The 72,089-nt window shown below is 39.7% G+C and overlaps 4 protein-coding genes across 7 annotated transcripts in view; 2 read left to right on the forward strand and 2 right to left on the reverse strand.

Annotated features, from left to right (window-relative positions):
• The first annotated feature begins 41,442 nt into the window (after positions 1-41,442).
• On the forward strand, positions 41,443-48,053 carry LOC131668315 (ecto-NOX disulfide-thiol exchanger 2). The gene is made up of 11 exons (XM_058942383.1): positions 41,443-42,111; positions 42,590-42,839; positions 42,995-43,224; positions 43,302-43,643; positions 43,706-43,923; positions 43,991-44,185; positions 44,263-44,446; positions 45,504-45,610; positions 46,592-46,786; positions 46,898-47,204; positions 47,702-48,053. The coding sequence occupies exons 1-11, from the start codon at positions 42,063-42,065 to the stop codon at positions 47,917-47,919; spliced, it is 2,295 nt and encodes a 764-aa protein (XP_058798366.1). The 5' UTR covers positions 41,443-42,062; the 3' UTR covers positions 47,920-48,053.
• A 9-nt stretch (positions 48,054-48,062) lies between these two features.
• On the reverse strand, positions 48,063-49,193 carry LOC131668318 (N-acetyltransferase 9-like protein). 2 transcript variants are annotated; one of them, XM_058942386.1, is made up of 7 exons: positions 49,063-49,193; positions 48,874-48,983; positions 48,728-48,784; positions 48,637-48,648; positions 48,508-48,567; positions 48,326-48,420; positions 48,063-48,246 (listed from the first exon to the last, which is right to left on the reverse strand). In XM_058942386.1, exons 1-7 carry the CDS (start codon positions 49,137-49,139, stop codon positions 48,130-48,132), a joined length of 528 nt encoding a protein of 175 aa, XP_058798369.1. In that variant the 5' UTR covers positions 49,140-49,193; the 3' UTR covers positions 48,063-48,129. The 2 variants fall into 2 exon arrangements, with proteins under 2 accessions (XP_058798369.1, XP_058798368.1); XM_058942385.1 differs by having other exon boundaries at positions 48,508-48,648.
• On the reverse strand, positions 49,164-50,514 carry LOC131668317 (uncharacterized). The gene is made up of 2 exons (XM_058942384.1): positions 50,018-50,514; positions 49,164-49,879 (listed from the first exon to the last, which is right to left on the reverse strand). Exons 1-2 carry the CDS (start codon positions 50,195-50,197, stop codon positions 49,457-49,459), a joined length of 603 nt encoding a protein of 200 aa, XP_058798367.1. The 5' UTR covers positions 50,198-50,514; the 3' UTR covers positions 49,164-49,456.
• Positions 50,515-69,480: 18,966 nt separating this feature from the next.
• Positions 69,481-72,089, forward strand: part of LOC131668312 (mucolipin-3-like) — a 5,501-nt gene continuing 2,892 nt past the window's right edge. Inside the window, exons 1-6 of one of the 3 annotated variants that reach the window (XM_058942379.1) lie at positions 69,481-69,689; positions 69,785-69,849; positions 69,911-69,979; positions 70,047-70,181; positions 70,251-70,536; positions 70,663-72,089. The exon at positions 70,663-72,089 is cut by the window's right edge and continues 28 nt beyond it. In XM_058942379.1, the coding sequence (XP_058798362.1) occupies positions 70,081-70,181; positions 70,251-70,536; positions 70,663-72,089 (1,814 nt within the window). In that variant the 5' untranslated portion in view covers positions 69,481-69,689; positions 69,785-69,849; positions 69,911-69,979; positions 70,047-70,080. Of the gene's footprint in view, positions 69,690-69,784; positions 69,850-69,910; positions 70,182-70,250; positions 70,537-70,662 lie in introns of all 3 variants that reach the window. The other 2 variants (XM_058942380.1, XM_058942378.1) reach the window with 2 other exon arrangements.

The raw sequence follows: 72,089 nt of genomic DNA on the forward strand, positions 1-72,089 counted from the left end.
ACATAGTGGAGCTGATTTAACAAAAAATGAATATTTTTTTGTTTGGTTTTCAATTAATATCTTTTCCAAAAGATCGATAAGGTGATAATATTTAAACACAGATCGATAGTTAAATATCTAAGCTTCATCCTGCCTGAAGCTCATGGCTATGGTAGTTCTATCAATGATGTTAATATGCCATTGTTTAGGAATGATGACTGATAAAATGAGTGGATAGGTAATAAAAAATGGTATTTTCTCTTAAAATACTTGATAAACAAAGCTGATTTTTTTTTCTAATATACTCTAAACTTTTGTAATCCAGCGTTGATCAATTTTATTCCGAAAATCTACGTCAAATTGAAGTTAAAAATATTTTCATGAGCTTGGTCTACCCATGATCTTGAAAATTTTTAAATTGGTATAACTTTAAAAAATGACCGATAACAAGACCAAATGTTTTTTTCTACACTCTTATAATCATGTCAGCTACCATATTATTTCAAATTCATTGATGTGTTAGGACTTTCGAGTTTGCTGGAGAACCTCCTTAAGTTGGTTAGAAATAGAGTATTTATTAGATAGTGTGACGTCCGGGTCACTATCTCAGGTACGTCTGAGGCGGACGTTATCTCAGGTGCTCTATTTGGTTTGCGTGCGTACGCCTAAACCGGGACGAGCAATTGGAAAACTAGAGCTTTTCTATTTCGCGTTTCGCGTTAAAAGAGAGAAAAATAAAATTGGACTGCAAGTCTTCCATCAAACACCAGGATCCAATGGAATCGGGACTTGCATGTGAATATCCCAGACCTTGCTGGAATTGTCACATAAAAAGAATTTAATTTTTCTTTAACGGCGCGACTGTCTTATAGAAAAGTATCCCAATCCTTGCTGAAATACTTTTCGAAGACTTGTTTTTTGGGGTTCCGGTCTAGCTATTCTAATAGAAAGGAAGAGGAGAGATAGCAGTAAAAAAAAATTCGTTTAGACTTACTTTTCATTAATTTAATGTAGTTGACTGGTACTTGGAGAGTCTGGACCTGGCACTTGGTCGAACTTCGTAAAATGAGGTAAAACTAATGAGCCTTGCGAGGAGCAAGAGAGTGGACGATTTTCGCTTGCGCACGCCCTTTTAAAGCCTGGGGGTGGTTGAGAGAAAAATCCCTCTTTCAGTCCCTCAAAATTTGGGAAGAGTGGAAATGCCAGTAAATTTTAATTGGCTGACTGAGATTTTCCCTACTTTTCTCTTTCGGTTTTCGGGCCCTAATTGGTTCAGGGGCGTGGTGAGAATTGGGGGCGCGCGTTCAAGAGTATGGGCCCTATCTCGTTAGATGGCTCTCCAAGTACCATTTTCATTACAGATTTTCTTATAATTATTAATTTATTTGTTATGTAAATTGTTACAATTAATTCTTAATAATAACGCAAGTTTCTTAATATCTAACATATTTTACGCGAAAATCTCTAATCCTACATGTTTACAATTAGTAACTTAAATAATTAACTAAATTCGTTGTTTAAATAATATGGAATGAAAAGGGGCATTATTTAATTGTGGACTATATAATTGATTTACTAAAGTTCATTCAGGTAACTGTTTTTCGACTATTTATCTAATTTCCTATCTTATAATTTCAAGACTTTGGGATATTTTCGATGATTGTGCGGTAACTACGTTTCTAATCAAAAAGTGTGCGGGAGGTTTCAAGAAGCTGCGAAATTTTCCTATCATGCTGTTATTTTCTCAATCCATTTGTACAAAAATAATTATTAAATTTTTTCTATATAGCAAAAGTTTTAGCTTCTATAAGTGGAAAACTTTTGGGTGAAATCGTGTAACAGGATCTAGGCAGAATTCCGCGGCTCCTTTACTCTATATCTAAACCTACTCAAAAAAAACTTTACGATCTTTCGGAGTAAAATTCGGAAAGCGCGCGACAAAGGGATGGGTATTTTCACGTGTCCTCCAGCCGCTTCAGCTGAATGCACTCCCTTTGCTCATTCACGGAGTTAAAATTTAAGTTACGTATTGAACACGCAAAAGCAAACGAGAAAAAAAATTAATTTTATTAATAGTAAACGGCCCGACGTTACAATAGTGTCTTTAGAAATAGTGGAATAAAAATAATAATTTGTACGGATAAGTTAGAGTATGTACCCTTAGAACAACGCGACGGAATCTTTTATGAATTCCATAAATTCCCAATTGGAGGACATCGTGGCGTTTCAAAAACCTTTCACCGGATCAAACAAGAATATTATTAGGAAAATCTAAAAGACGATATACAAAGACGAATTCAACAGTATCTAGAATGTCAATTAAAGAAATTAACTCGTTTACAGACCAGACAACCCATGATAATAACTAATACATGTGCTACAGTGTTTGATAAAATTGCTATGGATATTGTAGGCCCTCTAAAAAGAACAATAAAAGAAAATGAATACATTTTAACCTTACAGGATCAATTTAGTAAATTTTGTCTAGCTGTCCCATTACCAGACACCTTATCATCAACAATAGCGGACACATTTGTTAAGAAATTCATTTGTGTTTTTGGATGTCCGAAAGCTGTGATCAAGGCAGAAATTTGTTGAGTTCACTAATGACGCGTATTTCAAAGCGATTCAAAATAAAGAAATTAAAAACCACAGCATTCATGCCTCAGTCCAACGGTTCCCTTGAGAGATCTCATCACGTACTAATTAGGGACTTCAAGCAATACACCGATATTGACAACGATTGGGATGATTGGCTCGACCTAGCTATCCTAAACTACAATACCTGTGTACAAGAAAGTACCAAACATACGCCGTATGAAGTTGAATTTGGCCGCTTAGCTCGAATGCCCTCAATAATCCCCTTTGTGAAAGCGATATGTTACCTACATATAAAGGATATATAATAGATTTAGTTGCGCGTTTATGTAGTATAGTATACGAAAATTAGCTTACGAAAATTTAGTTAGCTTTAAAGAAAAATCAAAAAAAATATTATGATAGACATATAAATCTAAAAGACTTCAGTTTAGGTGATTACGTTTTCTTAAAATCAGGGGAAATCAGGGGACCTAAACCAGGGGAATTCGGGGATCATTACTTAGGATCTTATAAAATAGTTGGAATTCTTCCAAAACATAATATTAAAATAGAAACTAATAAGGGCTGTAACGAGCGGGCTCGTTAAGAAGTAGATGAGTGATTTCAAAATAGCGCGCCATGCGCAAAAGACCCGCGCAGCGAGAGAGATAGAGATATATAGCGAGAACACGCGGGCAATGGGAGTACACGTGAGACCGGCAAGGAGAACGTACGCGAAAAAGAGCATTTGTTTTGATTTTGTGATATCCGAGCATGGAATCGATCCCGGACAGGAAAAATCGAGCAACCGTGAGGAGCGAGTGCTATGGGTGTGAAAAAGATACAACAACGACCAGGAAGTAAGGGCGGCCGATTGAAAGCTGTCGCACGAACCGAGGGGCCCGACACGTCGCCCATCACCCATAAAAACCGGCCGGCAGGGCACCCATCCTCGACGACTCTGGGCGACGACAGTCGAATAACCGGGCTCGAGAACCAAGGCGAAGCTATCTGCAGCAGTGTTCGCCCGCGTAAGTCTCCTCTTGTATTTTCGAGATTGCGAGCGAGAATTCCGGAAAGCGAGCACATGTGAACAACGCCGGCTGCGTGTCGTTTAAAATTGTATTTTCCGTCTCTCTCTCACGTGTACGTACGATTAGGTTGCGTGTCGTGAATCTCTCGGCCAACGTGAATAGTCGCGCCTATGTAGTTATAAGGAGTGAATAAACCTGGCAGGAATATATTAATAACCCGACGTATTTATTCGATAATCCTGAACATTCTCTACGTTCCCTTTTCCTTCGCATCGTGTGATGATGCGTCATCACACAAAAATATATATATATTACCGGCACTTGCGGCAGAACAGCCACGACTGCATACACCCGTCCACGCACCTCCGAATCTCGCGAACTATGGCCCCTAGAAGTTTCCCTGACCGATTCGCGCGACCCTTACGCTCGCGCACAACCCCTCGCGCACTCACGATCCGATCCGACACTCTCCCGGGGAGCTAGAAGCCCTTAAAGTTTCCAGCCGCGATCAGCTGATCGCAAGCCCCCGTTAACTAAGGCAGACCTAGTTAGACTAGAAGTAGGAGCGACCGAGCGCGTGAGAGCGAGCGAGACCGCCGATGCTAGACCGATCAGACGCGAGTGAGGGGAATCGGTAAGACCAGCGAACAGTGGATAGAAGAGGATAGACAAGCGACGCTATTTGACCGGCCAATCGTTATCGGCTTAGGGGTGGTCGGACTAATGAGTGAAAACCGACGCTATCTTCGCGACCAGTAGGCAAATTAGGCGCGAAGGACCGACCAATAAACAAATTGCGCGGGCAAAAAGTATTAATATAGACGGCGCTGAGACCCGGCTTAGCAACAAGCCGGCCAATCAACACTAATTAAGGGGAAGTAAATCAGGAGAAGCGGCGCGTCGCCGAAAAACGGCGCGCCAGTAACCGTTAAGCCTCGACGGTGAGTAGTCCCGCCGAGCCTCGCTGACGCGCGGTACCCGAGAAGTGAAAACAGATAGAAGCAGAAAAGCAGAGGAAATAGATAAACAGAGGAAATAGGGAAAGCAGATAGAAGCAGAGGAAATAGATAAAGCAGAGGAAATAGAGAAAGCAGACAGAAGCAGAGAAGTGAGAATTAGAAGCGAAAATCGGAAGCGAAAATAGAGGCGAGACTAGAAGCGAAAATAGTGAGAAAAGTGAGAGTAGTAGAGGAAGTAGTGAAAGTAGTGAATATAGAGCAGGAAGTAGTGAGAAAAGTGAGTACAGAAAAAGAAGTAGTGAGAGCAGTGAGTACAGAGAAAAGCAGTGAGAGTAGTGAGAAAAACAGCGATAGAAAAATTGATTAGTGAAGCAACGACAGTACCAATAACGGAGACGCATACGACAATAGTAGCGGCTGCTACAGCGGCCTTGGCGGCAGTAGCCGCGATAGTAATTGCCCGAAAATTTGACAGGAGTAAGTACCTTTTCTTTACTACTGATTTTCTTTGCATGACCGATGATCGTGAGATTGCCGCGCATCGCCGACCGCCGCGTTTCGGGAGTGCCGTACGACCTTCGCGCGCTCGATGACATGACATTCGCGCCTACTCGTTGCTAACCTCCGAAAATCTCTTTATCGAGCCGTTGTATTCCCTAAACAACTAGTCCGTCAGTCGGGGCGCCCCTGTGACGCCCCTCTCGATGTACCCGCTTCTGGATTGAGTGCCGCCATGCCCCGAACTTCTTCTAGCTAGCCGAACGAGCCGCAGCCGTGGGTGGCCTTGGAAACCACCCGTTGTCCCCCTTCCCCTCTCGCTCGACGTGTCTCTTCGTTTCAGACTCGAACGAATTCGTAGCCTAGGATTTCGCGCTCCCACTTCATCCTTCACAGGTGATAGCCGGCCACGCGCGCAAAGAACACCAACGGCGACGAGGAGGGAGGCAGCGGGGAAACTACCCGACCCTCACAGCGTCCAGCAGGACCTTGCCGAGAACCAGCCAACGTTGCAGCGCTACCTGCTCTCCTAACGCGAGAGCACGGTAGCTGGCGCCCAACGGAAATTAAATAAAGCTGCATACGTTGTCTCGGCTGACTGCGCGCCGCTGGCGACAGTGCGAGACCGGAGAAATACCCGTCTATTATTTTTCCCCTCCCTCTCCCCCGTCGCAAATGGCGCCCAACGTGGGGCCCACGCCATCGAGTCGATCACCGGCTAGTTGCTAGGATAGCACCCCCCCGCCCCCGATCCGACCAAGTGGCGTACCGCGATTGTGAATACGGCGATAATCAGAAGCGAATAATCTGATGAATTTGGCGATTATACATGATTATATGCGATGTATATGTGATTATATATGTTTATATGTATAAATTTATGCTGCTAATTATAACTTACTAATCTATGTGTGGGCTGACCGAGAATAATAGTTATAAGTTGTCCGGGTAAATTTTAAGGAGATCGCGATTGTTGGGCCTGACCTGGGACCTTTATATCCCCTCTGTTTGCGTTGGGAATATTTTCTGTGGTAGACCTGCGAGAGTATCCGGCTAGACCTTTTGTTTAGCTAAGGGCTCGAAACCAGTTATTGACCGACCTTGGATAGGTCGTTGATTAGGGGTTTGACCGCTGCGTCCGTACGACCTCGCGACTTTCTGTCCCGGGTAGCAAATCCCGATTGGACTTAACTCCGAACGTGGAGTGAGACCAAGCTTGACCAGTCGAACTGGCCAGTAAGGATAAGCCTGACCTTCGGGAACCGAATGACCTCGCGACCGTAGAACTCAGTAATAGACCTCAACTGGACTTAACCCCTTCAGTGATAACTAGGTTAGATCGAGTATTAAGCCAGGAAACCACAGTGCTTAACGCACTAGCTGTTTGGCGTAGAATGGCATCCAACGCAAGTACAGGAGTACCGACTTCCAGGACCGAGGATGTGGACACCCTTGAAGGATCCGAGGACCAGCCATGGGATAACATGAGGATGTGGGACACCCTTAAGAAATCACATGCCGGACGAGAAATAGCCGTGACGATTAAGGAGATGACGCTTGATGAAGTACATGGGGAGATGGAGCGACTTGGACTCCCTACCACTGGGCTACCTGACGTTGACCGCCTGGAGTACCTGCGGTACCGTCTGCGGGAGGAGCGAGTAAAACCGGATCAACGAATCAAAGGATCCCTACACCTTAGCACCTTTCCAGCGTATTGCACCGTATTATGGCGCCCTGTGGAGACCAGTAGTGATGCCCAAACGCACCAATCAGAATCCACAGCAGCGGAAGGACGAAGCCGCCCAAAATCCAAAGTTGCTAAGGCTATCGAAGAAAGCGATCACGACCAGAACGCCAGATCAGGAACGAAGGCGCTTAAAGTCCGCCCGCTTTCTAAAGTACCAAGTCAAGTTGGCCCGCCCGACCTAGTTGATCCAAGCACCTCAGAGGACGACACAGCCGATCCGACAGGAAGATTACGGCGGTCTAAACGGACCCAACAAGCCTCAGCGATCAGTGGAGCGCGCAATCACAAGAAAGCCGACGCTGTCATAGAACAGCCGGCCAAGAAGGGCAGAAATATTAGAAGGATACCGCCGCATGGGGCAGCCGACCAACCCGAGATACATCTGGAGCTTTCGGAACGCACCGGAACCATTCGCCGAGTTACAAGAACGAAGAGAGGTGTTGCTGAACCAAGTGGGGTAGACCGAGGGACCGATACCGACGAGCCAGCCATCAGGGAGAGCCGAAGGACCGGCCGAGGCGAAGAGTCTCTTAGGAGGGCGGACCTGAACCGATCTTTGCTTCAGTTGGCAGAAGAGGACCGAATGGACCTGTCAGCTGAACCAGAAACCTGCCGGAAGGGTAACCTGACCGGATATGGGCAAGAGAAATCCAGGACATCATGCAGTAGACAGCTGCGTCCTAGTGAAGATCGGCTCACCAGTTCGCACCGCCAGACCAGGACTTCTACTTGTATGGCTGCCTTATCATCAGATGATACGGCCAGTGAGAGCGATAGGAGGACGTCCCCGCGTAGACCCTCTTCGAAACAGTATAAGCAGAGACACACTAAACATTCGAGTCCGGACCGACGTAGCGACAAACGCGGTACTCGATCACATACGACTGACTGCAGATCCCCTGATCGGACTAACAGACGGCCAACAAAATCGACCCGCTCTGGCAAGTCTAGGTCAAAGCGAGTGAGCTCGAGCCCTGTGCGATCACATGGAAAGGCCCACTGCTGCGACCACGATTCACCGAAGCCACGAGTACGCCAAAGGCACGAGAGCTGCGGTCGAAGACGTAGGCCTGAGAGAGCCGACCGACACTCGAGACACTCCCATCGAGATAGGGATTCATCTTCGGAATCAGACAGCAGTAGTGAACGAGACAGTCCAGCCCGCCGCCACAGACCCGCCAAGGTCCAGTCACACCATCGTCATAGGGGTGACCACGACCGTTGGCGTGAACCTGAACGTTACGCATCCGAGACCAGCGAATCAGAATACTCGAGCGACCTCCAGAGTAGTCCGGATCGACGGCATCCACATCGAGACAGGCATTACGAGGAGTATGATGTAGCTAAACGAGATTTGAGGAATATTCGAATACTGGAAAGCAGGAAGATAAAGTATAACGGATCAGACGGCCCGGAAGAGTTTATCGGACAGATTGAGGAAGTTAAGGCCCGGACCGGAATGACCAGCAGCGACCTACTGCATGTGATATCGTCCACGTTCACCAAAGAAGTCGCATCCTGGTACCGTAGCCTGGCCAGAGAGATCTACTGCTGGAAAGATCTGAAACGAGCCCTGCGAGACCACTACGGACGCAGGTTGACCGATGACGACATTGAAAAGGAGCTGCGACGTCGATCACAAGCCCCGGGGGAGACCATCATCGACTACCTCGATGCTTTTCAAAACATCGCGAGCTTCTTTAAACATCCACTCTTCGACCCAGATCAAGATAGCCCAGCGCAACTTGCTACCGGCTTATAGGAGGTATATGGCTGATAAGTCCATACGACATTTCAGCGACCTAACCTACTATGGGCGAAAATGGGAGAACCTAGAGGAGATGGATGAGCAGTATCACCCTCCGTCGAATAAAACTCGCTTCCCAGCAGCGGCTCCGAAGACCAGTAAACGAATGGCCAAGATTTCTTCGATAAGTTCGGATAAGGTAGAACCGAACCGGAGCCAGGAGACTTTACCGGACCTGACACCGAAGCCAGACAGGAAGCCAAAGACCAAGGAACCCGTGAAGGTCAACACGACCACGGTACCTAAGGAACCTCCTGATGCACCGATGTTAGCCCAGGTGATGTCGTCAATGAACCCGCACCAGTATTTGGGGCTACCACCGACACCCCCGACCGTCACCGTTCCACCTTCGAACGGCACGATGAACTCGAATCCCCCGCAGCTAGATCAATGCTACTTTTGCTACGAGCCTGGACATATGGCAGGGCAATGTCCGAAAAGAGCTGCACTATTTCCAAGAGAAAGACCGCGAGAAGCACGAGGAATGTTCTGCCAAGTATGCAAGTTACCAGGAGCCCCCTTTGACTTCTGCAAAAACTGCAGTAATCGTCGTACAGGGCTTCTGGGAAACGAGGCTTCGGGGGAGCAGGCGAGCCCGCTACTTCCCCGAACCATCGACAATCTGCGATAAAGGGCTTCGAGACGGACGCACAATGGAGAGAAGAGGATGAGAAAATAGAGAGCTGGCGCACTGGACGAGGAAAAGCGACTACGGAGCTGGGGCCTATGGACCAGGACGTAGTCGAAACGCCTTACTTGACCCTGCAGACGAGCTCTGAGGAGTCAGACATGCCCATCGACCGACCTCTCTGGACGGACGACGAGCCTCTAAGCAAGCTATTGCGGACGCTCGAGACACCGGACACCCTCATCCTGCAACTTCCGACCAAGTGCATCCCGACCGACTCAAGGGTGGAGAACGCAACGTACCCACCCTTGAGTAAAAGGAAACTGGAAAACCTGGACTCTGCTGACCGGGCCGTGGAAAGATCGGACCCTAAGCCCAGCAACGACCAGAATTCCGGCGACCGACCCGTAAGAGAGCAAGCAAGCAATGCGAATGAGTACCCCTGGGAGTCAGGCCAGATGGATGCAGGCCCCAGGGGGAAGTGCGATGAAGAAAACTCCTATGGGTCAGGCCAGACTAGTGTAGGCCCCAGGAGAGCGATGCAGAAGCGAAAAGATTCACCCGACTCTGAGGACAGCACAAATAACTCAGAGCCGGGGACGATGAGCAACGTAGGCAAGTACCCCTGGGCGTCAGACCAGATGGATGCAGGCCCCAGGAATATGAAGCAGCAGGAAGCAATGACCGTTGGCCCTGAGGAGAGCTATGATAACCCAGGGAGACGGACGTCGAAAGGACCGATAGGACCCTGGGAGCCAGGTGGGATAGACACTGGCACCAAGGTAAAGACAGTGACCTTCGCTGACCCCGAGGACAGCAAAAATAACTCGGAGTCAAATGCGAACCCATAAAGGGAGGAGGACACCCAGCTATGCGGGCCGGCCGACTGCTCAGGAACGACTACGTCATTCGACGCCGGATTAACCGATCGACCAGACGAGTCCGAAACTGACCAGTATAGGGCTACAAATATGCCAGGGACCCTCTCGGTTAAGAGCGCACACTGCGACAACCGTCTGTTTATTCCTATCGCTATCGGCAAGATAGTATACGACGTCCTGATAGACTCAGGCGCGTCAGTATCTATCATCGGACCCTCGATCACAGCCCAGTACCGAGACCGACTTATACCGCGTTTCAGTGAGGTACAGGGAGTAACCGGGGTAATTGAGCGAACTGAAGGAGAATTGCCACTCCAAGTGAGCTGCGATGGGCATACGGCCAGGTTCAACTTCAAAGCTATGACTAACCTGACCGGACCACCCATCATCCTTGGACTAGATTTCTTGACCGAATGAGACATGGTGTTGCTATTCAAGGACAAGAAATGGAGAGTACGTGGGGGGCGATAGCACCACTTGAGGCCTCGCAAACCCCACGATATTATAACCTTCTCTGCGGAATGTACGGGGTTGATTGAAATGACGACCGCCCAGACCGCAAAGCTGAACGAAGTGATAGAAAGACTGCTATCGCCTGAGACAGACGAGCTAGGACGCACACCTGTAGTAAAACATCTGATTGACATAGGAGATTCTAAACCGGTAAGGCAAGGGCTGCGTAGGATGTCACCAGCAGTGCAGAAGATTGTCCGAGAAGAGATTAAAAGAATGTATGATCTAGGGATTATAAGGCCGTCCAAGAGTGCCTGGAAAAGCGCACCTGTAATGATCCGGAAGCCTGACGGGACCTGGAGGTTCTGTATTGACTACAGAGACCTGAATAAGGTGACTCGCAAGGACGCATACCTGCTGCCAAACATGGACTCGATATTAGACCGACTTAGGCACGCCAGATACATCAGCAAGATAGACCTACGACAAGCATATTTCCAGATTGCACTAGAGGAAGATAGTTGCCAGTACACAGCTTTCGCGAGCCCTGGTGAAGGGTTGTGGGAGTTTGTTGTAATGCCTTTCGGACTAGTAAACGCACCAGCCACGTTCCAACGACTGGCTGATGCCCTGTTCGGACCAGACTGGGAACCATATGTTTTCCCGTACCTGGATGATATCATAATAGCAATAGAGAGCTTTGATGACCATCTACATTTCTTAGAACTAGTCCTCAGACGACTCAATGATGCTGGCCTACAGATCAACGCTAAGAAATGCGAATTTGGATGCTCTCGCCTCAATTACCTGGGATTCTTACTGGACCACGACGGCCTCCGACCAGATCCAGACCGTACTAGACCAGTACTGGAATTCCCAGTACCTCGCACCATCACGCAGTTGAAGAGCTTCTTAGGGATGGTGGAATGGTACTCCCGATTTATCAAGAATTGTTCCGAAATTAAAGTCCCGCTACAGAAGTTAACGAAGAAGAACCAAGTGTATACCTGGGGACCGGAACAGCAACTGGCCTTTGAATCACTAAAACAAGCCTTAACGCAAGCTCCGGTATTAGCCCGTCCCAACTTCAGTCGACCTTTCACCGTACAGACCGACGCGAGTGATTTCGCCATCGGAGGTGTACTGAGTCAAGAATTCGACGACGGCGAACATCCCATAGTATACATCAGCAGATCCTTGACAGGACCGGAGCGTAACTATTCAGTAACAGAAAAGGAGTGCTTAGCAGTGATATACGCGATAAATAAGCTGAGGCCATATTTAGAAGGCTACGAATTCACCGTCGTGATCGACCACAGTGCCTTGACCTGGCTCTTTAACAACAAAGAACCAAAAGGTCGCCTAGGCCGTTGGATCCTGGAACTACAACAATGGCCAATCACTGTGAAACACCAGAAGGGGAACCTACATAATCTGCCCGATGCCTTATCAAGAATGTCGCCAGGACCAGATGCCGTATCAGCCTTCAAACTGATCAAAGACACCTGGTACCTGCGACGACGATGGGATGTTAATCAGAACCCAGCAAAATTCCCGGACTGGAAGGTCGAAGACAATATGCTATACTATCACCGACTGGATGAGTCGACCGACCCGGTCACTGACGGAGAAACCAACTGGAAGCTTGTGGTACCGGACGAATATAGACAGCAAATAATGTATGACGCCCACTGCTTGACTACGACCGGCCACCTAGGGGTTGAAAAGACCTATCTAAGGATTGCTCACGACTACTACTGGAGGGGGATGTATTCAAGCGTATACAACTACGTGACCCGTTGCGAAAAGTGTCAAAAGTATAAAGCCAGCCAACTAGGACCCCAAGGCCTAATGGGCCGGCGGAATATCGACCGACTATGGACCGTAGTTGCAGTTGACACCATGGAATTCCCCAGGAGCAAAACTCAGAATAAATACCTACTAGTGTTCCAAGACCTGTTCACTCGTTGGATAGAGCTGAAGCCGGTACGAGCAGCTAACGGCAAGAGCGTGGCCCGAGCCTTCGAGGAGTTGATTTTATTTCGGTGGGAGACTCCGGATTTCCTGTTAACTGATAACGGCAAGGAATATGCCAACAAATGCGTAGATACCATGCTACAACAGTATGGTATCAAGCATGTTACCACCGTGCCATACCATCCGCAGGCTAACCCAGTCGAACGCACGAACCGTACACTAAAGACCATGATAGCGACCTTTGTCGACAACAACCATAAGGATTGGGACCAACATCTAAACGAGCTCCGCTATGCGATAAACACGGCAGTACAGTCGACCACGCGGACGTCACCAGCCTTTCTAAACTTCGGACGGCAACCGAAGCCTCCCAAGAGCTTACGACGGAAGGTGGAATCCACCGAAGTTAAAGTGGTGTCAGACCCAAACGAATGGGTGAACCGACTGAAGAGACTGAACGACCTTCGCGAAACGATCCAAGATCGAATGGACCAAGCCCATAGCCAGATGGCCGACCGTTATAATAAAGGTCGGAGGCCGACAAAATACAAAACAGGAGACCTGGTATGGAGAAAAGCTCATCACCTATCTAGTGCGGCCAACCAATTCTCGGCAAAATTAGCCGGAAAATATGAGGGACCATTCCGGATAAAAGAACAGCTATCAGATAACGTGTACACTATCGAGAATATGTCCGGCAAAGAAACAGGAAAGGTCCATGCCACCCAGTTAAAACCTTATAAAGGAGAAAAATCCGATAAATGTTAAGTTAGTTACCGAACGACCACCGCATAACTGGGGCCATAGAAGCTAAGCAGATAAGATCACGCCCCGAAGATCATATTGAGTCGAGAACTAGAAAGGACAAGCCTCTCTAGTTTTACAAAAAGGGGGGGGGGGAATGTAGGTCGCGTAACAAACTAATTGATTAATCAGACTAACATTGCACGATTGGTGCTGGTTGATGACCTTCACTAACAGACCTCCCCTATTGACCAAAGCTCAAGACCTTCTGATTTACAGGCTCGACCATGCCTCCCAAGTTTGGGACCCGCACACGACGGCCATCACACCATCGACCGGATCGGGAGTTCCAGCCAACGGAGGCCGCTTCACTGCCAGAGATAATCACCCTGTCCTCATCAGATGAAGAGGAAAAGGTGTCGGAGACCCAGATAACCACGCCCCCTTCTCCCTCCTTCTCGATTTCCTCCTACATAATGGAAATAGAGGAGGAGATCCTAAAAGAGAAGGCCCGCCTCGGACTGCAAGATCGACTAACCCTGGCCGCCAAAAGAGTAGCGGTCCTTGTTCCCCCGGAGGAACAAACAACAAATGACCAGAAGATACTGCATCTGGCAGGCCTTATCGAAAAAACGAACAAGAAACCTGGAGGAAGCAGTCAGAGCTCGGACGAATCGGGGATCGTCCTCCTAACAAAAGGAGAAGGCCTGGATAGCCCCACACACCAAACTAGACCGACCAGACCAGATTCGACTCCAGAGACCAGGAGGCCATCCAGTCCGAGGGAACCAACACCGACCACTGCCGAAAACTCGCCAACGAAAAACCAAAGCGAGGCATCACCACAACATCATCCACACCCGGGGTGGCTACCGGTCGTAGACAACAACCAAATATCGCGGACCACAGATGACAGGACCACCCTAATCCGCGGAATAGAAGAAAGAAGGATCAGGGGGGAAAATGGCCGAAGAAAAAAATATAATATCAGAAGACATCTCGAGTACAATGATCTAGTGAGCGCAGTGGACCAATCAGACGCATCCAGCGACGAACCAGGTCCCCCAACCCGCACACCACCATCACGAGGCGTCCGCACCTGGACAAACTTCGAAACCCGCCCCAGAGATACCGGAGCAGGCTTCGGGAATTTGCGACCAATTCCCACAGACCCGACCATAGACCCTCCTGGCCGCAGTTGCTTGAACTGCTGGTTGCCCGGGCACAGTTACCGAACCTGCCCGCGTCCATCTGAAGTTAACCGCTATTGCGGCAACTGTGGTCGGAGGGGCACCGAAGTGGAAACCTGCCCGAGATGTGCTGAGGAATACTGGCGTCGCCAGGACACTACAACAGCGAACCGGCCAACATACAAGATGGTGCACTCAGAGGCCCCACCCCCCTCCTACGAAGAAATGGTACACCCAGCTACCATGAATAGACCGGGACCATCGACCGGCGCCATTCCACGCCCCCCTAATAATAGACGCCAAAGCCGTCTCAACCCACGCCACAATCGACCCCGCGCTGAGACCCCTCACGAAGAGCAGGACATCGAAGGCCGCCTGCGAGAGCTGGACCGACTCCACCAGGCTGTGGAGGCTATGGCCGCGGCAGAACGCCGAAATTTAGAGAGGGTCAGAAGAAACCACAGCTCGAACCGGGGCGAAGAATCCAGTAGCAACTAGGAATAATAAACCGGCCTCCGGGCCTATTAATCACATCTGACTACTCTTATTTAACCCTAATCCGATCCCTTAAACACCCCTTTTCAGGTCACTAAACCAGTAGCTGAGGACCAGTCAGGAGCAGATCACCAGTAGACCCGCGATGACCGACGAATCACGGTGCATGTGTATGCACCGGATTAGTGGGGGGGGGGGGGCTATGTGATGATGCGTCATCACACAAAAATATATATATATTACCGACACTTGCGGCAGAACAGCCACGACCGCATACACCCGCCCACGCACCTCCGAATCTCGCGAACTATGGCCCCTAGAAGTTTCCCTGACCGATTCGTGCGACTCTTACGCTCGCGCACAACCCCTCGCGCACTCACGACCCGATCCGACACTCTCCCGGGGAGCTAGAAGCCTTTAAAGTTTCCAGCCGCGATCAGCTGATCGCAAGCCCCCGTTAACTAAGGCAGACCTAGTTAGACTAGAAGTAGGAGCGACCGAGCGCGTGAGAGCGAGCGAGAAATTCGTGGACACACCATAAAAGACAGTAACGGAATAATTGGAAAGTTAATGAACGAGAATGTGATGGAGCAGTTAGTAGTCAATACCTGGAACAAAATGTGGATGAAATTCATGACCTTTGGTACTTTCAGTGCCGGTATACTTACAATTATACTAATTGTCCAAACTAGTAAAAAATTAATAGAAGTCCTCATCAATGGAATAACTCGACAAAGCATTTATGGATGGTCTTTTCATCTGATTGGGGTCATATGGAATAGTTTAACTACCTTTCTGATACATTTAGCACTAAAACCCACAGAAACGAAAAGGGATATAGAATCACCAGTAAATATTGCCACCGCTCCTGGACAGGAATTATATCCGACTCTACATACAAAAGAAAATGAAATAGCACAATACAACCAGAGTTATTCAATTCCAGCATCACAATCTCAAGCAGTTAAACCATCGTTTGAGTTTCTCCCATGTTAGGGCAAGATCTTCGAGATTATAAAATATAAAATATAATGATAAAACCTTGATTACAGCATGATACGACAAGATCCTTACCATTAGAATTACAAGTTCGATTGCTCTTCCTCGTTGCACTCCTCTAGCAATCTGTTCCGTCGTCACAATGTATGTGTGCGAATGTGTGAGTGTGTCAGTAGGCCCACGCAAATGCGACTAGGCGGCGCCACCTTACGGGCTTGATTCCCACGATTTGTTACCGGCGAGCGAGAGAGCGCGCGAAAACGAACAGTCAGTCAAGAGCAAGCAGTGATCGCGTGCGCAGCTCTCATCTTCACCTCGCGAACGGAGTCTTTGTTCGTCGTGTCCGTTGGTTTTCTGTTCCAGGTGAGCAACAACGAGAACAACAGTCAACAACTCTAGCAACAGCAACAACTTACAATGGATTATTAAACGATTAAACAAACGAGAAGCTCACTCTTCTCAACTGGCGAGAAGCCCATGTTTCTCAACTAATTAACAAATTATTGTTATTGGTCTCTACATCGCCAATAGAACTTGTTCGGCTTCACCGAGTCGAACATCATCTTGATCATCGTCACTTTGATCGTAAATCAATCGTGTGTGAAAGTGTGTGTGTAAGAGCTCTCGGTGCGTGCACGGCCACGTGGCCGGTGAATTTCTCTTCGTGCATTCTTTCTCTTTGCTCTAACAAATAACGGCGTGCGTACAAGTCACTTAGTGCGACGTTACTCGTTATTCAATCTCCTTACGTCATCCAATCTTTGTATCAATCTTTTCAGCATCAGTGCATTTTCAAATAAAAGTGGTTTTTTATGCCTTGCAGGCTTTTTCCCTAAATAGTGTCATATTTCTTTGTCTTTCGAATAAACAATTTCATAATTAAACTTAAACCAAAAAAATCGTGAAAAATTCCAACAATGAAAAACAATTGACCAAATACCATCTAAGGTATTTGGATATTATCATAACATAAAACACAATCGTTTAAGTGTGGGGTGTGACGGCGGGCCATATATGATTAAAATTTTTAAATTTCACAAGAATAATTTTTCTAAGACCAACGGCAGAGTTGAAACCGCTTCTCATGAGCTGTGGGAACCGAGCCGAGTGTCGCAGGGAAATTCTTCTTGATAGTCTTCGAGCAATAGAATCTATAGTCTAAATTTATACAAGCGTACATTCATTTTTTTCAATACGCTATTCTGCCCTTCGTACCTTCACACTTATATATGAAGTGCATGCAGCCTCCGAACACGTGAGCGCTGAGATGCCGATGAGAGAAGAGGGCCATAAAACTGCAATCTGTTTCCCGATCTAATTTTTCCCACCGAATTCTTCTTTTTTAAAAAGACAAAAAATTTTTTACCATTCAAAAGAGAATGAAATAGAAATATTGAAATTATAAAAATTAACCTTTCACCTTCTATTATAGATAATTATTTATGGCTCTCCTCTTTCTTTTATCGACTCACCATTTTCAAACATCAAAACATACAATTTAAGTTAAATAATAGGATCATAAGCAACAATAGTCTATAGTAACTAATAACGTAACACTAAGTTCAGACAAATTCACAAATATTAGAAATTCGTTTATAATAATTAACCTGTTAATCGAGCGGGAAGTATAAATACGTCAAAAGTAAACAATATCGGGTATGAGTAGGACATATGAATACGTTCTCGATATTTATATTGCGCCCTGAAACGGGCGGGACGTATATTTTACTACTACTATGGTAATACGTCATTCATACACGTCTTAATGGAAAAGGACGCGCCCTTTATATGTTGCGTAATTAGAAAGGGATTTCCCCGGTTAACAGGTTAATCATAGAATTTTTACATTTTTAGTATTATTTCAACTTGTAATCGATTCCCTAGTATTATGTGATAATGTAAAATTACAATTATGTACTCTGATTAACATTCGTTTGCGTTAATTAATTAAAAATAATAGCGTCACTCTTGCTCTCAAAAATGAAACTCTAAGAGCCATTTCTGGAGAAAAGGGCCCAAGTTTAGAAAAGAACCGCCCTCTCTCTTTGAAAACTCACGCCCTCCGACCAATTATGTATTCCGGTTCGACCAAGAAAATCCATCGGCCAATACGGAAAACTATGAGTTTGTCACTCCATGGGCCTGAAGAAGGGAATTTCCGGTCCGGCACGAGCCGTCGAGCTGACTGGTCGCATGCCGATCGCTCCGCAACTTTACCGTTATTTCACGGAGTGAGGATCGCTTTTCCTGCCTCAATGTGTGACAACCGAGTGATCAAGTGAACAGTGCATCTCATCACCCACCGATCGAGTGCAGATGCCTCATATTCCGTGAAAAGAAAAACGAAAAACATCACGAACGAGAGTGACCGTGCAATTTTGATCGGCGAGCGCCGCCGCGCACGCGCACGACGCGGCGAGCCATCGGCAACGCGGTACCACCGAGTACCCGTCTCTCATCGCTTCAAACTTTCTCGTGAAGGGCACAAAATGCCCAACACTGACGGAAAAGATGACAACTCGGGCGGCTTGCCCACAAATGGAACGACATCGCCCACTGCGGCCATTGGGAACAACCACCAAAGCTCAGCTACGAGCCCGAACGCAAAGGCGGCTGACAGCAGCAACGGACAAAAAGTCAACGCTCGCCAAACGCACGACGAAATCTCCACGCAAACCCTTGTCGCGTCAGCCACCAAGAATTTAACAGGCAAAGTTGACCCGCATAAGCTCGATAAAATGTTTAAGGACGCATTACGCGAATGCGGAAAATTCAAATGTCCTATCCAACCAAGCTTCGTTGAGAGAAAGAAGAAGTACATTCCAATGAACACTGACAAAGTGGACGAAAATGCGAAAAAACGCAGCGCAGCTGACAGCCCAGATGACTCGTGGGAAAAACCACGAAAAACGAAGAGAGTCCAACGAGCACCACAACAAGTCATGTTCGAAAATTCGCCCGACAACAGCCGCTACGCATCATTCAGTGACTCATCGGAGATGGAAGTTTCCGAGAACGAATCAGACAACAGCATAACACAAGCCCCAAGCAGCCGTAACGGCAAATCGACCAGACGCACGGCCTGCCTGAATATATCGGCCGATCAAACCACAAACACGGCCCGCTCTCGGCCTCAAGCCCAAGCTACTCAGCCTGCTCGCACATCGTACAAATCTCCGCCAATATTCGTTAAGAACAGCACGCTAAAAACTCTAATCTCACTCCTAACAAACAGCAATTTTGGGAAAGAGGACTTCGTTGTACGACAGACTGACACCGATTGCTTCACAGTATCGACTTCAAATCTCGAAATATTCGACGAAGTTCTTGTCGTCCTGCGCGAGAAAAATATTGATTTCTTCACGTACACACCGAAGCAAAGAAAGCCAAAGAACCTGGTACTAAAGGGAATCTACGGAGACTACTCTGCCGACGAAATCAAGGAGGAGATCACCAGTCTGCAAATACCAAAAGTAACCGTACAAAAGGTGCAACAAGTACGCTACAACAAAAATAACCCGAGTCTCTATTATTACATCATCGCAGTATCAACGGACAGCGACATCAAAGCCTTGAAAGCAGTCAGGCATATAGCTCATCAACGAGCCAAATGGGACGACCTCCGGCGAAACGAAGTGTTCCAGTGCAAGAATTGCCAACGAACCGACCACGCTAGCGCTAGCTGCAACATGAAATTCCGTTGCGTAAAATGCGGCGAAGCACACGGCCCAAAGCAGTGTCCCATCCCTAAAGATTCCACGGACAAAAGCCGCCTGTACTGCTGCAACTGCGGAAGCAATGGCCACCCCGCATCGTACCGAGGCTGCCCATACCTGAAATTCGTCAAAGGAGTACGACAAAGAGAGAAGGAACTTCACCAACGACAGATTGACGACAAAATCAACAAGCACCGCACCCGCCTCACCAGCTACGGTAACATCAGGAACGACAACATTTCTTACGCAAACGCCACTTCTAACGCCCCCCTCCCACACCGCCAAATTAACACTACGCCGATCCTCCCCCTCCCCATCAACAACCCTACTCCCCATCACAACAATCCCATAAATAATAATTTTAGTACTAATGCATTCGAGACGAGATTCAATGAATTAAGCGATAACTTGATGAAAATGATGCAAGAGCAACTAAGCAATATTTATAACATTCTGTCCATGCACGCTCAAAATATCCAGAGAATCACGTCTCGAATGCTAACTCGGCCTAATTATGGATAGACACCCGTCTATTTCTCGAGCATCACTCGATATAGCCACGACTAGTCAAAATAATGACAACATCGCTTCACTCAATATCGCGGCCATAAATGTAAATTCGATAGTCACGCTAAGTAGACGGTACGATCTACTCAATTTTGTAAATAATAATGTTCTCGACATCATATTGCTATCCGAAACGAAACTGAAGAGTCGACACAGAGTGGAATTTTCGGAGTTTGATTTTATTAGATCCGACAGAGTTTATGATAATGGGGGCGGGACTGCCATTATGATCAAAAAATATATCCCATACGATATTATTAACTCACCTTCTTCAAAAATGAACTCAATTTTGGAATACACTATCATTAAAATTAAAATCAAAGACTCCAATTTGTTCATGGTGGCCGCCTACGCAAATAATCAGTCAGAAGGGGTATTTATCAATGAACTGGATCGTCTTTTCTCACGCTTAGAATTAGAACAAGCCAAGAACTTTTACATCTTATGCGGCGACCTAAACGCCAGACACACCGCTTGGGGTGACTCCGTCACTAAAACTAAGGGAAAAATGCTCAAGGGCTGGCTTGATAATTCCGCGTTCGTATACAAAGCACAAATTTATCCTCCGTCTGAGGCCACATTCCCTAGTGCCAACTCCTTTTTAGATCTCTGTATTGCGGACAATAGACTAACAATAAAAAATTCAACCAATAACAAACTGGCAACGCTAGATTACAGCAGCGACCACAAAGCTATTCTCCTAACTCTCGACCTGCCCACTAATTTTGTAATAGAGAAAATAGAACCTTCAATCAAATTCAGGCATATGTTTAAGAAAACTAAGTGGAGCAAATTTGAAAAAAGGCTTGGTTGCGATTACGTAAATACAATCCCATCCGATCGCAACCTCACTGCTGCCGAAATTAATAATCACTTAAACACGATTCAAAAGACGATCTCTAACGCCATTGAAGCCTACGTGCCTAAATACAAACCTTCTGACAACGTCCTCAACTACATTAATGTAAAAATAAAAAAAAACTCACAAAATTAAATCGTCCGCTTTCACTCGTATAAATAAACTATATAAACAGCGACGCACACCCGACATCATTGACAGGCTGAGCGCTCTCAAGGATCTCGTGCAGTGTTGTAATGACATTCTCAAAAATGAATACAAGGTTGCTTACAGCAAGTACTGGGATACTCTTATCCGCAGTATTAGCTATAGAGACTCGACCTCATTCTTTCCCAAAATCAACAAATTCTTCCGACCTAGACAACAACCTAAAATTGATACTCTCCGTGTAAACAAAAACGACCCTGACCTACTTAGACGTATTGACTGTGACATGGCGACACTGCAAGGCTCCGACGACAATTTCGTAATTGATTCAACAGACGGCATTTTGAATGTGATCGGCGCACACTACAAACGGGTCAATGCCCCGAGACATTTAAATGCAGGCACGAACACTAGGCGAATTGTTGAACTCCGAGCCAACGCATTAAAAGAGTCATTTACAGCAAAATTCAACAACAACATAACTATAACCCAATTCTCTACCGTAAACCCAGCGCACTCCCCTAAATCGCTCGATAACTCATTCCATTTCATAACTTCCCGTTGCCTAATCAAAATCTTAAAAAATCTACCGAACAAAACATCCTCCGGATTAGATAACATCCCCCCTATTGTACTTAAGCACTTACCGCCAAATATTATCTCACACTACACTATTCTGTTCAACAACTGCATCAATCTGAAATATTTCCCAGACACATGGAAACGGTCAAAAATCCTACCCATCTTCAAAAAAGACAAACCACCCGATAGGGCTTCTAGCTACCGTCCAATAAGTTTGACACTTGCCATCAGTAAAGTTTACGAATGCATCATTAACGATTCGTTGATTAAATACTGCAAAAAGAACTCTGTCATTCCGGATAACCAGTTCGGTTTTAAACAGCACCATTCAACAACCCACGCGGTGCACAACGTTATTACAAATATATATAAGCATCTAAACACGCGACAGGTAGTCGGCGCATGCTTGGTCGACCTCGAAAAAGCATTCGACTCGGTCTGGATAGATGGCTTATTATATATACTGTATGTCGAAAAATTCCCCATAGACCTTATACAGATGGTATGGCACATGACCCAAAACCGCTCATTTGTTGTCTGGAATGGAGAGAAAATTTCATCGCTTGTTTTCCTAATCGTCGAAGGGCTTATGCAGGGCGCCGTCAACTCACCCATATTGTTTAATATTTACACGTGCAAGATCCCAAAAATCCCATCTGTCTTTAATCTGGACGGCATATATGAGGCCAAATATGCTGACGACTACATCGCGCTGGTAGCCGATGCCAACCCAGAGATAGTCCAAAATAAACTCGAAAAGATAATTAATTATATCAATAACCACTATAAACTTTGGAATCTCAAGCCTAATCCCGCAAAATGCGAAACCATAGTTTTCAGACTGCCCTTTAATCGCATTAACCCCAACAAACGCGCCATCATCAAAGATTTTAACATAAAAATTCTCGAAAATAATACACCCATCGCTATTCCTCATAACAATGTAGTTAAATACCTCGGTGTTTACCTAGACAACTTACTCAGGCTAAACATACATATAAAAACACAACTTGAAAAAGCCAAAAAAGCTTTCCGTAAATTCTCAAATATTTTCTACAATAGGTCTCTAACAGCTAAAACCAAAATAATCTGCTATCTCCTTTTGATTCGGCCAATAATTACCTATGCGGTACCTGTCTGGTGGAATGCGAGCGCCTCGATTGTCGAAAAAATCAGAAGGCTCGAGAGAATGTGCCTCCGAGCCTGTCTCCACTTATACAGACGCTCCGAGAGCAAATTTTTTGTCAGCAATAGGGACATCTATAATGCGGCTAATATCCCACGAATAGATGTATTTATGCTTAAGCTTACCCGTGATTATCTTGCGAACCTTGTAAATATTGACAACGAACTCCTAAAACAATATACATCGTGCAACACATGCGAGTGCGAACAAGCCAGCCTATCTGGGTATATAGCCCCACACATGTTCATGTACTTTGACAAAAAAGGAATAATCCAGGACCTTGAAGGCGTGCCGATCTTGTATCATATGCCTAGGCATATGAACATCAAATCAATTACGCTCGATAAGAATGAAGCGCCCCCCTTATTAAAATACTCCACCGCTCTGCCCAGGCGCTGCATTGATGCGTTTGACCGCGGCAATAAAAAATATCATTGGCCCGTAGACGATCCACGCATACAAAACGAAATCAAAAAGCGCTCTAAGCACAAAAGAAAAAATCGCACATAATAGCGTTATAGACTCTTCCGTACAACACGTGGTATATACAGGGTGGCCCATTTTAAGTGATCCACTCAGATATCTAGATTGGAGTGAGTTTTATCGAAAAAAGTTTCAGACAAAAGTTACTCAACTTTGAGGGGGCCATGTTTCTATGACCTTGGATTTGACCTTGGAGGTCATGTTCAAGGTCATTTCAAGGTCAACTTTGTTTTTTTAAATAGGAACCCCCATTTTTGACCCCGGATTCGGAAAGAGCGGGAAATTTTACGTCCAAAACGGTATTTTAAAATTTTTTTTCATGGCCTAGAGAAGGTCGATTTAAGGTCAAATGCTTGAAAAACTGCCTAAAAGCGTTTTTTTAATTTTTAAGATATCGAAAAATGACCTCTACAAAATTTGTTCAGAATAGAGTGGGCCACCCAATGCACCAAAAACCTTTGACCTTTAACCTCATTTTGAAGGTCATTTCAAGGTCGAAGTGTTTTTTGTAATGGAAACCCCTCTTTTTGACCCCGGATTCGCACATAGCGCGAAACTCAACACAATACCTTATCCAAACGTCGGATTTCGCGCTATGTGCGTATCCGGGGTTAAAAAGAGGGATTTCCATTATAAAAAACACTTCGACCTTGAAATGACCTTCAAAATGAGGTTAAAGGTCAAAGGTTTTTGGTGCATTGGGTGGCCCACTCTGTTCTGAACAAATTTTGTAGAGGTCATTTTTCGATATCTTAAAAATTAAAAAAACGCTTTTATGCAGTTTTTCAAGCATTTGACCTTAAATCGACCTTCTCAAGGCCATGAAAAAAAATTTAAAAATACCGTTTTGGACGTAAAATTTCCCGCTCTTTCCGAATCCGGGGTCAAAAATGGGGGTTCCTATTTAAAAAAACAAAGTTGACCTTGAAATGACCTTGAACATGACCTCCAAGGTCAAATCCAAGGTCATAGAAACATGGCCCCCTCAAAGTTGAGTAACTTTTGTCTGAAACTTTTTTCGATAAAACTCACTCCAATCTAGATATCTAAGTGGATCACTTAAAATGGGCCACCCTGTATATGTCTTTATGTATTTGTGTATCTGTACTCTCGCGGGTGCGTGTGCGCGAGCGTGTGTGTGTGTGCGTGTATATGCATGTGTGCATACGCTTGTGTTCACATAGGCTTGTGTACGGATGTGTGTGCACGCACACCGTGCCTCCCATTACTCGAACCACACATCAATGCTAAGGATATACCATTTACAACTACAACAATAACCGGGCTCTCGGCCGCTGCTCACGCAGCCTTTTGTAAGACTGATCCTCCCTCCCCTCCCCCTGCCCTTACTTCCCCTCAATATCCACTCCTTCCCCATGTACGTCCTGTGATTATTTTATACAGATACTGTCATGTAGGTTTTTAGACTTTTTCCTGCGTCAAAAAAAAAAATAGAAAACGTTAAGCACACGCGACACACTGTGTCAACGCTTACATAATTGTAACTCCTAGTTATAATCTTTTACCATGTTAACCAACGACAGTAAATGAGTCTTCGCCGAAGCATTTTTACTTATATTCACTCACTACTCTGTAAGGCTTTTGTTTCGTATATTTATTTGCGCCCATACTGTACCTAATAATGTATAACTTCAAGCAAATAAAATCATTTAAAAAAAAAAAAAAAAAAGAAGGGAATTTCCACCCAACCGCCTCCAGGTTATAAAAAGCCATGCACAAGGTCGCGATAAGCAGTCTAGTGAATATTATTAATAAAGTTAGATTATTTTAAGCAGTTCAGTGGAAATTAGTAAACTCAGATTCAAGTTTAAGTTATTAGAGAAGTCTAGTGGAAATTAATCAAGTTCAAGTTATTTGAGAAGTCCAGTGAAATTTAGTAAAGTCGAATTCAAGTTCAATGAGCCAAAACTACTTTAAGAAACATTGTCAGCCCGAAGGAAACTAGTCGGATTTAGAGAGAGCGAGAGCAAGATAGAGAGAGTAAGAGTGACTTTTAAGAAAGAAATCTTCCTTACTTCGAAATAAATAAAAAAGAGTAAGTTACAAAATTTATTTGGCTATCTTTTCCTTCTGTAATAGTTATCACTTTTCGAAGATCCATTAAGCCTGAGTCTGGTGGATTTCCATTCAAGCCCCCTTAACAGCACATTAGGCTAGAAGTCTGGTGTGCTCATAATAACATTTGGTTATTATTATCCCCATAATTAGGAGTTTCTGGAGCAACAATATTGCTCGTCCCGGCTAAAGTGTTATGCACAAGCCAAATCAGAGCAACCTTGAGTCTACGCTTACTTCAAGCGTACCTGAGAGTGACTTCGACGTCACACTATAAAGTTAAGTAAAAGTTTAATATTGTTTTATTGTAAATATTTTAATATTGCATTAATTAACTTTATTAGTTAATAACTTTTGACGATACTATTTGTGATAATTATAAATCATACTAAAACGATCAATAACTTATTCTGTAAAGTTTACATGTTTTAAAACTTTTGTATTAATGTTTATTTAGTTGTAAATTTAGAAAATTCATTTCTCAAAAACTACGAACAATTCTCGAAGATTCCAAGAGAACTCTCCTGCAAAAATAGGCGGAAAAATCTGTGTATAAATATGCTGATTTTTGCACAGGCTGACATTCACTCCAAGCCTTGCAAAGTGAGCGCATGAGATTGAATAAACTCGGCTAATATCTAAGTTCTTTCTCTCATTGTGATTAACTGAGCAAATCCTCTCTCTTCCTATTGTAATTCATGCTCGACTTATAGAACACTTCGCACTATAAGAAACTTGGGCTAAATTATATCCTTTATAAAAAAGATTTTAGCTCTGCTTATGAGACAATTCGCACCATAAGAAACTAGGGCAAAGTCTGTCTTTTCCTTGAAATTTTACTTACATACCTATATACATTATTTGTTGATTTATTTCATATTAATAATTAGAGTAATTTTGAAAGAAACGAATTCTTACTCATTAACGTGACAAGACCACGAAAGTACGAACTATAAAATAAATTATAAGTGATACGAATATCACAATATATTAGCGTTTGGGGCCCTATACCAATCGTGTAACCAATATACACGATAAGAACTACCCGTAGTAGAGGCACTACCACAAGTGGTAGTGCCTCTAGCGGTAGAGGATCGGCTTGCGGATCCAGAGGACGGGGGTTCGATCCTCCGATCTGTCCGTTCCTTTTTTTCGATAAAAATTTACTTTATTGCGTCTAATAGTACATTACGATACAAGTGCGGGAAAGTAGATTCTTGCCTCGTGTGGCGTTTACACCCGAGTGAAGCGAGGGTGGAAAGGTACACGAGACGAGAAACTCTTTCGCGAACATGTGCCGTACCGTATTTTTTTATACGACGTGTGAAAAGTGCGATTTTCAACGCACGTTTTCTGCCGAGCGTACAGGAAAGACGCACTTTGCGCATGGAGTATCGAAAAAAATTTATCACGCGCGCGCGCGCGCACACACATACACACACACACACACACACGCGCGCGCGATGAACGGAAAGCATACGAACGCACGGGCAGTGCTGAGCTGAACATGCACCGGCATCAGCTCAGGGAATTAGTTCAGTGAGCTGATACCCCTCTGAGCTAATGCCTCTCTTGTTTACCTATTCTATGGCATAAAGATTTATCTTTCTTATGTTTAGAAATTATAAAACTATTATTTTTAGCTGATTCCTATGACAATAATTTAGTTTGGATTCCTGCTTATTGCGGTATTTTAGGTAATGAAAAAGTAGATTTCTTAGATAAAAATGCTTGCAAAATAACAGAATGTCTAGGTCCAAATTTGAAAATTTCATATATTGATTTGCATTAATATGTTGTTGAAATTTGTAATAATAATTTCTTTCAATTTTAAATAATTTTCGCACCAATACATGACATTATTATTTATTTCATTTTTATAAGAAAAAACTAACACCCTGGTTCAACAATTGTAATTTTCAAAAAATTATATTATCACCATCAATCGTCTCAAATCAATCATTATTCTGTCGCTTTTAGTATGTATAGGAAAAAAATTATTAAATCTAGTAAATGTTTTGTCCATTTGAAAATGAAAATATCGATCATATTTTATGGAAACGTCCTAAATTTACTAAAAAAATGTTATATCAATTTTATATAAATGTTTTGAAAAAGTTAAAATTACTCAACTTTATTTCATTAAAAAATTCTTAAAAGATCTCAATAACAAATGCTGCAAGCTTATATTTAACTTTTTATAATCTTGTTCATTATATGTTATAACGGGGTTCCTGCTCAGCTTCGCTTGAGCGGGACACGCTATATAAAAGTAACCGCGGAAAAGTAGATGGATAGCTCTCCAGAGCAGATCGGCACTCCTGCACCGAACGTCCTGGGTCCAGCAGCTCAGTTGCCTCCTTTTCAGTCAGAAAGCTTGGCCCGCGGAGAGTGTCGTAGGCTACGTGTGAAGATGCGCGACGGCCAAAGAGAGAGATTCGGGCGTGTACAGTCGCATACACAATCGCAATGCAAGGAACGGGGAGTCGGCAAACAATAAGCACTCAAATATGATTAAACGTGGATGCGTGTAAATTTTAATTAGCAACAAAGGAATACATATTATCAAAACGATCGATATGAACAAAGTTAATCGTAACGCAAACAGACTCGCAATAGCTTGACAGTGAAGCGAACGGAACTGCGCACGCGCTACGCGGTCAAGGTCGCGCAAGCACTCGCTCTGTTGTGAGCTGTGCACGATGGCGATAGCGAACTGGCGCGCACCGTTCGAACGAGGGAGCGACAGCGCTTAACCTCGTCGAACCATGTAACAGCGGATTCGCCTGTCAGGAGCTGGACGTTCGCGAACGGCAAACCGCACTTATTCGTCTCGGATATGACAAATGTATAAAAGTGACTGCACGTTCGCGGAGAGAGAGATTGCCGGTACCAACCGTGGCCACGACGTAACGAGCACCAAAGAAAAGGCGGGCGTAAATGCGTGGTTCAGTTAGCGTGAAAAAGGAGAGAGCGGTGTAGAGAGAGGCCAGGTACTTGATCTAGTACTTACAGTAAAGCCGCTCGCACTTCCGTCCTAACCCGCAAATCAAGGGCACGCGACAGCGGGCTCGCTTCTACCGCACGCTCGCTTTGTTTTCGTCTGGCTGACTCCTAATGGCACTTTTTTCTGGCGTGACAGCGTACACAGGCACGTGTGAGGCTGGGTGACCGCAGCAGGCTTCGACTCGCGCGAGAAACGTTAGCCCGTCAATTGTCGAAAACGGACTGTGTCAATTTTTTGAAACTCTCTCTCTCTCCTCGCAAGGAAGCGTCTCCCCACGAGGTCCGCGCCGCGAGTCGATATCGATTATCGTACGCGAGTCGCGTCGCTTACCAGTTCGCTGACGTCCGTGATGCTGTAATTATTCAAGCAATATGGTAATTTATAATGAATATTAAATATATTAGTTGCTGGCTTCTTGGAGAGAGAGAGACATAACGAATATACAAACGATTCGTTATATCCCCCTTCCCCAGACGCTGGTTGCCAGTGGGTACCAGATCGAAACCTAGTCTCTCTCTCTGCATGCGTATGAGTTTATTTACTCCATAGGGAAAATTTAAGACGCGAGCCTTCATATTGGGGCGGAATAAGCGCAACCACAAAAGGATAGGAAGGGTAAGGTAGTTAGAGTAACTCTCTCCTTTACAAAAACGGGCGTTTATTCGCTACATATGTAGTATAAGGTATAACAAAAATAATACACATTTTTTTTTTTTTTTATTAGGGGCACAGCCCTCGCTTAGCGTTACGCGCGCCGCGTAACAATCAAGTAAAGGAACAAAACATGGTAGCGAAACTCGCTTTTAGCGTGTACACGAAGCGTAACGCTTACTTGCTGCCCTTATGGGCGCGCAGCTCATTCGCCGTATAGGCGTATTGCGCTTGCTGCTCCGACAACCACAGCGGGTGGAGGGAAAAGTTCGGGCAGTCAGTCGAGCGAGCGACGCCAGTCAGGCCGCACATGCGGCAGAATCTTACGCCTATGAGGTCGTCGCGCGGTCCGTCCCATTTCCCGCACGGTTCCGTGCGGAACGCATTCTTGAGGGCCACGTGGCCGGGTGGCCGTTTAATGGTGCCCCGCGCGAAGCTCTGGGTCAGGCCTCCAGGCCTGGCCGGAGCCTGGGCGACGACCATTTCCGCGCACGGTCCCGCCTGGTCAGGGGTAGACTCCGTGTCCCAGGGCCTTCCGGCTTGGCAGATACGGAGCGCATGGCGACGGGGATCCACCGCCAAGCGATCCAGCTGCCTCATCTGGGCACGGAGGTCGTCCACCTCCCGCAGCTTGGCCTCGACGGCCTCAGCGAGCGCTCGCTTTTCCTCTTCGGCCATGCGCTGCGCCAGCCATTCAGTACGGACGTCAGCGACGTACGCTTTCCAGTCCAGCTCCTGCTGGATCTTCGCAGCGTACTCGCCAGCGACCCTCCTTGCCTCGGGGCCAACGACGCGGATGAAGTCCGCCGCTTCCGTAAAGACGGCGGTCTCCTCCAGGTTGGCGGCAATACGGGCAGCGCGGGCGCCTTTCACCCGCTGGAAGAGTTCTTCCCAGGCCTCTTTAAGGGCCCTTGGCCCATAGACGGGGAAGGGAGCGTCGTCGCTGGACTCGGTGTCGTCCTGGGCTGGTGACGAAGCGACGTCTGCGGCAACCTCCGAGTCTCCCTCAGTGCTCGCCTCTTCTTCGGGCGTCCTCACTCGCTCGTCGAGAGTTTCGGCCTCAGGGGCTAGTCGGAGGAGCTCAGGCGGCGAAGCGGGCTCGGCTCCAACGTCGAGGGCCTCTTCCCCGGTCGCTTCAAGCGTTCCCCCGGGGACAGCAGCCTCGGCGCTCAGCGATTTCTCGCCTTCGTCGGTCACGACCTCGACGCATATCGCGGCTTCGGCGACCGCGTCCTCAGCGACAGCGCCTTCGGCCGGAGCGACGACTCGCTGGGGCTCTCCCTCGGAGTTCTGCTGCGTAGATTCCATCTGAAAAATCCCAAGGTAAAGTAGTATCTCTTGGAGCTATCAAGATGACCCAGCAAGCAGGAGAAGATCAAGCATTAGAGAGCGACGGAGTAAAGCAGCAAAGCAGAAGTTGAAAAGACAGTAGATCGAGTAAAGGCATAAGCAAAACAAAAGCAAGGAAAAAAAAAAACAAAAATAAGGCGCAATTGAGTCGCTTAATTTCGGTTGGAACGGAGTCGTCTCGGTGACGGCGGATTCGCACGCAACGCGAGCCTCTTCTTACCTTTCGGTCGGCCACGCTTTCTCCGCGGTTCGGAGTTCGTCTCGCAGTTTTCCGACCTATTCGGTTTAGACGCGCTCTCGACGGGTACTGGGGAAAACAGATCGTTGAGGTCAAACTCTTCTTCGGACTTAGGTTCCTCTTCTACTTCTTGGTCCGCGTCCGGACATTGATCCTCGTCGTGGCAAGGTCGTAAGTCGCATACGGCAACTTTACCCACATCGTGGCCTTCTTCGGTGCTCAATTGGTATGAGTTCAGGCCTAGACGAGCGGTCACGACAAAAGGTCCCGCAAACTTCGGGCTCAGCTTAGCAGCTATTTTCATCGCTGCTGAAGAGAGTAGGCGGTTCTTAGCCCAGACTTTATCTCCCACGCAATACTCTACACTTCTTCGCTTTACGTTGTAATACTTCTCTTGGCGATCTTGCGCGATTCGAGTGTTCTCTCTAGCGACAGCGCGAAAATCATCTAGCTTCTCCATCCTTGTGTGCCAGTGTTCCACGGCGGCGGCTTCAAGGTTACGGACTCGGTCCCTATCCTCCTTCCTTTTCTTGGTATCGGGGAGTTCGGGGTGCCGCCCGTAATTAAGGAAAACGGGACTAGCGCGCGTCGCTTCATGTATCGCCGTGTTGTAAGCGAAAGCGAATTCCGCAATATGAGCATCCCAGGTGGTGTGATTTTCTTGAATGAACGCACTAATCATAGTTTTGATAGTGCGATTCACTCTTTCAGTCGGGTTGCTCTTTGGTGAGTATGGCGCGCAGGTGCTATGCGTTACGCCAAACGAATCCAAGAATTCGTCCACCAGTTTATTTTTAAACGGCGTACCGTTGTCCGATAAAAACTTATCAGGCACTCCGAATCGCAAATAGATTCGCTCCTTTAACTCGCGGCGGATCGCTTTCCCATTAACTTTGCGTAGTGGAATGCACTCTATCCAGCGAGTAAAGAGGTCAACAAAAATGAGAAGATGTTCGTGACCCTGCGCTGACCTTGGAAAAGGGCCCATAGTGTCGCCTGCCACTATTTCCCATGGCCGAGAGACTACGTGCCTTCCCATTAAACCTGCAGGAGCGACTTGCTCCACTTTGGTCTGTTGGCAGACAAGGCAATTACGGACGTAATGTGCTACGTCTCTATTCATGCCAGGCCAATAATATTTCAGCGCTGCTCGCTTTAGCGTCTTATATCGCCCTAGATGTCCTGCTGTCAGGCTATCGTGGCTTTCTACAAGTACTTGAGCTCTGCGTTCTCGCGGGAGCACTAGTTTCCATGCGTCCTCGTCCGCGCCCATCAGATCGTCAACAAGAGGATCCGGCTTGTAGATATATAGCTTATCCCCGCTATACTTCCAATATGGGTGTTCGGTTGGATTTTCTCGAACCTTTTGAACCCATTTCAAATACCAAGGGTCTTTGATTGGAGTTAGCGCTGAAAGCGATGCTAAGTCGGTGGCAGTAGTCGTGCCATCTTCTTCGTGCATCCGTGATAAGGCATCTGGAACGACGTTGAACTTTCCCTTGCGATGCACTATATCGAAACTGTACGACTGTAAGATCAACGACCAGCGTCCAAGCTTACCGTTCGGATGCTTCAAATCTCGTAGCCATTTCAGACTATAGTGATCGGTTATCACTGTAAAATGATAACCTTCTATATAAGGCCTAAACTTCTCAATCGCCCAAATTACTGCGAGACACTCTTTTTCTGTTACTGAGAGCCTCCTCTCCGTAGCGCTGAGTGCTCGACTGGCAAAACAGAGCACTCTGTCTTCTTCTCCAATGTGTTGTAGGAGAACGCTGCCCAGTCCTGAATCGCTTGCGTCACATTCGACTATAAATGGGGCCGCGAAATCGGGCCGTGCCAAGACTGGGGCAGTGGCGATCTGTCCTTTGATGCGCTCGAAAGCGTCTTGCTGCGCTTCTGTCCACTCGTACTTAGTGTCTTTTCGGGTTAATAAGGTAAGCGGATCCGCTATGCTCGCAAAATCGGGCAAAAACTTCCGATACCAGGACGCCATGCCGAGGAATCTGCGCAAATGCTTCAGATTCTTTGGTGGCGGATAGTCCAAAATAGGACGAACCCTTTCAGGATCAGGACGAGTCCCATCCTTGTTGACTAAAACACCTAAGTAGCGAACTTCTGTCATACAGATGCGCGACTTCTTGTAGTTGATGGTTAGGCCCGCCTTTTTGATCCGATTAAGGATACACGAGAGCCATTTCAGATGTTCATCATAGGTCTCTGTGGCTATGATTAAATCATCTATATATGCGAAGGCGTAGGGCTCCATCTCAGGCGGTATCAGCATATCTGCCAGCATTTGGAAGGTAGCTGGTCCTCCAGCCACTCCATAGGGCATTCGCACAAACTCGAATAGCCCAAGGCCGGGGACAGTAAATGCTGTAATCGGCGTGGATCGCTCCGTAAGAGGGATCTGGTGAAAGGCCCCAGAGCAGTCAAGAGCGCTAATGTACTTAGCGTGCTGCAGTTTCCGCAGAATCACGTCCATGAAAGGAAGCGGGTAAGCGCTAACTTTGGACACTGCGTTGACCTTTCTAAAATCTACGCAAAAGCGATACGAACCGTCTGGTTTTTTAACCATAACGACAGGGCTCGACCATTCGCTTTTCGAACGCCGAATTATCTTCGCCTCAAGCATCTTATATACCTGCGCATGCATCTCCATTTCGATAACATGCGAAACAGGGTAGTATTTCTGCTTGATCGGCCGGGCATCTCCAACGTCAATGTCATGGGAAATCCATGAAGTACATCCGATGTGGCCATTCTTTGATTCCGGCAGTATCTCCTCAATTACTCGGTCGATCCCTTTTCGTTGCTCTGGAGTAATCTCTGCAATACCAAGTGCGGACAGAGCGAGCGGACTATCAACGCTCAAAGACGAGAGGGTAAGTGACACGTGTTGATCACACCCTTTTACCCGTAAGGTATTCGTCTCGGGATCAAGACAAGCGGAAAACGCACGAATGAAGTCTCCTCCTAGAGTACATTCAGACTCGGCTTCGCTTAAAATAAGGGCATCTATCATATAAGACGCTCCCGCGACCGAAAATGGTAATTGAACACTGCCAATGATGGGCACGTAATGTCCATCGATAGCGCGCGCTCCTGGGCCGTCGTACAATGTGACCGGACGGTCCAGGGCCGCAGCTATTTGAAGGCCAATGGGGCTTAAGACAGTTCGAGAATCACCGGTATCATAAAGTGCTCTAAAAGTGAAGTGGCCTACTTGTACTGGTAGCCACCACCGAGGGTACGTTTCAACTAAAGCGCACGTCGCAGTACTTTGGTCTGGCAGAAGCGTAATCGCTTGATCGTTCCGTGCCGGCGAACGGACGACATTCGCTGATTGCTGTGCCTGACGGTCTCCTGAGTCGGCGTTAGTTGATGAGGCCCTCGGAATCAGGGGAGCGATAGGGACCCCGTCTACTCGCTCCTGTCTGCGTTTTTTGCAGGCTCATTTTTCGAGCATTCAGGGCAAGTAGCCTTAGTATAACCGGGCCAACTACACTCCCAGCAGAGTAACTTATCTGCGTCTGGTCCAGGAGTTTTATCTTTATTCTTGTCTGAGCGTGGTGTGATAACTCTTGCTCGACCTCCAGGTAGTCGATCACCTCCTCGACCACCTCTAGCATTCCATCGCCCTCCATTCCTGCCCCCTCTGCCACGAGAATCGGATCCTCTTCGTGGAGAAGTAGGTGACTGTCGTGCTGCAGCTTTCGTTGAAGTTGGAGTAGTATCCACACTAGCGATGGGCAGGCTTTTGGGAGAAGACACTGTAAGCTCCTGGTATTTCTTCAATAGGTAATTGTGGAGAGATTTCTCTAACTCGGCATCCGATAAACTCGAAGTTTCCGCCATTGAAGCGATATTCGCCTTTGACTTCGTCGTTGTCTTGGTCTTTGGCTTATATGCGGCCTCTGGGAGCAAGCTCTGCTCTGGAGACGGCGGCGGCTTCCAAAGTTCATCGGATTCCGCGATTTCCACCTCTTGTGCTCGATGGAGGAGCTGAGCTAGCGATGCGATGGAGTGTTGCTGCTTCTTTAGCTCCTTCTTGAGTCTTGGAACCATGTTATCTATTGCCAAGTCCACTTGGTCAAGGATACTCCATGGTCGCTCAAAGCGGCTGAAAATCGTATGTAGGGCTGACAGGTAATCTCTCACGGGTTCATCAGGTCCTTGCGTCCTTAAATGCGCTTCCACCGACAAGTTTCGGCCGTACCGACGTGACTTGCTATAGGCGGTTAGCGCTGCGTCTCGAAACTCTTGGTAGGTATTCCATGTTGGTCTCAAGAGGCGGTACCAGTGGAGCGCTTGACCTCTGAAAAGCGTAGATAGTGAATCCAGGATTTCATCCTCCGTGATACGGTCTAAACAGCAGTTTTCTTCTACACGCTCCAGGAATTCCTCAATGCTGGTATTTGAGTCATTGGAGAACTGGATTTTCCAGTCTCTGACCGTTTTTCCCAGGTTTCTTGCTTGAATTCGTGTATTGTCGAAGCCGTTAGCGTTTGTTCTCCAATTTGGAAGTCCATGACTAGTGGTCGCTTGCCGTGTCGCATTTGTTGGTTGCGATCCCGTAGCATGCGAGAGCGAAAACGCTTCGTCTCTTAGGACCCCCCTTCCCCAGCTCGAAGCTGCGGGGGTAGAAGTCATTCCGCAAGGCCGAAGGTCTTGCGTACTTGTCGCATTAGCTGTTGCAGTAGGTATTGCATTCCTTAGTATGCTTGTTCTGTTGGTAGCTATTTGCGATCTTCTCGTTGACGAAAACAAAGCTGCATTCGGATTCAGTTTTGACTTTTCAATTACTGTTAAATCGTACTCTGGATCTATAAGACTGTAGGTATCACGAAAATTCACATTTTTGTCCTGTCTTGTTGCTTTCCAGTTACTGATAGTTTCTGACATCGACTTTATTTGTTGTTGCTGAGACTCGATTTTGTGTTCGAGTTTAGCGTTCACGCTTTGCATTCTTGATAAGTCGTTTTCCATGTTATCGACTTTTTCTTGAAGCATAGTCGCAGCAATTATGGCTTCTTTCAGCTCTTTAGCCGTAGATTCTGGTATGTGCTGCGTTTTCCCTGTTGGTAGCAAACACCATACCATTTTCTCCGGTGTCTGTGATATTTCGCTTGTCAATCTGTTCTCCCATGTCGATGTCCTCGGCCTTGTATTGACAAAACTTGTTGTTGTCATTGTTTGTGCCGTATGTGTGCTCCCCGCGATCGTATTGTTTATTAAAGTTTCCTTTGTTAAAATTTGTGCCGTGTTAGATGTTGGAGTTAACGACATGTCCTTGTGTATGTTGTCTTCTTCATCGTTGGTGTTATCCGTGTTGTCAAAATCTTCTTCCTTATTCAATTCAGCCATAATTCTAAGATCGTCGCGTAAAGATTCCGGTATGACTTCTGATTGCATCAGCGTCACCCATAGTTTATCGCGTCTTTCTTTCGCTTTTAGCGTTAAATTGTCGATTGTTTCCATGAAGTCATCCGTTGAATAATCGCCTTGTAGTCGTCTGTAAAGTTTATTAGCGCGCTCATACATTGAACCGTTATTATCTATTTCAAGGTCATTTAAAATGTTATTTAACGTGTCGCTGGGTAAAGATTTTATCCAATCTTTAATTTTGCTATCGATTTCATCTTTAAATATTGTTAAATCGCTAATGTTATTCATCTTTAATTTAGTTTAATTTGTTAATTATTTATACTTTATTTATTTATTATTAATTATTATTTCTTGTTATGACTCTTGATTTGGTTCTTGTATTTCTTTTTAGATAATTTTATATTATTTGATTTAGAATTTATTTGATTTATATGCGCGTTCTAAATAATTATGGATTATGTTATAGTCGCTATGAATTATGGCGATATATAATATAAATCAGGATTGACATGCATACACAGTAAAATTCAAAATAATCGCTTATATTTGCGGTAACTATATACGTAATATATAGTGCAAACGCTTAAATTGAGAATGTTCGGACAATACGCATTAATATAAACATACGCTTGGGTAGCGGTTTTCGTTTCGAACGCTTTTCTCGCCGAGTGTGTCTGTACGACGTAAACACTCTGAATTCCTCAACACTATTGATATCGCAAGCAGCTTTTGTTACTAGCTTGGTCGATTTGTTGTGTTTACGTTACCACACGTACGTTTCTCTAAATTTTCCGCGAAGGATATCGCAGCAAAGTCACACGAAAATTGATGAACACGTTGGGCGCCAGAATATAACGGGGTTCCTGCTCAGCTTCGCTTGAGCGGGACACGCTATATAAAAGTAACCGCGGAAAAGTAGATGGATAGCTCTCCAGAGCAGATCGGCACTCCTGCACCGAACGTCCTGGGTCCAGCAGCTCAGTTGCCTCCTTTTCAGTCAGAAAGCTTGGCCCGCGGAGAGTGTCGTAGGCTACGTGTGAAGATGCGCGACGGCCAAAGAGAGAGATTCGGGCGTGTACAGTCGCATACACAATCGCAATGCAAGGAACGGGGAGTCGGCAAACAATAAGCACTCAAATATGATTAAACGTGGATGCGTGTAAATTTTAATTAGCAACAAAGGAATACATATTATCAAAACGATCGATATGAACAAAGTTAATCGTAACGCAAACAGACTCGCAATAGCTTGACAGTGAAGCGAACGGAACTGCGCACGCGCTACGCGGTCAAGGTCGCGCAAGCACTCGCTCTGTTGTGAGCTGTGCACGATGGCGATAGCGAACTGGCGCGCACCGTTCGAACGAGGGAGCGACAGCGCTTAACCTCGTCGAACCATGTAACAGCGGATTCGCCTGTCAGGAGCTGGACGTTCGCGAACGGCAAACCGCACTTATTCGTCTCGGATATGACAAATGTATAAAAGTGACTGCACGTTCGCGGAGAGAGAGATTGCCGGTACCAACCGTGGCCACGACGTAACGAGCACCAAAGAAAAGGCGGGCGTAAATGCGTGGTTCAGTTAGCGTGAAAAAGGAGAGAGCGGTGTAGAGAGAGGCCAGGTACTTGATCTAGTACTTACAGTAAAGCCGCTCGCACTTCCGTCCTAACCCGCAAATCAAGGGCACGCGACAGCGGGCTCGCTTCTACCGCACGCTCGCTTTGTTTTCGTCTGGCTGACTCCTAATGGCACTTTTTTCTGGCGTGACAGCGTACACAGGCACGTGTGAGGCTGGGTGACCGCAGCAGGCTTCGACTCGCGCGAGAAACGTTAGCCCGTCAATTGTCGAAAACGGACTGTGTCAATTTTTTGAAACTCTCTCTCTCTCCTCGCAAGGAAGCGTCTCCCCACGAGGTCCGCGCCGCGAGTCGATATCGATTATCGTACGCGAGTCGCGTCGCTTACCAGTTCGCTGACGTCCGTGATGCTGTAATTATTCAAGCAATATGGTAATTTATAATGAATATTAAATATATTAGTTGCTGGCTTCTTGGAGAGAGAGAGACATAACGAATATACAAACGATTCGTTATAATGTTTAATAATTTTATATTTTAGGCTATCCTATTTCCTTATAAATTTATTCTTCCTTATTCTTATACTATCCATTTCTCTATTTTTCCCTTTTAGCTTTTCAATTTTCCTTTCCATTCTTCCCTTCCAAGAGTATTTTGGTGAGGAAAATGGGTGGAAGAAAAGTTTTATTCCATCAAGTTATTCATTTTTGCCACCATCCAAGATTATTGTTATGGCTTAATTAAGCTGTAATGTAATAGCAGATAAAGTCATTTAAATAAAAGAAAAAGAAGAGTGTACGTGCGCTAAAATGTAAGACGGATCGAACGCATTTCCTTTGTAGCAGTTTAGTCTGATTTTTTCTTTACTTTTATCCCTGCGCAACTGTAACCCAGCAAGCATCCAAAATTTTGATTGATATGGCATCAATCTAGCGGCATCACCTTGCCTATATATAATATGTAAATGTATGGGATCGTGTTCTCAGAATTTTGACCATATGAAGAACGTGACGTCACTGTATTCCGAATTTTCTCAATGAATTTCAAGAATTTTGCAAAAACATTAAATAAATACTTTTGTAATGAACTAAAAACATTTTTTTATACTTATACATGCGTAGAAATTTAATATGTAAGTTTTAATCGAATTCAGTAGTTAAAAATTGGCGAAAATTAATATTGTGAATGTTCAGTGGTTAATAAAATATTGTTAATATTAATTAATCAGGCGATTTAACTTTGCATATTCGTAAAAGACAGTTTAACCGAACTAAAGCAAGAATTTATCCTATTGGTAGCCAACTACGAATAAAAGTTATAAATAAATAAATAATTAATAATTTTTTGTAATAAATTATCATTGGAAATTTCAAAATTTATTTCTAATTCAAATTTCAAGGCATAAGATCTACTCTTTCCTTTCCACGCGTAGGATACCCTAGATATTAACGAATAAACTTTTGACTAATCCTAAATTTATTCCTATTATTTAGAGGAGTACCCGTAAACTTTCCATTGCCCCATCGTAGATGTCTCCAGGCTATGTCCTTTACTACCTTTCTCAGTACTTTGGCGATATCATGCTAGCTAATCCCAGCATAAGTGCTAAAGGGACGTCGCGGTAACTAGCGCTGAGACCGCGAAGTTTTAGTGTTGGCACTTGTCAGCCTCGTTAGCGAATTCAAGTTTTCATTTATAACTTTAATTAATTATGGTTTAATATTAAGCAAGTTAGCTATAGAATTGTGTCTGTTTACCTTCTGCATAAACCTTTTTTGGATACTAGATAACTATAGTATATGGATACTAGATAGCGATAGTTTTCAGTAATACTTATTAAAATATTGACATGTTCCTTCTACACATAACTAGTTTTAAATTACCTTCAGTAATTGAATTTATAAAATTCGTTTCATGATCTAAGTAAATTTCATTACTGAATTGAAGCATTTAGCTGACATAAATCATACTTCAATTTTTTTCAAATTTGATTATTAAAATCTTGTATTTACTTATTTTGAATTTTTATATTGAATGTTTTTAATCACTTAAAAGATTTAACTTTAATCTCTCTAAATCATGAGAAATTAGGTAATACGAAGTAAACGAATTCTTGCTTTCATGGTAAATTTAACCTATTAAAATACAGGATCTAAACTTTTCAAAATAACATATGTAAATATGTTGCATGAGAACCTATTATGGAACAGCGGTTTACTTTGTAGAATAAGATTTTGTTTTTTAAGGACAACTCTCGATCAGGAATTCTGTCGCACGATAAACCCATGTGTTTAAATTTAAACGTTTAATATGACGTCACCCATAAGAAATACATTGTCCTCAATTTTAAACACTTCTAAACGTTTAAATTCAGAGACAATGTATTTCTTATGGGTGACGTCACAATTACACACTTAAAACGTTTAAATTTAAACACATAGTATTTTAAGGTTTTGCCGTGCGTCCCTTCGGTTTTTATTAATAAAGAACACAGCTATTTATTGACCTTATTAGACATTTCAATTTTCGCAAGTACCCGCGCGCATTTGAGACTCGACCATTGCTATAAGCTTACCCGTAAAACTTGCATTATTACATCTATTAGAATAGATGACAACAATGCGATCCGAATATGCCTAATATTTAAGCATTATTTCAAGTGAATATTAAACTGTTTACTCTTAGCCATTGTAGAATTTTAGCTTATCCGTCGTATACATTTGATTTACTGTAGATGAGATGCTTGGGGAACTTCTAATATCTTTCGCAATCGTTACGAACCTTCTAAAATCAAAGTATAATACCAGTCTTCGCATATTTTGGAATTTTCAGGTTTGGCACTAATAAATAAGTCTCTCTTTTTTGAAGTATTATTATTTGAGTTGCAGCTTTAAACGAAATGAAAGCTAAGACTTTCGAAATAATTATCTTCAATATCCAACCAATTATTCGCTTTCATTTCATTTCTCAGCTACGATCAGCACTTAATGATAATTGCCTTATCGTCACACTCCAGGGCACCTTTTGAGAATGACAATGGATTGTTAAAATAAACGACACAGTAAGAACGATTTTCACAAGGCATTGATTTGATTGCACAAAAGAATATTGGAATTTTAAGATCTCGGTCAAAGCGCTAAAAAAACAATCTAATACGAAATACGACGTTGGAAATATACCCGAAATGTTATGTGAGTAATGTTTGCTAGGGCAATAACTTGTCATACGTCAACGCTATATTTCTTTATTATGCTAATTATAATATAAACGTGTGTACACATCGACATTGAAAGTTCTGTGGAATAGATAAAGGTGCTACCTTGAAGATGTATTATTATATGTATTACTGAATTTACTTGCGAGTTGCACGATGCCAGCTATTATCGATTTATCATTTAACGGAATTCATTCCTGAGACTCATTCCAAGAATCAGCCAATCTGTAGGCTATTCTAAACATAATCTCTCGGCTGTTGATGACTATTATTCGTGTCTCTTGATTATAAATATACGAGGTTTATTAGTTTCGACGGATATCTGCCGTACTTTCAAATATTATAAGTCTAATAACTGTATCTTTTAATGCCACTGAAAACTTTATACATATAATCTATACTGCTCAGAAAAGCAATTTCTTTCAATTCGGAATGAGTGATGACATAAGATAGAGGTTTTAAAACATAAAAATCCAACGTGCGTTAAAAAAAAGTAAATATTGATGGCGATATCAAAGATAGATAAACACTATTTGCGTGATATCGGACTTTTGGCGTCGATCGTTTAAGTCTGCAAGCGACCACGAATAGGAGCCTTTGGAAAGCTGAAATGCAACACAGTGCGCACTAGATATAGTGACTGCAAACTGCAGAGTACTTATAGGCATTGCGCAGGCTCACTGCTGCGAACTGCCACAATGAACGAATGAGATATGCACGGAAAGAGTGTGTCTGGCGTCTCGTTAGTCGTTGTCTCGTTTGGCTTTTCTAGTCAGTGTGATCTGCGCTGCAGAATGTAGTTATAGCCGTACGTTACTTAGATCTACTCGACGAGTTAAACAGTGCGTGGGTGCCGCGAGTAGGCGCGCCACTAATTGTAATCGCTGTAGCTTATGCGCCAGCGTATTCTTACTCGAATTACCTCCTCGATGAATTTATACATTTAGAGCATTATTTGCTCGATCCAGAACTGCTGCTAGTGCGCCTGCTACTGGTTTTGTCATCCAGGAGACCCTTGCGCACACATCTTACACAAAAAAATGGCTTTCAACTTCCCTGGAATGCCAGCTCCCGCTATGTCTGCCATGGGTAAGAACTACCCCTCGTTATTGATTTTATAACCTGTTATTATTGTTAAACTCCTGTTTTCTCTTTAATATTATATTATTGTAACACTTGTATTTTTTTTCTTTTGTTTTATTTTTTTCTTGTGCAACATACTGTTGACAATAATGAATTATCAAGTTTTTTTATTGTATGTATTTTAATTATGCATTATTTTCATTATGCAAAAAAAAGTCAAATAATGTCGTTTAGTAATTTTTCTAGTAACTAATTTATAAGTACTTTATTTTTATATTGTCCTTTGTTTATATTTACATTTTTTAAGAAATATACCATGAAATATAACTTTTATAGCAACTTTTAAAATTATTTTTTTCACATGGTGATAAGCAATATTCTATATTAAATTGAATTAGGCACAATATGTTTAATCTAGCATATATTCTTTGATTTTATCATGTATTTGAAATTGCTCTTACTAATGTTTGCACATTTTTTAAAGGTATGGGGCCAATAGGACCTTTAACTACTCTACCTGGAGCACAAAATTTTATAGAACTAGCCAGTCAAGGATTTCCACCTATGCCACCCCCCATATCAATACCTGGAATGAACGATTCTCCTTTGGAGTTCAGTACCAACAAAAATCAACCTGTTATAAGAGAAGCTTCTGATGATAATGATAGAAGAAGTGACAAAAGTGATGGTCGAAGAGACAGGGATACAAGAGACATACGGGATAATAATAGGAGGTATTACTTATCATAGTCATATTGTAGAAAATATTTTACCATGAAAAAGTGCTAATAATAACTTGTTATAAAAGTATTGAATTTTAATAAATTAAAGGTAAAAAATTAAATTAAAGTATCAATTTTTTTATTATAACAATTTTCTGAATATCTAGACCTAGAGGAGATCGTGACAGACGTGATCGAGATAGAGATCGTAGAGATGACAGAAATGATAGAGACAGAAGAGATGACAGACGAAATGATGACAGAGAAAATGTGATAACTGCCACAAATAATAGTCATAGTAATAACACTGTGACTTCCACATCAAACTCATCAACTAATGCTCCAGGACTGGGACCAGCTCTGGATCCATCGTCAGGAGTCTGGAGCGTTGGCATTGGTTTGGACAATCAACTTAATATATGTGGATGAAGCAATTGACAAATTTTATTAACTAATTAAATATTTATTTCATAGGATATCCAATGATGGGAATGGGACCAATGGGGACTGTAGGACCTTTAATGGGTGAAATGCCACTTGGTCCTCACATAAGTCATGCTCATAGTTATGGACCTATGGGAATGAGCATGATTCCTCATGAAAGTGCCATGATGGGGACTCCCATACTAAATCCAGAACAGATTATAAATGAAGCAGCTAGTCAAATAATAAGTGGATCATTACCTTCTTCTGTATCACAAGGCACCAAAGAAATTATACATTGTAAAAGCTGTACTTTATTTCCTCCAAATCCCAATGCTCCACCTCCTACAACAAGAGAAAGACCTCCAGGTTGTAGAACAATATTTGTTGGAGGTAAATTTAATTAAATAATTTCAACTTTTCTGTGACATTTTAAAAATTTTTCCCACCTGCAGGTTTGCCTGAAAATATTACAGAAGGTGTAATTCAAGAAATATTTGAGCGGTGTGGAGAAATAACTACTTTGAGGCTTTCAAAGAAAAATTTTTGTCACATTCGTTTCGTTTTAGAAGCTAGTGTTGATGCAGCAATTTATCTATCTGGCTATAGAGTTAGAATTGGTTCAAATGGTGACTCTGTTAATACTGGTAGATTACACGTCGATTTTGCTCAGGTACATAGAATAGTTAAATATGTATCACTTTATTAGTGGCTATAATTTATTTTAATAAAACTTTAAGGCTAGAGATGATCAATATGAATGGGAATGTAGACAACGACAACTTCAAAGAGAGCAGAGACATAGAGAACGGGTGGAGAAAGAAAGACAAAGACCACCATCAAGTCCACCACCTGTGATTCATTATACTGATCATGAAGCGTCAAATATTTGTGAAAAAATCAAACAGGATGATACTTTTATGAAAGCTGTGCAAGTAATTAACAAGATAAATTATATTTAAACGATTTTCATAAATGTTGATCAACTTTAATTATAGAACGTTTACATTAGGTTGTTGTAACTTGGCTAGAACGAGGAGATTGTACTAAACGGAATGCTACCACGTTTTATTCAATGATTCAATCAACCAATTCTCATGTTCGTCGACTGTTGACTGAAAAAGCGACTTATGAAGAAGAACTTCAGAAAGCAAAAGAACTATTGAAAGGAAGAATGCAAGGATTGCTCATACAATGTAAGTATAATATTTTTAATTGCTCTCTGGTATTAGTTCAGTCATATCCTTGAGTTCGTTTCAACGTTGAAAGCATACCTACATTACTATTGCTTATTGTTGGTAAGTGCAGCTGGTCATACAAATTTTCAAATGTTGCTCATCGATGGAAGTAATGGAACTTTGCGATACTTTTAATATGCTACGTAAATTATTTGTAAATTTTGAAATGGCATTTTTCATGTGGTTCCTTGTTTCAGTTCATCAATAATCAAAATGAACTAAGTTTTTTCATAAGACTCATTAAGATATCTTTTGAAAAGTATTCTAAACAAATTTAACAGTTTTTTATTATTTTTGTAATTCAAAGAAATTAAATTGAATAGTTAAGAATAATATTTCTATATAAGATATTTCAGCGAGTCTGACACTATTCATTTTATTGCCTATCATTCTAAAAGCTTAAAATACTCTATTGAAATTGACGACTTGAGGCTTTGGAGAAACAAGGTGGGTGAAGAATGCTAACTTTTACTTTATGATTCCAGTCTCCAAGGTCCAGGACTATTTCACCCAAAAATGATGTACTCTTTGTACAGATAGAATAATAGAGCATCAAAAAGTATAGTCAATTGCATGCTTTTAAAGTTAAGAAAGACATTCACGTGGTGTTTGGGAAAATATTAATAAACTAAGAAAATCATTTCCAATGATAGATTTTTTTCATTTCTGCTAAAAATGAAATCCACAAAAATATATCGTCTTTCTCTAAAATTATAGTCGCGTTATTTAGAAAAAAATGTGTTATTGGAAATAATGCTAGAAATTGGAGTCACAAAGTACCTAATTTGTATTTAGAAAAAACAAAAAGCCTGGCTTTAAAAAAACCAACAAAGTTTCTGGTTTGGTTGTAAATGACGTTGCTGCTGAAGAAACAATGAGTGTAAGAGGTAGAGAATGAGTGAATAAGGTGGAAGAGCAAATTGAAATTAATTTATAGGAAGCTATGAAATAGGGTATACAACAGGGATTTGTTGTGTTTTTGTATGCAACTTACGATTCCTGTGTTCAACAACAGTCAGTCAGATTGAACGAGTATTTACCGCGGCGAGCCACAAGAAGGTTTGGGATCACTTCACCAAGGCACAACGAAAAAACATTGAAATGTGGAAGAAACAGTCTTCGGTATGTATTTGCTTCTCTAATGTCAATGCAGTCAAGGCATTGGTCCCTCTTTTTTTGTCATTTTTTGAATTTACCAAATCCTCTGGGTATTGCGATAAAAGGTCTTAAAATTTTGAAGCTCACGTGCTTAATTGAAATACGATTTCAATTTGTTTTCCTTTTTTCACAATTGGTTTAATTAGCTTTTTCTGCTATGAGTAAATTCGTCGTGCGTTGAATGGATTAGTCCCTTGCTTCATATTTATTAGTAATACAGCATTTACTAACGTTTGGCGATTTTCAAATTCTTAACATAATCGTTGTTAAGTAATTGCGGGAAATTAAACTATCGCTTTTTAACTCTTAGGCATAATGGATATTACATTTGTTAACGTATTCTATACCAGACTATAAGGTAAGTACTGCTGTGATCTCGGAAATAAGAAAAAGCTTTTTTTGGGAAAATAAGCATAGTCAGACACAAGCTCATTTTATCGCGAAAGTTATCTTTTATTGGCAATAAACTCGATAAGCAAGAAAAAGGTAATGATGAGAAAATTTTCAGCCAAATTGTGATGTTTTCGAGTTGACCAGGTGGTAAAACGGTATTGATCAAGCATCAAGAAATTGTAATATTCTCATTTTTGCATGAACTATATTGATCCTCAACTTTTTCTTTGGCTTTTTGTATTTTCTTAGTCATTTTTTACTTGAATATCTGGATATTCTGTCCATAGCGAGGTAAGATTTAGTTATTATTGAAAGAAATTGATTTTTAAATTTTAATGAAATTTGACTTACTTTCGACTTAAATATAGGATTCATACTTTGATTCTTATTACAAGTTTTTGAACAACATAGTTTTATCATATAGTATTAAATAATTTATTGAACATCAACACATTAAGTTAAAAATATATTTTCCGATAAAATGGGAAGCATGAACATATAAAAACTGCTTTTCTTGTATTTTAATAAAATTAATAATGTATAATGTAACAGGAAATTAAGGCCATTCAGCTGGAAGAAACTGTTATGGAAGGTGAAGGTGAGATGGAGGTATCTGATTCAGAAGATGAACCTCAACGTAAAAAATTACGTAATCAACCGACAGCCAATGAAGATTCTGAACGACTGCAAGCTATCAAAGAAGAAAATGACAGTTTACGTTGCCAGTTAGAAGCTTATAAAAATGAAGTGAGTAAAGTTTGCATGTTGTTATATATTTTCAAGTATTTTTTATTTACTATTTGATAAACAACTCAATTTTAATTGTCACATTTTCCATAAACTTTCTTTAATTTTCAGGTTGATTTATTAAAATCGGAAACCAAAGTTGATATTGATGCTAAAGAAAAACAGATGAAAATGTTACAACAGACATTGAAAGGTATGCAGGAGCAGTTGATGCAATCAAGAAAACAACAAGCTCAAGATGATCAGAGAATCAAAGACTTAACAGTTAAATTGAATTTAAGTAAAAAAGAAGAACCTCAAGAAAATGAAGTCATTACTTTGGACAAAGATGATGATACGAATGATGAACTTACTTCAAAACCAAGTGTAACTCCATCTGGTTTATCTCAAATAAATCAAAAAGATGCTAAGCTAATAGGTAAATAACAGAAAATTAGTACAAGCAAATTTGTATTTCATTATGAATGAAATTCTTAGTGCATTTTTGAAACAGAATCTTGTAAATGAAAAATTAAGAATTTTTTACAATCTAACAAACTACAATATTTTTTACATTTTCTATAAATATATAGTGTTAATAATTTGATAGCATAATTTATAGACCATTAGATATATTATCAAAATATATGTACATTATATATAATCTAATGGGCAGTAAGTCTGCCCTGGTATAATAATTAAATGTTATTATCTTTTTATTTGCAAAAAGCAAGTAAAACGTTCAATTTTTTAGGCTGCCTGAACAAATTATTAATTCTATTTAGAATTTCATATTCTTTAAATACCTAAAAGCAGCTACAAGGTTCTGTCAATCAAAATCACTAAGCATTTTGTTCAGTTTGCTATTTTTCCTGGACTAAATAATATCATCAATAGTTTGAAACAAATTCTGTCAAATTTTTTTGTTATTTTCAGGATTGATTGCAATATTTTTACACATTCACCCATTCGGTGCAAGTTTAGACTACATTTTTTATTACCTCCAAAAAATGGAACCCAACCTTAGACTTAATGACGTTGAAAGCTTAATGCAACGGTTTCCTCATGTATTCAAGCAGGAGCTGTCAGGAATAGGCGCTAACATGGAAAGACGTTGGCAATTTTCTGGTTTGAATCCCTACAGAAGCCAATAAAATTATTTGTTATTTGTTAATTTACAAGCAAAGTTCTGTGATCAATTTGGCTTTGTAAGCATATTAAAGAAGATTGCCTTAAAATAATGCATTACATTATTTCATTTTTATTGTTTTTTTAAGTTTCAAAAAATTATGTTTATTAGAAAGACCTGTAACTGAAACTGATTTTTTACAAAATTAAAAAAATTAAATTACATTTATAATATCCTATTTGTAATTTTCATCTTTTATCATGTTGGGAGTCTGATTTTGGAGCCATTTAATCCATTCAAAATCAACAACTTTTTGTAATGTAAATTCCTTGAAAATATCACTCCTTGATACCTAAAACAATTACAATCAAACTTTAATATCATTGAATGATTTATGGTTACCAATCTTAAACATGATTAGTATGGAATACCTCTTCAAATCCTAATTTTCTAAACATATTAATACTTTTTTCATTAGATATAGAAATTTTTGCTAAATATTTGATCACATTTAAGTTTTCAATACCTATGAAAAATGAAAAAAATTCTTAAATTAAGCTAAAATCAGATGATTTGTTTAGGATATTTTGTGATGAATGAATATATATATTACCATATCTCAGCATAAGAATTGCTGATTCCCAGCCATAGCCTTTACCTCTATGACATGTTTCTGCAATCATAATTTCTATTTCAGCATTTTTATTGCAATTTGCATCATTGAAAAATAAGTTGATGTCACCAATCATAGCATCTATAAAGGAAATTGTGAGTTGTTGTTCATGCAATGCAATCAATTATAATACATGCATATAATAGTAAAATTTATTTACCTATTTCATTTAAAGTTTCCTCATACAAAGATTTATTCAATATTATAAAAGTACATTCTGTAAATAAAAATATAAAATTTCAAAATAACGCAAAAATATATTTTTTAATAATCTTACAAAAAATATTAAAATTAAAAATATAATACTATCTTCGTCCTCGAACCAACTTTTTTGCATTTTATATTCATCTTCTAATGTTAATGGTTCTGATGCAGTAAGTTGCTGCAGTTCTTCAGATTTCATCCATTCATGGTACCTGATGGAACATTCAAAAGCTATTTAATTCAAATTTCATGTATTATTTTATTATTTATTACTGAATGTGTATAATTAACCTTAAAACGTGGTTCTCTTTATAAGGAATGAAAATAACATTTTTTCCAATTATTTTAGTAGATTTATTTTCTTTCATTATCAAAAAACAGGTATCTTACACTATTAACTTCTCACAATAATTAAGTTTCAGGCACTTTACTGTTATTAATTTTATATTTGAGATACACTTACTGGTTATCATTGATCATTCAGCACAATTCAAAATGTACTGCTTTCATTTTAAATAGCAATCATTATACTTCTGAAAAAATAGCAATAAAATAATAGCATTAATTAAAAGTAATGATCAATGATCGTATTGTAATGAATTTATTTGCTTATATACACTTTCTAGCTATGTTTATAAATTAAAATGTATGTATGTACAATTATTGAAAATATAAAATATCTAAACTACTTCTTTATAATTTTATAATAACAAGGAGAATATATTGGCTCCATTGGTGGTTCATTTATTGGTATTGGTTTCCTTATATTATCATAAGAAATATTTTTAATAGGTGTTTTTGAATTAATTGATTCTCTTATCTCAAAATCATTCAAACAATTGTTTTCAAGTAAGGGTGAATTTATCAAATCACTAACATCGTTGATGAACAAAGAACTATTGTTAGAAGAAAGAGATTTTAATCGATTATTTAAATCTACAAAATCACTTTCAATAGCTTCTTCAACATATCCATTTTCAACAAATAATACTTTGATTTCTTCTAATTCTTTTTCCAAAGTGGTTACTTCTTCAATTTTTTCTTCAAGTTCTTGTGTAGAAGCTTCTTCAAGGGAAATAATAAATTTTCTGCTTTCCTCAATATCATCCTGACACATCAAATCATATTGCCATTATTAATAATTACATTGGCTATATGACCTAGATTCTTTCAATTTTCTCTCTTTTTCTCTCGATTGTTAAATAGAATATTTAAATATGCAATAGCATTCAATAAAAAACATTACCTTGAGCTGTTTAAGATCTGTTTTTAAATTTTCTACAACTTGTTTTGCAATATTTTGAGTTTCCTCATTGTTATTACAGAGAAGGACATGGGGCATATTCCATATATCTTGCAGTTTAGTTATTTCTTCGTCCACATTTGCTCCAACTTTTCTAAGATTTCCAAAGTAGGTCTCGGTCATTTTTCATTAAATATTGCGATAAAAATAAAAGCGTCTTCGTGATTCGTAATGACGATGACAATAACATTAAAGAACATAACCGCTATATTTAAAAAATGAAGTATGGAGAAAAGGCAATAAAATAAAAATCCCTATAGGATACACTCATGTTTACAAAGATCTAATCAACAAATGGAGAACAGTCTTCCTGCTGACGTCCCGCTTATAATCAGCAATACCGGCTTACCCGGCGTTGCCGCTAGAAAATATTTTTTCAGAGTCCTTAGAAATTATCCCATTTAACATAATGCAATAATTTCTAGGGACCCTGAGAAAAATTTTTCGAGTGGCAACACTGGCTTAAACACTTACAACCAGTGGTCGGCCGCGAAATACTCCCGAGCTCTGTAGCTGCCTTCACTGCTTGCGATTTCGAGCCGAGAGCATGTTAAGGTCCGGTTTCCAACGAAGTATTTTTAATGCGATTAATATTTTCTTTTTTATTGAAATTTAATACATTATATGTAGATGGTAGAGTGGTGGCTCTAGAAAATATTATGATAACTATTTAAATTAAATTCTATTATCCATTTGTGTTTAATGCGGTAAAAAAAAATTTCCTTTTATGTGTTACGCGCGAGTTTTAATAGTAGTAAACTAAAATATTATTTATCTCAAATAAATGTTCGTATTTATCGTACTAAAGTTGAATAATGATAAATTTTACAATTGTCGAAATTATAGAAGAAAAAAAAATGTGTAATTTTATTTTTATAATAACAAACATGCAAAGGTGATTTTATTCTACGCTGCATTGTACATATTTGAGAGTAATGGAGGTAGTAAGAATAATCTTGAATAAATTGATAATAAAATTAATTAAAATTCTTCACGGTTTATTTTTATTTTCGTATTTACCATATCATTTATTATTTATTTATAGCCATATCATTTTGATTGCTTCAGCAGCCTCTAAAACAATCTGAATACATAACGTATTAATACTACGGAACATGTTTTGTTTTCCTGCTTTTACGCCTATTCATAGTACGTCGACAAAAGCCCAATAACTAAAATTATGTCAACAAAAAACAAAATCATTCAATATTTGAGCCTTAATAAGTTAGATGATTGACTTTAGAATGATGGTTTTCGATGCAGTGGAGTAAATCCTACACTAAAAAAAAACCTTGTGATTGAGAGGATTCCTCTTAAAACAGCGTCAAGTAGAAAATCCTCTTGGTATAAAAAGAATTCATTCTGCAACGACAGGAATTCTTCTTCTTAACAACATTAATGAAAAAAGAAGATCTCATCAGAACTAATAGGTCTTACAACCATACACTGAGAAAAATGATATAATAAAATTTACTATGATATAATAAAATTTATTATAAAACATAGTAAAACTGAAGCATTCTTGAAGCATAGCGAAAATTACTATGTTTCATACCGAAAATTGCTATGTTACGTAGTATTTTATATTTTATATACAGGGTGTCCACAAAGTAACGATACACCTGAGAAATTTTCTAAGCCGGTTATTTTGTTAACCGGGTGAAGGTTGTTCTTGAAGTAACTTTTTACGAGGAATCCCATGGTAACCTTGGATTTGACCTTGAACCTAATTTTCAAGGTTATTTTGAGGTCAACCTCATTTTTTTAAATGGAAACCCCTATTTTTTATGGCGGAATCGGAAAGAGCGGAAAATTTTACGTCCAGATATGTATTGAGGTATGAGGTTGAGGTAACCCCTAGAGGTCAACTGGAGGTCAAAGTATGAATTCTTAAAAATCTCGCGAATTCAGTGGTTCAACAAAACAAACAAAAGGATAACCCCAGGTAACTGTCAACGGTGCTCTTTAATTTGTCCTTGAACCTCATTTTCAAGGTTATATTGAGGTCAACCTCATTTTTTTTAATGGGTACCCCTATTTTTTATGGCGGAATCGAAAAAAGTGAAGACTCTCACGTATGGATGAGTTGAGGTTTGAGGTTAATGTGACCTCTAGGGGTTAGATGAAGGTCGAACTGTGGCTTTGTAATAGTACCGGGATTTTAGTGGTACAAGGAAGCAAATAAAGGTCATGGAAACCCCCATTTTCGACAGCGGCAATCGAAAGAGCGGAAAATTTCACATCCAAATATCTACTTAGATCATAAGTCAAGGGCGAACTTAAAGTTTAAGGTCAGTCGAAGGTCATCCAAACTTAAAGACGCCCTAAAATTTTTTAAAGTTTTTTTCATAATGGAGAAGGGTATTTATTTAGTAATTGCCCATCGGAGATCCGTGACCTTGAATTTAACCTTCAACCTCATTATCAAGGTTTTTTCAAGATCAATTTTTTTTACTTTTAGCGTTACCCAGGAACAACGACGTGGACGTAGTAAAATCTGTCCCTTTGGGGTGCTTTATTTTCGTGACTTCCCGTCGCCTCTCACGATCGGGGTGCTTGATTTTCGTGAGTTCCCCTCGCCTATCAACAATGATTTTTTACGCTTATTTTCTTAATAACTTGATTAGCCGGTTAAACTTTTTAAGGTTACTATCCCATACCTATTCATTGAAAATCCACTAACAATTTCACTTGGTTCTATCCTTAGGAAATGTACTATGCCTAACTTTATCGTTTTGAGCTTATTCTTCGGGACAATTGCATTTTCAAAAATTAATATTTAAAAAAGCAACATATTTGAAAAGATTTTACCATTCGAAAATCTCCATAAAGCATTAGTGCATTAGTCGGACTGTAGTAGAACTTTTTTGTAAAAGTACTCAAATTATAATTTTCATTTTTTGAAAACATTTATTTGGGTTGCAAACTTTTTGTTTTTAATTCTCATTGATTTTTGAGTAAATTTCGATTCGCTGACTTAAAATGGAACGCCTCACTGAACGAGAAAGAATATCACTTCTTATGATGAGAGGCTGGGGTGGAGTAGAAAGATCTTACAGGGCAGTGAGAAATCTTTTTAATGGGACATTTCGGGTTAATAGAACTCCAATTGCTGTGTCTACTGTTCAGAATACTATTTCAAGGTTTGTAAATTTTGGCCATGTCAAAAATCTACCTAAGTCAGACAGACCACGCTCAGCAACAAATGAAGAGAATTTATTAAATGTTCTATTATCATTCACTGAAAATCCACATAATTCCATCCACAGAGTTGCACAAGAGCATGACATAAGTACATCGTCCGTACATATCATTTTAAAAACAACAAAATTCCATCCGTTTAAAGTACACCTGGTTCACAAGTTGAATGAAGACGATTTCGATCGTCGTGTTGAGTTTTGTGAAGATATGATGGCACGCATAATTGAAAATCCAAATCTTCCATCAAACATAGTTTTCTCTGATGAAGCAACTTTTCAACTTGACGGAACATTAAATCGACATAATTGCAGGTACTGGGCTGCGGAAAATCCACACTGGATGCGAGAAGATAAATCGCAATATCCGCAGAAGTTGAATGTTTGGGCTGGAATAGTGAAGAATCGAATCATAGGGCCATTCTTTATTGATGGTAACTTAAACGCTCAAAATTATGAAGAGATGCTTCGTAATCAAATAGTTCCAGCAATTAGAGAAATAGTCGGAGACAACTTCGAAAATACATGGTATCAGCAGGATGGTGCTGCAGCTCACTATGGACGAGACGTTCGAATTTACTTAGATGAGGTGTTTGATAATCGGTGGATAGGAAGGAGAGGCACAATTGAATGGCCAGCTAGGTCCCCCGATTTGACGCCTTTAGATTATTTCTATTGGGGTTATCTAAAGGATCGGGTATACAAAACTAAACCCCAAAACTTGGACGAATTACGTCAAAGGATCATAGACGAATCAACTCTCATTCCCACTGAAATGATCCAAAATGCTGTTGATGCTTTTTACCACCGATTAGCTTACTATCAAGAAGTGAACGGTGAACAATTCGAGCACTTAAAACAAGATGTGCTGATGTAAGATAAATCATACGTGAGAGGCCAGGGGAACTCACGAAAATCAAGCACCCCGATCGTGAGAGGCGAGGGGAACTCACGAAAATAAAGCACCCCAAGGGGATAGATTTTACTACGTCCACGTCGTTGTTCCTGGGTAACGCTAAAAGTATCCCGGTACTATTACAAAGCCACAGTTTGACCTTCATCTGACCCCTAGAGGTCACATTAACCTCAAACCTCAACTCATCCATACGTGAGAGTCTTCACTTTTTTCGATTCCGCCATAAAAAATAGGGGTACCCATTAAAAAAAATGAGGTTGACCTCAATATAACCTTGAAAATGAGGTTCAAGGACAAATTAAAGAGCACCGTTGAAAGTTACCTGGGGTTATCCTTTTGTTTGTTTTGTTGTACCACTGAATTCGCGAGATTTTTAAGAATTCATACTTTGACCTCCAGTTGACCTCTAGGGGTTACCTCAACCTCATACCTCAAAACATATCTGGACGTAAAATTTTCCGCTCTTTCCGATTCCGCCATAAAAAATAGGGGTTTCCATTTAAAAAAATGAGGTTGACCTCAAAATAACCTTGAAAATTAGGTTCAAGGTCAAATCCAAGGTTACCATCGGATTCCTCGTAAAAAGTTACTTCAAGAACAACCTTCACCCGGTTAACAAAATAATCGGCTTAGAAAATTTCTCAGGTGTATCGTTACTTTTTGGACACCCTGTATAGTAATTTTTGCTATAAACATAGCAATTTTTGCTAGAAACATAACAGTTCTTACTATGGAACATAACAATTTTTGCTATGCTTCAAGGATGCCCTAGTTTTACTATGTTTTATAGTAAATTGTATTATAACATAGTAAATTTCATTATACCATTTTTATCAGTGTACCCTTTCGATTAAAACCTCCCCAAATCAAATCGATTCAGCCAATCCCGAGATATGAGTAGACATTGATAAAAAAAGCAATTTGGTAGAATATATTACTTTCTCCTTTTGAAGTCGGCAAAAATAATGGGAGACTAGGGCGAGATGAATCCAGGATGAAACGACTTACTTGGAGTTTGGCTATGAAAAACCGTCCTAAAATATTTGGTTTTGCAGTATATGCAGTGTATCCTCAAACAATTTTTAAAGACGAATTTTTAAAGTTGAAATGATGATTAATAAGGGTTATCTGACAGAAATGAAAAAGAAATATCTAGCCTCATTGTAGGTCAAACAAAGTTTTGCACTTACATGAGAAAAAGTGAAAAAAAGAAACAGTCCAAAGCTTTATAAATAGTACATTAAGCACCGAGCGAAGCGAGGAAATAAATACATTTGAATATGCTAATGTTAATTTCGATACCCTTCTATGATATTTCATTGATTTATATACATTTTTTCTATTACTAATTTTTGAATTACCTATAATATCGGGAGCGGCCAGGCTTCATATCTACTAGCCTACGTACCTTGACCTTTGACCTACCGCGACAATTTGATATAATACGACACAAAAAATAGTTATTCAACGTAGAAAATGAGAAATTAAAGCTTAAAAATGTATATAAACATATAAAAGTGCATAGTAATATATAAAAATGCTATGCTGGATTTCTTGAATTTAGAAAAAAAATTCTTTCCATTTTTTATAATCACTAATATTCACCCTTATGCATATTTATTCATTTTCGTAAGATTTTTATTCACTTATATATGTCATTTTTTTCTCTTAGATTTCGTAACATTTTTTACCATAATAAAAAAAAAATGTTTATAAGTAAATGAAAGTGAAAAGAAACGTTTGGAAACGCATAAAAGTAAAGAAAAATGTACGTGTAACTGATGTATAGAAGGATGAGCGTAAAAAGGCGCCTCCATTTCGAAAAAAATACACACTTTTACCTGTTATATATTTATAAACACTTTTACCCCATATCTCTAAGTTATATACACTTTGATCGTTGATCATACCTTAACCAAATAATTACATAGAAATCAATTCCACATTGATAAATTCGTTTTTTAAATTACTCATTTTGAGTACTCGAAATTTCAGGCTCATTTTACATTCTAATAATATATAAAATAAAGAGCGAAACTATCAAGATACAACGGACAACTAGAAATATACAACTTCCCATACCTTTTTCCGGCACAGAAAAAGGCTCTGCGAGCGCTCATGATAAAAATGTGATGTTCGCCATGGGAGAATTGAGTTGTTTAGACTCGGGTGATGATTTGAGCACTCGAGGAAAGTCGAGAGCCCCGTAGGTACTCAAATATTACCCTCGCTACAAAAATTCAACTTTTCTTCCTATAGATAAATAATATACTATTTTCTAGTACCGTGTATTACATTTTAGGGTGTTCATTCTTGTAAAAAATGCAACGTTTTACGGTATCGTAAAAAAAAAAGTAGGTAAATTGGAAGTAAAATCAATTTTGCAGGATAGTTTTGAAAAACTTTGAATATATGCTACAAGATAGGAATATTAGTTTTATTTCATATTAAAATGATTATTTTGGAAGATTTAAAGAAAATAGGCAAAAGCTACAATTAGTGGAGTGTAAGAAATATAGAGTCTGGCTAGGTATGTAGGATCCATTAAAAAATTACTGTAGTACGTGTTAAATTGATGCAGTACATCGAAAAAAATGTCTGGCCGCGCGACTTCATACTCAAGCAATCATGAGATATTGGCGGTATTCCATGTTATACGCTGTTCCGTCTAACACTATTTCCCCCTATAACAATTTATTTTACGATTTTTTTGAGAAAAAAATTCCTTTTTTTCTTTTTTTTATATTTTTATTTAGTATACGTTTTATTGCTGTTGCACGGTAATTTCGAAACCATCAAGAAATTATTAAACTTTTATTTTTAATGAAAAATTATCAATTAATAGTAATAAATTTATTAAAATCCACGGAATAAAAAACGTTTATAACGCGGAGCTTTCAAATGATATATTTTTGGAATGATTATTTAGGTTCGATCCAATTGAATAGAATCATATATTTATTTTAAAAAATATTAATATGCTGATTTGTATAATAAAATTATAAATGATAGAAATAGAACACAAAAAAGTAGAATCAATATAGTTGGAAGAGCAAGCTAACTGCCAATGGATTGGCAGCTCTTTTGCGTATTCTTTTGTATTTTGTATTCTTTTTTTAAGAATAACTATGTTTTTTTATATTTTTGCAAAACACTTCTAAGACTACTTTTTATTATTGTTCAATTTAATTTTGGTTACTTATGCAGCAATAATTTTATTTTTTTTTATCAATATCAGTTTTCAATTTGAATTCGTAAAATGGGTGCTCAAAACACGAAAGTCTTTTGATGAAAAACCAACACTTATTCAAATTAAAATAAATATTTAACTTCAATTGAAAATATAAATAATCATACAAGTTAATATTTCCGTACAGTTCCGTATTATTACCCTCATGAAAAAAATTGTAAATGTCTGTTTGATATATTTTTTTAATTGGAGTTTGCGCGGAACATATTAAATTAACGGAAATAATCGATTAATATTTCATGCTTTATGCACATTATTAAATAATTTATTATACATCCAAAGTAGATAGTGCCTATCTCGAGACTCTTATTTTAACGACATTGTTGGATTCCTGATCCTATGAAAAGTTTTTGTTTTTGTAAATTCTCTTGAATCCCTTTTTTACTATACCGCGACCATAGCCAAGCACGAGCAACGTCAACAGCGCCAGCCAATAGAATCTGCAGACGACACACTAGTGTGACTTACCGATCGATGATTGTTTTTTCGGATATACAGTACGCATACAATCGAAAATTTTATATAAAACACTTGGGCTAGTCACATTCCATGCAGAGAAGAAAAACTACGAAGATTTAATCATTTCTAGAATAACCCTTTAGTTTTTGTATACAGGGTGAGTCATTTTAATTTCCCCAGTCTAATAACTTTTGAAACAAGCAAATTACGCAAAAATGTTTCAGACCAAAGTTGTAGGGGTTCAAGGGGGACATCTAGGGGTGACTTTGAAATTGACCTTGAGCTTGACCTTGACGGCTTTCTCAAGGTCAAGTCTATTTTTTTATTGGGAACCCCTATTTCTGACCTCGGCATCGGAAAGAGCGGGAAATTTTACATCCAGATAACATCTTTTAACATGGGTCAAAATAAACCCTTAAGGTCATGCTAAGGTCAAAACTATCCTGGAACAAGAATCGAACAATGTAAGTAAAATACGAAAATATGACTCAGAAAAAAGTTGTAGGAGTTCAAGGGGGACGTCTAGGGGTGACTTTGAAATTGACCTTGAGCTTGACCTTGACGGTTTTCTCAAGGTCATTTCTATTTTTTTAATGGAAACCCCTATTTCTGATCTCAGGATCAGAAAGAGCGGGAAATTTTACGTTCAAGTATCTATTTAGTTTTTTTTCATAAGAACATAAACAATATTTCAGTTTTTACTTAAGAAATTGAAGCCGCTTTCAAACATCAAAAGGTTTAACGAGCATCGAAGACCTTTGTCGTACTTCTATTCTCAATGTGAAGCAAAGGTCAAATTCTTGAAAATTCTCTTATTTTTGTTACATTTCGAGGCGAAGCTTTTATCGCATATGACCGTTGTTAAATAAACTTCCAAAGAATAAGGGACTGGCCATGTACTAACGATGCTGATGTTTAAGATCATAAACTTCCTATCTTTAGCACTACCCAGGAACAACGACGTGGACGTACAGTCCGGTGAAAAATAAAAAAGGATAGGGAACGGAAACAAGAATAGTCCCGTAAAATTTAAAAAAATTAAATTTAAAAAATTTTAAAATTTAAAAAATTTAAATCCTGTAAAATTTCCTGCTCTTTCCGATTCCGAGGTCAGAAATAAGGGTTCCCAATAAAAAAATAGACTTGACCTTGAGAAAGCCGTCAAGGTCAAGCTCAAGGTCAATTTCAAAGTCACCCCTAGACGTCCCCCTTGAACTCCTACAACTTTTTTCTGAGTCATTTTTTCGTATTTTGCTTACATTGTTCGATTCTTGTTCCAGGATAGTTTTCACCTTAGCATGACCTTAAGGGTTTATTTTGACCCATGTTAAAAGATGTTATCTGGATGTAAAATTTCCCGCTCTTTCCGATGCCGAGGTCAGAAATAGGGGTTCCCAATAAAAAAATAGACTTGACCTTGAGAAAGCCGTCAAGGTCAAGCTCAAGGTCAATTTCAAAGTCACCCCTAGATGTCCCCCTTGAACCCCTACAACTTTGGTCTGAAACATTTTTGCGTAATTTGCTTGTTTCAAAAGTTATTAGACTGGGGAAATTAAAATGACTCACCCTGTATATTCTGTTAGCAATAGTTTTGCCAAAGATATATTAGTAATCGCAACGTTTAGTTGCATCTGCATTCCTGCCTGCATACGTAAGTACTCAAAATTACTTGTATTTTGAATCATTTTTCATTAAATCATAAAATCATGACTAGAAATTGATCGATAAATTATTTTTTGGAAAACAATTGACATTTTCCGTGAGTGATAAACGTACTTATTCGAAGTTATTTTTTGTTCATTTGTGAGGTTCTGATCTCGAAAATGAGCATTCAATTAAATGTCCATAAATTAACAATAACACGTACAAGCTTGAAAAGAGTGATATTGATATTTTTTCTGCCGCCGTTAGTACAATTGTTTGCTAGGGTGCATGATATTGGCGCTTTTGAAATTTGAAACCAGGTAAAAAATCGTATTGGAATGAAGTCATTCTTTAATAATATTAACAAACAAATCTTTTCACTCGTAAGGCGACTGTATCTTTCAGGCTAACAATGTATTCAACGATTACATTTTTTGTGCTTTTCTGTAGCTATTAATATTTGCAAGTGCTCAAATCCCAATGTAATGTAAACCGCTAAGTATAATTTCGCTAGAGCGCTACTTTTTACAAAAGTTTCTATGAACACCTATTCATCTGCTCAAAAATATGTTCCTACAAATGGTAGATTTTCAGCACTTGGTCTCCGTTTTTATAAACGCATAATTAAGATACGTAAAAATCAGAGCTTTATACATGAATATTTTTAGTAAAAAAATCTAATGTATATTCGTGTCAACGTTTTGGTACATTCAATCTGTAGGAGAAAAAACTCTCGGCAAAAGAAATAGTTGATTGTTTTATTATTTTCAATCAAAAAATAGTTGCCATTAACTAAAAGCTTGTTTTGTGGAATATGATATGAAAATATTATTAATACGAACATAAAGCCTGAATGATGGAAAGAGATTTGCAATAATCCACAGAATCATTATTACCTATACATATCCATCATGAACAATATGTAGGAGAAATACAATACTAATCGTCATACCCAGTAATAAATGTTATGTAGGAGAAATATAGATTCACAGTGTAAAGTATAAGCAAGCCTATTATGTACAAAAACTTGAAAAAGTAAAGTAGCTTTAAGGTGTAACTATTTTTATCCGTGCATTTATTATCTTTCTTATTCGGAGTAGTATATGGAGTAGCTGCAATCTAGCATTGCTTTTCAATCCTAAAGTAATTACAATTCTTACCATCGCTTTTTCCGACATGCATTCGCAATAATAAGCCTATTCAGAAGAATCTGGCACTGCAAATTATCAGTTTTTTTATGCGCGGATACGGATTATTATTTGCTCCTTTGTATACGACAGAAATCAACATGTCAGGAATCGAATTATTGCAAGCATCTTCAAAAATCTAATTAGATAATTTTATCCAACTGTAAATAATGACAAAGTTTTTAGATAGTGAAAATAACTTACTTATTATATTGTAATAAGTTACTTATTTATTGTGATATGCTATTCCAATGTAGTGCAGTGGTGTACTTGAATATGTGTAAGTATAATGCTTTACATTATTATCCAGCGTATTCTCGTCAACACGAAATAATGGCAATAGTAAACACAAGCTGTTCACTGCAGCTGCAGCTGCCGTATCAGAGTATTTATAAATTTTGTTTTCAAAATCACGATTTGATTGTTAGTGCAATAGTGAGTTGATAATATTAATGATAAAATGTAGAATGAAGGGTGTGCAGGCTGCACCTGAAAAATGCAAAATTTTGATGAAATGATTAATACTAAATCAAACTTATTATGGCGATTTAAACAATTAAATTGTTAATAACCAATTGTCTTTTGATTTTATGACAAGCTGACCAAAAAAATTCGGATTCAGGATTATTCAAAATACATAAAGAGCACTTGTTTGGAGTCCGTTACCCTCCCCTGGGCTACGAAAGCCCTCTTGGCTCCTAGACTATTTAAAAAAAAAGTGATATCAATGTAGTGTATGTAAAATATGCATAACGATTTCCACATTTTCTTATACTAACACTTGCGAGTTTAAATGACCTAGAAATGACATGTGAATAACCAGAGAAAAAATAATTACAAATATTTAATTAAAATTATAAGCTTAATATGTCACTTATTGTCAATATGTATCCTTGAAAATTATTAAATAACTCCAAAAAAATCACTCTAACTTTAAATTCGATTAATTTTAGTCATGAAGCTTAAAGAAAATGAATATCATAAAAATTTTGTATATTTGTAGGTAAAATTATTACTGGCACATACAGATAATTATAAAAATGAAAAAGCGCTCTTCTATTCATTCCCCCAGGAAAAAGCCAGAAAAACGTCAAAAAATTGACAGTCGTAAGCTCGACGAAAGGTCAAAAACTAAAAATCGTAATATTCCCAAAATCGACGGCTATGGGATCGAAAATTACGCCTCTTATCAGGAGTCATGGGCCAAACATCCCTTTATATATCCATGGTTAATAAAAGAGGACGTATGGTCGTTTCGCTGTAACTATTGTAAAATAGACCCAATAGGCGCAACGAAAAGAAACGTAACTAGGCATGGAACGAGTACGGCTCACATAAAAAATCTTTTAATTGCGCAAGAAAAAAGGTTAGTACACGTTGCTTTGAATGCTCCCGTCTCCCCAGCGCCGAAAAAGACGACGAATGTAACGACTCATTCGTCGAAACCAGCAACAGATTCTTCTTGTGATAGTAAACTGCTCACAAAAGAAGCTCACTCAAACTATGGTAAAATAGATCCAAAGAAAGATCTTTTTATGAATGAGTGGATACAGGAAAAAAATGAAAAATTTTATTGTAAAGTATGCGATGAATCAATGACCATTATTGTTGAAACTCTGGATACCGCAATAGAACACGGGTTGGATACTAATCATTTGAAAAGTTTACTTCAAATGAGAGAAAAATTTAAGAATCTTAAAAAACAAACTGGGTTTCAGGCAAAAAGTTGCCCTTCCCAATCAGACAAAAATTCGATGAATGAAATCTCCAAACTCCCAGACGATTTTTCAAGTGAAGTGAATGAATATGAAAGTTTTTCAGGCGAATCTACAAATACTTCGATGAATGAAAGTTTCGAATTCCCGGACAATTTCGTGAATGAAACCAACGTAATACCAACAATCAAGAGCTCTTCAAAAACAAACCCAACAAAAAAAAATCATAAAAGAATAAGTAAAACAGCACAAGCGAAAGGCAAAAGAAATGAGCAAGACAGGAAAAAGTGTAAAGCGGAGCTTGAGTTTTTAGGGATGATTATATGCGAGGATAAGTCGTTTACATTTGGTGAAAGACTTATAAAATTTTTAAAACTTAAAGTTTCAGACTCGGAGACATTATTATCAATGTCCTTAGACAGAAAAAAAATTCCAGCAATTGCGAGAAAAATCTATGCTCCCGCTCATAAAAAACGGATGACGCAAATATTGACATCGAACCGCTTTTCTTTTTCTATTGATGAATGCACAGACGTCAGCGACAATGGTTTAATTTGCATAATCGTACGATACCAAGATGAAGAAAAAAAGAAATTCGTGATACCCTCTGGGATTTAATTTCAGTTCACCAAGGCAATGAAAAAACGGCGAAAGCTGACGGCAAAAATATAGCAGCTGCTGTTATAAAAACATTCATAGATGCGGAAATTCCGCTAAAAAATATTGACGCCTTTTGCGCAGATACCTGTAACTTGATGATAGGTACTGGAAAAGAGGGTAAGTCAGTCGCTAGTCAGTTAAAAAGTTACATTCCGCATTTAAAAATTATTAAATGTGGTTGTCACATTGAGAATTTGATCTCAAAAGAAGTTGAAAAGGTTTTACCAAAACAATTTTTCGACGTAATACATGCCGTGCCAAACTATGTAGCTCGAAGCTCTTCAAGAACGTTTAATTGGGCTTTTCTTGAAACGAGATTGAAATTAGCAGCATTAAAATTATTACAACATTGTCAAACGCGGTGGTGTTCGAATTATAATGTTATTCTTCGTATACTCCGAAGATGGGAGCCAATCCTCGTTTTCTTTCAAAGGGAATGCGAAGAGACACCCTTGAACAAGATTCACATGGACAATTGTGAAGAGGAAGAGCAAAAAAAAGAAAAAGAGGGAGATAATGAGGAAAAAAAAGAAAAAGATAAGAGTGCTAAAGATCCTGCATGGATATTACAACATTTACTAAATAAGGAGATGTATGCTTTCATGCTCTTTTTAGAGGCATTACTATCTCGATTGACAAAGGTCAACTTAACTTTGCAATCGGAAGAGCCTATCGTACCAGAATACAACGGTACGATGGCTGATACCTATCTTGACATTTTGAAAATGTTCATGGAGGATGAGTATGTAAAAAACACTCCCATTAATAACATCAATCCCAATAATGCTCAGCATTACAAAGATCTCAGTCAAATTTACATAGGACAAAATACTTAGCGTCACTTATCAAATTGTGGTGTAAGAATAAATTTTGAAAATTTTCTTATTACGTGCAGAAAAGTTGTAGAATCAGGTTGTGCGTAAAAACCAAGGAAAAGTGTAACTTTAACAACTATGAGTTCTATTTTCATATAAATAATGCTCTGAATAAAGAGTTTCACGAAAAAAACATTACTCTAGACCAGCCGATATCTGAATTTTTTCATGTAGCATATTTGATAATAATATTATTAATAAAGAATGGTCAAACTTAAGTGACTATAATTTTCCCGATGAACTCAAAGAAAATTTAGAAAATACTAAAAGATTAGATAAGTTTTGGTTTCTTTTAAAAAGTTATCAAGATCATAGTGGTCAGTTCGTTTTTCACAATGTCGCAAGTCTTGCGCTTACAGTATTATGTATTCCGCAAGCAAATTCTCCGTGCGAGCGAGTCTGGAGCAAGATGAAACGCACAAAATCTACCGCCCGAGCCTCTTTATGTACTGATACTGTTCGTGCACTGCTACTGACCTCGCAGTACATCAATGATAATGGAGGAATTGTGGCCTTTGAAGCATCAGATGAGCTTATTGATGAAATGCTTTATGCAATCTATGCAAGAGCGCGGGTCTCAAAGAAATTAGAATTTAAGGATAGCAACGCTACTTTTGGTGATATTGCTCTGACAAAAGAATTGATAGAAATGAGTCGGAGGTCGGATATTTTATTCCGAAAAAATTTTACTGATCTTGAAGAGATTAATTACGAAGAGATCGATACTTTTATGAAAAGCTGTGATACCAATAGTGAGAACGAAGATGTTGCTGATGAATTTATTAGTTTCAAAGATTTTGGAACTACGCTGCCTATAATTGAACAAAATCTAGAATTGATTGCGAAAGATGAAATATGTTATTCAGTGAATGATATCAGTGACAATAATTGTTCTTTGCCTGATAATAATATCAACTTTCGATTAGTGCCATATGAAGAGCGTAATTTGATAATTTGCGACAAAAATAATAGCGTCTCTATTAACGATGAGGAAGTCAATCTACAATTTGCGATTTTCGATCAAATTATTTGTAATAAAAATATCGGCAATACATCTGAAAGTATAAGTGTTAGCGTTAATTTGAATCAAGAAGCAACAACAGCTGTTGCGGAAAATAACAGTATTACCGTCAGCGATGAAGACCTAAATCTACAATTTGTAATTTTCGATGAGATTAATAGTACTAAAAATACCACCAACGCATTTGAAAATGTACCTGTAAACAACGATTTTCAGCAAGAAGTAACAACAGCTAATGCGGAGTATTTGTGTATAGTTGAAAGTAAAAATAGTAAACCAGAACAAGAAACTGCTAGCTTGAGAGTAAAGTTTGATTATGGTAATTATTATACTGCTATAAAAGGTCGAAATAGAAAGGAATTAAATAACAATGTTAAATTAAGCGTTCGCGAAGAAGTATTAAATTTTATTGCAGAGTGTGAACCTGTCAAAATTTTTGATGGTATTGACAGTAATTTTGATCGAAAAAGGAGAAAAACAAGAGAAAATATTAAAACGTCACAACAAGTACCTGTGATTTTCCTATTCAATTAAGAGAAAATAATGGACTAGTGAATAATTGTCTGTATTACATGAAAGCGGAGAATGCAAGAACTTTGGGTCGATTCAGCAGCATTCCCAATTCCATTTTCCGAGATCACCGTACTACAGGAAACGAGAAACCACCTTCGATTATGCCACCAAATTATGAATGTCGTCTTTTTAATAGCGAATACAAGACTCTTGGTGACAATGCATGGGTTGACGGAAAATGTATCGATGCCTTTGAATTTGTTAACGAAAAATTTTGGAAAAACTGTGTATATATACCTACAGGATAAGCGGCACTTTTATTAGTAGATGGCTATTCCCCAGACCCTAATTAGTTTATGTACCGTTTGAGACATCAGTTTAATGGCAAGATTGCAGCGGCGTACGCGAGCAGCGGTCAGTGGTGTGCTTTCGTCGCTGATATTGACAAGCGTATAACTTACCACATAGATCCTTACGGAAATAGTAACCTACAAAGATCGAAAATGTGCCATAAAAATTTCTTGGCTTATTTACAATATGTGAAAAATTTTGTTAACGAAGAAAACAATTTACATTTAGTAGATTGGAAAAATGTTTACATAACCGACAAACGCTCGTACCAAGAACCTAGTGATACAGTAAACTGCGGGATTTACGTAATGAATTATTTAGATCATATAGGAAGGAATATTCCATTTGAACTTGACTTCGACGCGGGTCAAATGGGTACCCATTTGATTACAGGATATACGCTTCAAAAATGTTGTTAAAGTTTTCTAAAAATATGGAAGATATTTGCATGTATTGTTTTAGAACGAAACACGAACAATTATATGGATGCGGATTTTGCGAGCGATCTTGCCACACAACTTGTTTACCGGCTGTTGAACAAATTGAAATTGAATGCAAAGAAGGGAATAGAAAATTAAAAAAAAAATTTATGTCAATTATTTCGATGGAATGAATGGAAAGAATTGCAAAGCTTGCGATGACTTTATAGTCGAGTGCGAAAATGAGAAAAAAAAAGGCAATCAATATAATATAATTTATTTTTTAAAAATGTGTTCATAATATTAATTGTCTATTATAAAATACAATAAATAATTATTTGACCTAGAATTTTATTATATCCTTTAGATATACTCTGGATTTGATACTGCTATTTAGATGAACAGACAAAACTTTTTACAAGATTTTAGAGAAGATATTCAAACAAATAATAAGAAATTTTTAATTATTTAACAAATTTATTTGCTATTATTTTTAACGCACCTCCCTAATACGATGCAGCGTAGTGTAATATCATCTCTAAATGTTTGTTACTATTAAAATGCAATTACACATTTTTTTTCTTCTATAATTTTTATGACTGTATGATTTATTATTATTTAACTTTAGTAGGTTGAATATGAAAATTTATTTGAAATAAAAAAATTTTTAGTTTGCTACTACTAATACTTGCGCGTAACACATAAAAGGAAATTTCTTTTACCGCATTAATCGCAAATGGATAATAGATTTTATTTAAATAATTATCACAATATCTTTTAGAGCCATGAATCTATCATTCACCTATAATGTATTAAATTTCAATAAAAAAGAAAATATTAATCGCATTGAAAATGCTTCGTTGGAAAACGGACCTTAACATGCTCTCGGCTTGAAATCGTAAGCAGTGAAGGCAGCTACAGAGCTCGTTTCGTTTCGTTTCGTTTTGATGGCTGCGGGTACCTGAGGACTCCGATGCGCCACAATCCAAAGCTACAGAGCTCGGGAGCATTTCGCGGCCCACCCATGTATGGATGCGGACGGATACGGACGCGAATCGCAACTGTAGTAACATCACTAAAAATATCTAGTTCGATTATTTAGTACCAACACTACCGGTAGTGCATAAAAGTGACTGTTTTTTAAAACTGTAGCGGCGAACATACCACATTTAATGTTCAAATGTCAGGTCTACAATTTACTTTTGAAATTTTCATAAATATTGCTTATTGATGAGTATGCTAATGTAAAAAAAGTTTTTGCATTCATACGTAGCTATGGGATCAGGGTCATAGAGTCACAACCATGGAAACTGTATACAGGAGGCGAGGCGGAAACCTTTTATCTAGGCAACTTTCTCTTTTTCTCGGAGGGAATTAGCCGATTTTAGCGCCGCGCGCGGTAGTTAGTGAACCACTAGAAGACTTAAATTACTATTGTAGGTGACGAAGATAACCCGCCCTGGCATATCTTTTTGTAAAAAGGAATCCATTAATTTTATAGAAAATTAATACTATTTTACGATGAAAAAGTCTTGCAATATATCGTTTTTGTTATTTTTTTGAAATGGTAGAATACGCTTTTCGGTCACTCGATTTTAATAATTTTATAGTTTTTTTTGTTTTTATATTTCCTTATTAAACTATATAATGTCTAATAATAAATAACATTCGATATACTTAACTTTCATGATAGTTACGATGATTAATGTGGTCATTGTCAACTATCCACGAAATTTTTACCGTGTAAAATAATTATCTTTTTAATAGAAAAATATTGTTACGAAAGCCATAATTCAATTGTAAAAAAAGCATAGATTTTTAACATAAAAATTTACAATAATTATAATTATTTTTTGTTTATATTAAATATAGTCTTAATTGTCTTAATAGTTTATATTAAATATATTCATCATCAATCAAACCCCACACATAATACCTCATCTAAACGTAGAATTTCTCGTTATTTCCAAACCCGGAATCAAAAATAGGGATTCCTATTCAAAAAATCACTGTGACCTTCAAATGACCTTGAAAATCATTCTAAGTGTGTGTGCGTGTGTGTAACAATCTCACTTAAACAAACTTCTAAAACTTTTTCGAAAAATTTAGTTATTATATATATATATTTTATTTCAAGATAGGAAATTCAACGTTATTCACTCAACTTTGAAAATGTACATTTACGAACAAAATAGCAAGACTTTTTTATCGTAAAACAGCATTCATTTTCTATAAAATTAATTTATCCCTTTTTATAAAAAACGATTATTTAGACCCCGGTCCTATAGCTACGTATGAATGCGGACGAATACGGACGCGAATCGCAACTCTAGTAACATCACTAAAAATATCTAGTTCGATTATTTAGTACCAACACTACCGGTAGTGAGCAAAAGTAACTGTTGTTTAAAACTGTAGCGCCGAACGTACCACATTTAATGAACGCTTATCGAACCTTTACATTATTGTAGTCTATAAGATGGCAAATGATAGAGAATTGATAGACTTTCAACTATAATTAGTGGAATTAGGCTTTAATTTTATGGAAGTACTTGAATATATGAGAAGAAGAAGAAAAAATATATAAATGATATGTATTAATCATCCCAAAAGCTTTTTTTACATTAGCATACTCATCAATAAGCAATATTCATGAGAATTTGAAAAGTAAATTGTAGACCTGACATTTGAACATTAAATGTGGTACGTTCGGCGCTACAGTTTTAAACAACAGTTACTTTTGCTCCCTACCGGTAGTGTTGGTACTAAATAATCGAACTAGATATTTTTAGTGATGTTACTAGAGTTGCGATTCGCGTCCATATCCGTCCGCATCATACGTAGCTATGGGACCGGGATCTTAACACGGGCGGTATAGGCAGCTAGGCAGTCTCCATGGTCACAACTCACAACACACGACACTACCACAATCGCGCCAGCGTGACCGTCCTGACTTACAGAATTCAAAATACATATGTTCGTTTACTTCGTTTTGTTTCAATTACAACAATTCTTACAAGCTAAAATTGCATTTTTTGCATAAAATAAAAATTGAATTTATAAAATTAAATAAAGCTTAATTTTAAATGTATCAACAGAAATGTTGAATCGTCCTCCTCAAATGTTTTCTAGCGCATCCGTACGCCATCTGACAAATTTTCTTGAACTACGTAGGTTTGTTTATGCCAATGATAAAGCATCAAGATTTAATCAAGTGACTTTACTGGTCTGTCAGTGTCATGGAGTTGGAGATTATCACGATAGTTTCCGCGTAGTCTATACTATATATATAAGCGTCTATGTGAGCGCATATACATTTGTTGACTGTTAAAATCATATTTCTGCTGATTCCGTCGTGAGTCACTTGTTATGCTGCTGGTCGCTGTGATGTGAAGTGTGAACAACTGCGTATGTTCATTAGTTTATCAGTTTACATGATATATTTTCCCCAACAAAAACACCGTGGTTTATATTCACTTCTTATTAACATTTTTAATATTTAGATGGATATTTGTGACGTTTGAGAAACTGAATAAGTATTTCTTTATCGCGGTCGACAGATACATAAGTAAATAAATTGCAGTATTATTTTTATCAAGGACGCAAAATAATGGAAATATTTTTTTTAGAAAGCTGAATGTAAAGAACAAAGGCCTTCTTCCTGAAAATTTAAGAATACCAGCTTTGCAATTTGTTATGTAGGTTCAATTATATACTAGCTTTGGTGAAATCTCTATTTATATTGCCTAACAATCTATACATTAGTTTAGAAAGTACTAAATTAAAACAATCTAGCAAAATGGGTAGCGTACAACGTACAAATTCTTGGAGTGAACCTCCAGAAAGTTCAGAAGAAAATGAAAATTCTTTACTGAATACTACATCAGGTGCAAAATCTAGGTAATGAATTATCATTAGATTGTTGATTCTACAAAATGTATTACTTTATTGAGTCAATATATCTTGTAGAGATACACAAGATGGATCTTATGAACAGAATTCATGCCATGCTACAAGATACATGGAAGACAAAATGCGTAGAAGATTGAGATTCTTCTTTATGAATCCTATCGAGAAATGGGAAGCTAAGCGAAGATTTCCATACAAGTTTATAGTGCAAGTCATAAAAATAGTTTTGGTTACTGTGCAGCTTTGGTTATTTGCTCATAATAATTATATGCATGTAAATTATACTTGGGATAATAGAATAGCTTTCTCACATTTATTTCTCAAAGGCTGGGATGCTACACAAGAAGTGAGCACAATATTCTGAGTTTCACTTTTCAAGCCAGAAATAAATAACTAATAAATCATTAAAGATTTATTATTGTGTATTAGGAGTTTTTTAGAATACAACAAAGTAAATTCTAATTATTTCCAGGTACCAGCTTATCCACCTGCTACTGGACCATTAGCTGTGTATAAAAAAGATGATTTTTATGATACAATAGATTATGCATTGCAAGGGTATTACAATCTCAGCAATGCAATTGGCTCTTATTCTTATAATACTGACAATAACTCAGCAGGAGCTATAGATTTATGTTTAACTCATTATAAAGAAGGGATAATATTTGGATTCAACGAAAGTTACATTTTCAATAACAATATAGAAGAAAATTGCACAAAAATTTATCCAGATAATGGACAGCTACTGGGGTCAAGAAGAATTTTGCAAAATTTCAACATGCCAATAAATTTTTCAGCTTTAATAAGGGCAGAATTAAAATTTGCCCTGAAGACTGTAAATCTGAAAGCGGCTGGACCAATAACACCTCCAGACTGTTACAAGTTCAAAATAAAAATAATATTTAACAATAAAGACTTTGACGGTCAAATGTTGTTGTCTCTGGACGCAGAGCCGATGAGGCTGGTGTGCCAAGGCGACACACAGTATATCACCGATAATCAAATAGAATCGGCGTTGCGCACAATGCTAAACATGCTTGTGATATTTATATGCAGTATTTCGTTGGGCTTATGTTCGCGAGCGATTTGTAGAGCGCAGGTGCTCAAGTACGAGACTGTAAGATTTTTTAAGAACGTCTACGGCAAATCTCTTAGTTTAGAAAGCAAACTTGAGTTTCTCAATCTGTGGTACGTAATGATAATCATCAACGATCTGTTGATTATAATGGGCTCAGCGATCAAACAGCAGATCGAGAAGAAACAGTACGGTAAGGACCACTGGGATTTATGCAGCATATTCTTAGGCACGGGCAACCTGCTGGTCTGGTTTGGTGTTCTGCGCTACCTGGGCTTTTTCAAGACCTACAATGTAGTGATACTGACGCTGAAAAAGGCCGCCCCCAAAGTGGCACGATTCCTCATATGTGCGATCCTCATCTACGCTGGCTTCACTTTCTGTGGTTGGTTGGTTCTCGGGCCGTACCACATGAAATTCCGCTCGCTCGCCACCACTTCCGAGTGCCTCTTCGCACTGATCAACGGCGACGACATGTTTGCTACTTTCTCCATCACCTCGTTCGAGTCTCCGACGCTCTGGTGGTACTCGCGCATCTACCTCTACTCTTTCATCTCGCTCTACATCTACGTGGTACTCAGCCTGTTCATCTCGGTCATCATGGACGCCTACGACACCATTAAAATGTACTACCGTGACGGCTTTCCCAAGAACGATCTGCAATTGTTCGTGTCGGTATGCACAGACGAGGCCTCAAGCGGTGCCTACCGCGACGATCCTGACGAAGACGCCGGATTCTTCGACGATCTCATCAGCTGGTTGTGCTGCTGCCTGCAGCGCAAAAAGAACGCCTTCAATTCCCTCGGCAGCTCTACCAGCACAGT

This window comes from Phymastichus coffea, unplaced genomic scaffold (genome assembly GCF_024137745.1).
Source record: "Phymastichus coffea isolate CEN01 unplaced genomic scaffold, Cenicafe_Pcof_1.1 PCOF00076, whole genome shotgun sequence".
Taxonomy (NCBI): domain Eukaryota; kingdom Metazoa; phylum Arthropoda; class Insecta; order Hymenoptera; family Eulophidae; genus Phymastichus; species Phymastichus coffea.

Coding starts and splice junctions, on each gene's coding strand:
- LOC131668315 (XM_058942383.1), top strand. CDS start 42,063: ATGGCTTTCAACTTCCCTGGAATGCCAGCTCCCGCTATGTCTGCCATG. Junction 42,112..42,589: donor TCCCGCTATGTCTGCCATGG/GTAAGAACTACC, acceptor CATTTTTTAAAG/GTATGGGGCCAATAGGACCT. Junction 46,787..46,897: donor TAGAAGCTTATAAAAATGAA/GTGAGTAAAGTT, acceptor TTTAATTTTCAG/GTTGATTTATTAAAATCGGA.
- LOC131668318 (XM_058942385.1), bottom strand. CDS start 49,139: ATGAAAGAAAATAAATCTACTAAAATAATTGGAAAAAATGTTATTTTC. Junction 48,984..49,062: donor AAAGAGAACCACGTTTTAAG/GTTAATTATACA, acceptor ATGTTCCATCAG/GTACCATGAATGGATGAAAT. Junction 48,785..48,873: donor TTGGTTCGAGGACGAAGATA/GTATTATATTTT, acceptor TTTTATTTACAG/AATGTACTTTTATAATATTG.
- LOC131668317 (XM_058942384.1), bottom strand. CDS start 50,197: ATGACCGAGACCTACTTTGGAAATCTTAGAAAAGTTGGAGCAAATGTG. Junction 49,880..50,017: donor CAGATCTTAAACAGCTCAAG/GTAATGTTTTTT, acceptor TTGATGTGTCAG/GATGATATTGAGGAAAGCAG.